The sequence below is a fragment of the Zootoca vivipara genome, chromosome 2, assembly GCF_965207765.1.
Source record: "Zootoca vivipara chromosome 2, rZooViv2.hap1.1, whole genome shotgun sequence".
In the NCBI taxonomy this organism is placed as follows: domain Eukaryota; kingdom Metazoa; phylum Chordata; class Lepidosauria; order Squamata; family Lacertidae; genus Zootoca; species Zootoca vivipara.
In genome coordinates, this window is record NC_142584.1 from 22901989 (window position 1) to 22974077 (window position 72089).

Here is a 72089-nt window from a genome sequence, read left to right on the forward strand (position 1 = left end):
CAAAATAAACAGTACCACACAAAGAAAAATAAATTGGAAACATGCATTTTGTGAACATTGTCTGAAGAACTCGATCACACAATTCATATAGGTATGAACTTCAGTTCTAATATTGTTGTGGAAAATGCAAATTTGATAGTCTCACGTTAAATATGAACTTAATTGCATTTATAACCATCCCTAGGTGCAGGCCAGCCTTCCATGCAGGCTGAGGAGAATTATAATTGAAAACATCTGGAGAGGAGGTGGGGAGAGAGGAAAAACATCTGGAGAGCACCAGGTTGGGAAAAGTTGGTGCCGGTTGTAGACTCCCTGCAGAATCCAGGTAAACCCAAGGCTGCTCCTTTTAGATAACTGATCCAGTGCTATTTTTCTAGAATAAGAGGTGCCCGAACTCAGCATGAACACCTCCCTCATTCTGTTAGAATGGCAATGGCGCCCACCTGAGAGGTGCCAGAACTGAGTTCCGGTGAGTTCTGGCTGAAAGAAAGCCCTGTGGCTAGATTTAATATAGGGGTTGTAAGAGCTGAGACATTTTTTCCTGGAATTTCTGTCCATTCATTCCCCTACATTGTAAAATTTGGTTAAGTAGCCATTCCAACATCTCAGCGGTCCCATTTTCAGAACAAATACCCAAGAATTCTAATCTCTCATAATTTCTTGTGTCTAAGGTGATCTTAATTCCTTCATCTGAATAATTCACTCATTTCCTTTACACCTATGAGGGAAAATGGAAAAGCTCCCAGATTCAGGCCTTGGCATCTCCTCTGCAGAGCCTTGGTAGACAATGCTGAGCTAGATCACCCAATGGTATTGACTCTGTACACAGGGCCGTTTTAAGCATATCCGGCACCGTGGTGCGAAGATCCCTCTGGCGCCCCCCCCCCCATTTCCCAGAGTTGTCGACCTTTTTTAGGAAGGGGATTGAGCCGGGAAAGTTTCCCTCACCCTACAACTCCGGCTCGGAGCGTTTTTGGCGCCTGTAGGCGGCGAGCGGGGAATTAACTCTGCCACCCCTCCCCCAGGATACTTTTGCCCGCTGCGCTTTGCCGGGTGGGGAAGGTGGGCGAGGCCCCGGAAGGGGCAGGCTTGGCTTGGCTGGCCGAGGACGGGGGGAGCCCTTCGCTTCCAAACATCCTCACTGCCTTCTCCTGCCGCCTCGTCCATGGCTTGTTGTCTCTTGCCGCCGCTGCTCCTCTGCTTTGGCAGGCACCCTTGGCCGGGTCCAGCCGCCTTCTCCGTCCGCCACAGCGGATATGCTTAAGATGGCACTGGTCCTTCTAAAACGTCAGCTGTCTGGCACATCAGCGCCCCCTTGGTGCCCAGGCCTTGCACCACCGAGCCCAGGCCTAGAGACGGCCCTGTCTGTACAAGGCCACTTTCTGTGTTCCTAATATTGGCAAAATATGCTCCTGTAACTGTGAGAGGGAAAGAGATGAATCCATTCAAGTAAGAAATGATTATGATGGCCAGGCCAGTTCTTTAGCAGTTTGATCTCCTGGTCTCCCCTAATTTGGACAAAACAAGCCCTTTTTTTAGACAGACACCGTTGTAACTGTGAACTGCTATATGGAGGGGGAAATAATGTGGTTTGTCATCAATCTCTTGGTGGCACACAAAAGGCTGACTTGTTGAAATTTTGTAGCTCTGTATTTACGGAGAAAACAGAGACCTGATGCTGTTCAGAATCCTATCAGTCCCAAGGTGAGTGTGTGTGTGTGTGTGTGTGTGTGTGTGTGTGTGTGTATACACACATATATACAAGGAAAAAGAGCCTTGGATTGTAACATTTCACAATAATCTAATCCATAAGGGAATTTGAAATTATAGAATGCATGCAAAGAAGAACAAACCCTGATGAATTCAATTATCGAGGAATTATTCATGAAGCTGTGTATATAAACTAGCTCAAGGCAAGCACTGTGGAGCAGCAAGATCTACTCATTCTAATTCATGGTGCCATTCAGCACAACGGCTGCTCCGATAGAAGCAGATAACAGAAAGTTACCAACGTCCCATTCTTTCTGCATTGGAATGATGCCACCTAGAGCAAGCCACATTTCTCTGGATGCTACGTAATGAGGGCCCTTTTCTTGCTATAAGCAAAGCAATGACAATTTGGACCGAGAAATCTAAACAAAGCTCTAAGGTGACACAGCTTCCTCATCTAGAAGGTGGCATTGCATATTCAGTATCACCGGCTTTTTAACTGGCATCAGAATAGAGTTAAAACATATTAACAAATGGACCCAAAGCTCCTCTGAATAGAATTCTATGCCAATAACTTCCCATCCAAGAGAAGGTGGTGGCAGCAATTGCCACCAGTTTGCCACTGCCAGTCAAGATGGGCAAATGGTTTGACACGCATACATCAGGTGGCCACCATTTTGTTGCTGTTGTTTAGTTGATTAGTTGTGTCCAACTCTTCATGACCCCATAGACCAGAGCACGCTAGGCACTCCTTTTAAATGCCTGTTGTTATTGTCCATGGAGTTTTCTTGGCAGGGATAAGAGCGGCTTGCTGGTTCCTTCTCCAGGTGGATCACATTTAGTCAAAACTCTCGGCTATCCATCCTCGGTAGCCCTGCAAGGCACAGCTCATAGCTTCTCTGAGTTATTCAAGCCCCTACTCCATGAAGGGGCCCCACTGTTTTAGGCATGTCCAATTGATGGGCTGGTCCTTTTGGACCCAGAAGAGGGCAGAATGGGATCAGAGGAGGAGGCAGAACAGGGTAGAATGGGGCAGGGGGTGCTTATGTGCACTAGGGCCAATGCATGCAGGGGCCAAGAATGGAACCCCCGAGCAAAATGGTCACTACCTGTACGGCTTCTTCTCTTTGATATGTTTCAATAACATTGGAAGCCATGGTTTGTCAAGACAGTGTCCTCCAGCTGCTGTAGACTTCAAACCCCATTATCCCTGACCATTGCTGGGATAAAGGTGGCTGGAGCTGAGGGAAATTTGAACCTACAACAGCTGGAAGGCACCATGTCAAATACTTTTGCTCATGCATTTGTTTGTTTATTTAGAACATTTGAAACCAACAAAATGGCAGGAGACAGGTTACCTGTAACATCTGGAATGTGGTGCCCAATTATACCAAGCAGCACTAGACAAGTAATTGTTGGCAATTTGCAATTTAATTGCAAAGTACAATGATTGGCTATGACAAATCAGCGGAAATCGCAAAAAGGAATAGTCATGGAAGAGCCATTGAGCAAGCCGCAGTTCCCCTTCTACTTAACCATTTCCAAGTGTTTCCTTGATAGGCAACAGGAATGTTTCCTGAGGAAAAGAATATATAAAGGGCAATGATATATCAGGCTTGCAGATATTTGCTTTGGATTTACTTTCTTTTTGAAAAAAAAATCAACTTTTGATTTTCTCCTATGTTAATAGGAAAAAAATTTAAATTATTCACTACACATGGGAACTATAAAATAAAAATGGAACATGTTCAGGTTTCTTTTAAACTTCTAGTAGGAAAAAATAAAATAAAATATGGAAGGGAGCCAGCTGTGTGTAGACTGATAAGACTTTAGGTAGATAATTAAAATAAGAACATGTTCATTTCTTAAGCATCAAGAATCAATGCAGAGAGCAGTGAGTCAAATGTTATTGGGTCAGTTTGATTTTTAGCATGTTCTAACTTAGATGAACATCTATAAAACAAAATTGTAAAAGTCTTGCATTTGGTACGGAACATAGAACTTAGTCATGGTCCTGAATTTCAACAGGTCTACTCTGAGTAAAAATCAGTTGAATGCTACCCATTGAATCTGGGAGCTTCTCCACGAAAAACATCTGCTATAGCCCTTCTCACAAGTGCCTGACTTATCAGAAGCAAGCTATAGTTATGGTTTGATTATTTTAGTAATAAGTGCCATCAGTTTAGAAATATGGTGGTGCCGTGTGGGGAAATTCTGAACTGCTTGATCCCGTGGCATTTCTCCCCAAAGGGCATGCATGCATCTGTTGGGACTTCTCTTATACTTTCTTAGTCCTTTCTACCCTATCCTAAGCCTAGTTGTGAGTCGAGGCCCCGCTCCCCGCTTTGTGATGAAATAAGACTCATGCACACAAGCATTTTAGTTTAATGGGCTAAAATAGGCCACAACTTTATTGGTTACAGAATTTGAGTGGTACAGTGGTGCCTCGCTTAACGAATGCCCTGCTTAACGAAATTTCTGCTTAACGAAAGGATTTTTCGAGCGGAGGTTACCTCGCTAGACGAATGCATTTTACGAAAAATTCGTCTAGCGAATCACGGTTTCCCATAGGAATGCATTGAAATTCAATAAATGCGTTCCTATGGGCAAAAAAAAATCAATGCATTCCTATGGGATTCGCTAGATGAATTTTTCGCTATAAGAAAAGACCCGTGGAACGAATTAATTTCGTCTAGCGAGGCACCACTGTATTGGCTTAGGCACTGGATCCAAACAGACTATACTTGACTGCTGCCCACTCTGCAGGGAGTCACACAAGGGTTAACCATCTGTAGGGGGAGCTTGTTGATGCAAATCAATTGGAAGCTTTCCCCTAGAGTCACCGGGGGTCGTGCCATGGCCCTAGCCATCACCTGGGCATCAGATAGGAACCACGACCGCCAGATTCCTTTAATGGAATACCCTTCAAGGGGAGGGGTAGGTGATGGCCACAACCTCCCTTCCAACACACAACACATTTTCCAATGCCTAACCACCTAACCTTACAAAGTTGTGACAATTTGCTACGAGGTAGGTGAAAAACCAAGGGGCTGGGGCCAATCTTCCAAGCGGAAAAAAAATCCTACCAGGCCCCTTGGACAACCAAGGCAACCAACCGAAGTCCATAGCAAAGTCAGGTGCAGAAGCAAAACCTAGAGGGAGGGAGGGAGGGTGATCCGAGGAAGCCGGAACAGCAAGGCAGCGCTCGTGTGCCCGCGGCCGTTTTTAAACAACTAAACCACGGCCACGCCCCCAGCCAGCTGGATTGGCTGCCTAGGGTGCGTGACGCGGGCACAGGACTCCAGTGATGCAGGGGCCCAGCCACGCCCCTCTTGTGAGCACGGGAAGCGATTCCCGCTCACAACTTCTCCCCTCGGGGAAGAGGAGAGGCTCTATTGAAACCATTCAATTTGCCATCCACCGTGTCTTCCCTCAAATCCTTTCAAGGGGTGGATTTTATTCCTATGTTATGTAAACATGGTGTAAAGTGAAACCACATGGGGGGAAGTTTTGTTTTCTGTTTTTAAATGTCCCATGAGTGATTAGGATGCTACATGTGCAACCGCAGAAGTGGAGGTAATCACATCATTCCAATGTTACGTGCTAATAGCCTAAGTGCAAATATGTAAGTTCTAGGTGGTCTAAATGCAAACAGAATCTAAATGGCTTTTTTTCCGTGTAAAGGTGGTGTGGCACAGCTGACTCACCCAAGAAGTGGATGTGATCTTGTAAACTTGTTTTTGAAGGTTACATTTTTCATCCTATGCCAATGCATTGTGAAATACTCAAGTCATGTGTTACGTTACCAAACTGTGCACATTTACAGTGGTACCTCGGTTTAAGTACTTAATTGGTTCCGGAAGTCTGTATTTAATCTGAAGCGTACTTAACCTGAAGCGAACTTTCCCATTGAAAGTAATGGAAAGTGGATTAATCTGTTCCAGACGGGTCCACGGAGTACTTAAACTGAAAGTACTCAAACTGAAGCGTACTTAAACCGAGGTATGACTGTATTTTATTTTATTTTATATAAAAAGGAATAAAGCTATGACTTCATGTAACTAAATGCTTATCTTACTTTCACATTGTAGTCTAACTGGAGGAATTCTATATGGAATGCATACTGAAAATTCATTTCCGACCTTAACAGTACTCTGTCAAATCAGCCACATTTGAAAGTCTTCTGCTGTTAAAGCATTGGCCCATATAGTGGTTGTACAGTGGTACCTCATGTTGCGTAACCTCCAGGTTACGGAATCTTTGGGTTATGGCTGCAGCAAACCCGGAAATGTATACTTCTGTGTTTCGCCGCTCACGCATGCACAGAAGTGCTCTGCATGCTGCGCGCATGCACGGAAGCGGCGCCAATAGTTATGGATTTTTCGGGGTGTGCACAGCACCTCGAAACGAATTAAATCCGTAACCAGAAGTGAAAACAATAAAGTTAAGAATGACTTCATCACCAAAACACCAAAGAGTAATGGGTTAGCCTGACCAACCCTAACAGTTGAAAAAGTGCTGGTTGAGTGTTCAGTATCATCCAAACCTAATACCTTTTTTTTCTCCCCTTTGGGGAGGGAAAAAAAACCCTTCCTTTGACATGAATAGTGCCTTTCATAGGAGGCAGAGAGAGCATAACTTTGCCAACCATTTACAAGACTTCCAGCTCTCTTGCACTGGTCACAGGCTTCACCACGTCCGCTCCTGCTAAGGATGCTGCGCCCACCTTGATGCCAACATTTAGCCATTTTGGATTAGCACTTAGCAATTTTAACTCCTGCAATTTGAAATGACAATTCAAAATAGATTTTTTTGTTTTGTTTTCAAAGGAATTAATTTGTGTCAATGTTTCGGGAAACGTTTTGTTTTGAAGCCAAAATACATATCAGTGTTTCCAAATAAATATGGTCTAAAACTCCTGATTTTATGAATATTTCCAGCATTTGGGGGGGGGAAGAGAAGTGGGGGTGTCATGTTAGAATAAGAAACCTAGGCAAATGTGCAGAATTTTCTTCAGGATGGAAACCACGTTTTCTGAACGGTTTGACTCTATACATTTATAATGAAATGGTGCTTTATGTAAAACATAACATAGGAAGGGAATGAAGGAAAGTGAAAGGTACCTAAGCAATATAAGAACTAAAAGGGGCAAGAGGCAGACCAGAAATCAGAGCACAAGAGAACAGTTTATTTTATTCAAAGCATTATCGGAAGAGAGCATTCCACAAGCACTTTCAAAATGCTTAAGATTCCCCCCCCCCAAATGGATACGAAAATCAATGTTATTGTAACAATTGCTTAAACTCCTGATGTGGAGAAAGAGTTAGGTTTTATTGTTTAGAAAGTTAATTTAATACATTATTTGTTCTGTAGGGATCATTAAGTGGATACCTTGAACCTAAAATACACTGAGTAGACTTTATCTGGTTAAATTCTAGAATTTTCAAGAAATGAGTGGTTTGTGGAGTGTTTTTGTTTGGTTTGGGGTTTTCTGTTTGTTTGTTTGTTTGTCTGTCTGTCTGTTTGTTTTTTGCCCCACTGAGAATGTTCCATCTTGGGTCTTTTCCTTCTCAGACCATCATTGATTCTCTTTTGCAATTAGAGCATCTTTGGATGTTTGAAGATTCATGGGGGGGTGGGGATTGGAAACACAAGTATTTCTTCCCTATGATGAGCTGTGCACATCATTACCACAACACTGTGGGCTTGCATATCTCACCATGAAGAATATGAGGAACACCTAAAAAAAACCCACCATCATCATCATTACATTTGTATGTTGCCCTTCATCTGAAGATCCCAGGCTGGTTCACAACAGAAAAATACAATCTAGAAATGTAGAAACAGGAAGTGCTACACATATGTTTCCCCATATAGCCACACGTGTTCAAAACTGTTCTTACTCTGCCTCTCACACAGACAGAATAACCATAGTGTACAGTTGACCAGGTATCTCTACATCTTATCTGTTATTAGTTCATTCAGATTGGACTCAGTTAGTCACCTGCCCCATTTAACCTAATTCCCCCTTTTTCCATAATTCTAGATGATAGTTTGAAGCATATCTCCCTATTAAATCAGCACATGGGAAGGGCCATTTTTAGATAACACACACACACACACACACCATGGAACTTTCTGTCAAGTCACAATGGCCAGTTGAACTTTTAGCATCTGCTCAACAACACATGCATATGGCTGTCTGCCTATAAAAGATATGGGGTGAACTTTAATCAGAAGGGGTGGGATATATACAGTATTTGGCAGAAAACCTCATTAACATCACATGATGCTTTTTTTAAAAAAAAATGTCCGCAAGCTGCTACTTTCCCCAAATGGTCAAATCGATGCCTTTCACTGTAATACTGCTCACATTATATCATATTGCATTCTGGTTGGAGGTCATCGCTGGTATCTGAATTTGCTTATTTCCTCCTTCCTTCTCCATGCCTCCTTCCTTTTGTATTCTGTTACATTGTAACCCATTATTTATATTATTTTTATACCCTGCCTTTCTTCCATAACGGAGTTCAAGTCTACATACGTATAGTTCTCAGGCAATCTCCCATCCAGCCATTGAGCAGACCACCCCTTGCTTAGCTTCATAATCAATAACATAATTTGTATGCTGCCTTTTTTCCATAGTAAATTACGTATTATCAAGGTGATCCAGAACATGAAAAGAGATCACACGATTCACTAAGTTAACAAAATACAACAAAATCAACAAGCTGATGAAAGCATCTCATTAGGAAATATTCAATACCGTGTTTCTCATATTTTAAGTCATCCCTACAAAATAAGCCATGGCAGGATTTTCCTGAGTTGAAGAAATATAAGACATACCCCAAAAATAAGCCGTAGTGGTGGGAGCAGGTCTGGATGGCGCCATGGAAGAGGAAGATGCCTGTCAGCGCCCGGAATCGGCTGCTGCTGCCCCTCCAAAATGTCCAGCAGCATGCACCGCGCCAAGCGCTGACCCAGCGGCGGGACACAGCAAGAGCTGCAGCGCGCGCTGCTCCGAGCCCCGACCCGGTGGCGAGACCCGGCAAGAGCCTCAGCGCGCGCCGCGTGGAGCCCCGACCCGGCGGGACCCAGCAGCGTGCCCTGTTGAAGCGCCGACAACGCGCGCAGCAGCCGCCAGTTCCGGGCGCCGAGCCGCGACAGGAAGAGGAGGGACGCAGCGGGACGCAGCTACAACGACAAAAAACACCCGGCCGAGCCTTCATTGGCCGCCGCGGCTGCCACTCGCTGGTCCCTCCTCTTCCTGTCGCGCGCGCTGCAGGTCACGCCGGTCACGCCACTGGGTTGGCGCTTGGCGCTGGCGCTGCGGGACGCAGCAAGAGCCGCAGCGCGCGCTGCTCCGAGCTGGGATCCGGCAAGAGCCTCAGCGCGCGCCGCGTGAAGCCCCAACCCGGCAGGACCCAGCAGCGTGCCCTGCTGAAGCGCCGACAACGCGCCCAGCAGCGCAGCAGCAGCCAGTTCCGGGCGCCGGACAGGGGAGGTACCATACTGTAATTTTTTAAAAAAATAATAAGACACCCCCCGAAAATAAGCCATAGGCTTATTTTCTTGAGAAAAAAAGATTATAAGACATTACTTATAATATGAGAAACACGGTAGAACCAAACAATACCCACACCATTCACAATAATGTCCAACGAGATACAAAAACATAGTCACAAAAAGAGCAAGAACAATGGATCACCAAAGCCATATCAGCTAATTAGTAGTCTCATGTGCCTTCAGACCATTCCTGAAGAATAGATGAGAGAGACTCGTCCACTGCAATCTTTGCACAGCGCATTTAAGTGTAGCAATACAGGAATGGGGATCATTACAACGAGGATGCTTCTCATTTGCATCTTGTGGTTCTCCTTCTGCACGGTTTACGAACCTTGATTCGAAAAGATATACACTGCCTTCTCCCAGGGCATCTTTGAAATTAATGAGGACATGAAAGTTCACAGCTAGTGCTGAAGACTCCATAGTAGACTTTGAGTACCTGACTTCATAGTGGTAAAACAATCCAAGACTTACAACATCTGGGTCTCATGTCAACACATGATAACTTTGTTCATTATTACTTATGCCCTAAGAGACTAAAACAAAATCCTGTGGAACAGTCAATATACCAAAGGATTAGAAAAATGTAACTCATCCTTCATACAGATTACACGGCTATCCAGCCCTCTATCCTTTCTGTAGATTTCCTCAACTGTCTTTGCTCACTCATTCCATCTAATAAATATCCTTTTTTTTATCTACTGAGAGACATAACCATTTCAACTCCGCAGAATAGCTCTTCCTTACTGGTGCCATTGGAAATACCTGTCCCAACAGACTCATTCACTCACTGAAGTAAAGGATTGTATTTTTCCCCCTTCCATCTCTCTGTATTTAAGAAGGTGATGAGATCATTTATTGTTCTTAACTTTTAATGGAGCCTGTCAATGGTGGTTTTTTTTCCCCTTGTTGGTTTTTCCGCTTGCTGCTGCTGCTGCAAGATCAGTAACAGCTCCAAGCTACATGATGCTAAATCAGACCACACTTCACAGAAGGAGAAGGAGAAAAAAAGGAAAGAAAGAAAGAAAAACTTACCACAAATGAAGAAGCAGTATGAGCTGGTTTGAGGTAATGGGGTGGTTTGCAGGGGAGTTAACTTTGGGTAGAAAATAACAAACTTTTACTCCCCGAGTCTTTCGTATATGTTGAAGAGGCAGTTTGGAAAGGAAATTAGTAAAAACAAACAAGAGTGCGCCAGGTTTTCTTTATCATACCTGGAGTAGGATATGCTAAATTCCACAAGCTTTCGTACTGGCGCCAGGTGCTGTGTTTTTTGGGGGGGAAATGGCACCCGTGGCTCTATAAAATGTTCTGTTGTGGCTTCAAAGCCATGACAACCCTATGTGGCACAGGATGTACTCAATTAATTATGTGATTTTTAAATGACATGCGTGAGGAAAAGTAAAAATAAAAAACTCGAGACGAAAAAGTACATTAAAAATAAGAGAGACGGAGAGAGAGAGAGAGAAGTAAACTCAAAGGCCTTGTTGTCTGTCTGCCAAACAGCAGTAGCAGATAAGACCTGTAGTTGCTGTGGAAACATAGGCCTGTAGGAGCCAGAATCCAATTTCAGAAACCACAAAATCAACATAAACGTGTGCAAAAATAAAAAGGTTTGTTTGGCAAGTAATAAGGAGAAGGCTACCAATGTAAAAAACAGATGAACCAGGGTGACCTTAGCCAACTTTAAGCCATAATAATGACGGCGTCCCACATCGATTTGGCACCTCCAAAATGAGCGGTAATGAGACACAGTCCATGTTGCCTACAGTTATCATATAATTGCTACCTTTTTAAACAGTGAACACCAGAGCGAAGTGGCGTAGAAGGAAACGTCATTAAAGCAACATTAGGAGATCTTGCAGATTACAAAAATCAGAGCAAGGCTTTTCAGTTTCAGAATTGCTCTTGCTAATGAGACACTTACTTTTTTATACCTGGATTAGGTTTAAACTACAGGAGAGTTGATTCAGGTTAAACGGACAGAAAATTGAAGAAGCAGCTCACAAATCAGATAAGTAGCCTAGGAAAGTTTGATGATTCCTTTGGGTTTTTTTTTTAAGGAAGGTAATGGTGGTGTCCTTTTCAGACAGAGGTATAGGGTTGATTTGTACACAACTAAGGGGGAGGGGTTTAAGTATACAGTGGTACCTCACCTTATGAACTTAATTTGTTCCGGGGGTCCATTCTTAACCTGAAACCATTCTTAACCTGAGGCACACTTTCGCCAATGGGGCCTCCTGCTGCCGCGCGATTTCTGTTCTCATCCTGGGACAAAGTTCTCAACCCGAGGTACTACTTCCGGGTTAGCAGAGTTTGTAACCTGAAGTGTCTGTAACCCAAGGTGTTTGTAACCCAAGGTACCACTGTGCGAACTCTGTGTTGTCCTTCCTTTGTGATTTAATAAAGTTGTGGCTCTTAATTTAAGCCATATTTCTTTATTCTGGAGTCGGGAGGCAAGAATTCAAAAAACAATGCAGGGGATCAAGGATTTCCAGGAGTGGAAAGTTTGTAATCCCCTCACACTTCACATATTATCCTGATTTTGTTTCATACCAATCTTCATTCAGTCTTAGATATTTGCATAAAGGTATCTGTACATGGGGTACTGAAGAGTTGGACACGACTAAATGACTAAACAACAAAACAATCTGTACATACTCTCATTTGGCAGGTAGGTGTGTGCATGTGTTAAACAAAATATGGGATGTAGTAGAACAATGTGAAATAAATGCGAACAAAAACAAAAATGGAAGTTTGAATGATGAACAAAACATCTTGTCTGCCAATGCATCCCTTATAATGCCTTGCTTCAAAAACTTTCAGCTTTCCTGAGCAAAAGCTTAATGTATTCTAAGGATTTGGGAAAGGGAAATAAAAAGAAAGAATGTGAAAATTAGCAACAGGAGGGGAGAAAAACCCAAGAAACATCCTAGAAGATTGATGTGTACTCTCTAAGCCACTGTCCGACCTTGAGGGCTAATGTTAAGTCATTTTCTATTTCACTGGGCAAGCTTAATAAAACATGACTATATGGGGCTACCATACTGTGCTGGAAGTATATTATATGTGGTTTTGTGAGCTTTTGCATTGTCTGCAATGGATAAAGCTGTTAGGGCTCAGCTATCCTGAATAAGAGGCTGCCTGGCTTTCATCTCAAACATCCAAAGGAATTGCTCTGTCAGCTAAACCCAGAAACAAGGTGGCATACCTACAGTGCAATAGCCAGATCCATCCTTTATCCATGGTATCCATTTAAAAGGCTCACAAGTTAATCATGTGCTTCTTCTATGTAGGCCTAAAGAAGCTATAATGTCAATGCCAAGGCATTCTAATCACAGGCTGGAATTGGCTTTCCCTTCTATCACTTCCTTGCTTCGGACATTTCTTTCATGTGCAGAAGAATGGGACTATGCCAACTGCACCCATATATTCCACCCATCCATCCATTTTTTAAGTTTAGAGAACGATCGTGGTTTTACCGTCAGCTGGAACTCACCGGAACTCATTCTGGCACCTCTCAGGTGGGTGCCATTCTAAGAAAACAAAGGAGGTGTTCATGGTGGGAACCCCTGACCATTAGATACAGTCGCAGACGACTCTGGGGTTGCTGCACTCATCTCGCTTTACTGGCCGAGGGAGCCGGCGTACAGCTTCCAGGTCATGTGGCCAGCATGACTAAGCCGCTTCTGGCGAAACCAGAGCAGCACACGGAAATGCCATTTACCTTCCCGCCGGAGCGGTACCTATTTATCTACTTGCACTTCATGCTTTCGAACTGCTAGGTTGGCAGGAGCAGGGACCGAGCAACGGAAGCTCACCCCGTCACGGGGATTCAAACCTCCGACCTTCTGATCGGCAAGCCCTAGGCTCTGTGGTTTAACCAACAGCACCACCCACATCCCTTCATGGTGGGTTATGGCACCTTTTTTTTTTTTTTTTTTTTAGAAAATAGCTCTGGGAGGATGTATCTCAAAACTGTAGCCAGTAGATGTCAGGATAGTGAAACATGAAGGGAAAAGACACCTGGGAGAATTTTCACTTTTCTATTTATTCTAGGGGAAATCGGATGGCAACTTCCAGCAGAATTATATTCATGCCCACTTGGAGTAAGTCCCATTGAGTTCTATGAGCCTTGTTTGAAGTAAGTACATATACCTGGGATTAAGTCCCATTAATTTCTATAGGACTTCTGAGTATGCATGTGGAGTAGACCTTAAGGCTGGGTACACAGCATGCATTTAAAGCCCCTGGGAACTATAGTTTACCCCTCACATAGCTTTTAGTGTTTGATGGATTTCTGTATTTTAATATTTTGTTGGAAGCCGCCCAGAGTGGCTGGGGGAACCTGGCCAGATGGGCAGGGTATAAATAATAAATTATTATTATTATTATTATTATTAGTAGTAGTAGTAGTAGTATTGCACATCACCTAGAGATCTACCCAGCGAATTTCCAGTTCTAACTTTTGTCTATCCCAACCAGACTTTTATACTTGGCAAGTGGATTTCAAATGCTTCATATTTATGCAAGGGAGCTCCTTATCTCTACAGCAGTGTCAAGAGAATCCAGTCTAATGAGACAAAGCAGCGACTGACAGCGATACTAGGAGATCATTATTTGTAAGAGGGAATACCTCTATTTACACAAGTGCCTTGGTGAGTAGAAATGATGGGAAAGGAAGTAAAGAGCAGAACTAGAAAGAAAATAAATGGGGATTTGGTAAAATATGTTTCAAAGGTAGACCATGCATGACAAAAGCTCTTTAAACCTATCTAGATATATTGTTTTATGTAATGTGTCTCTCTTTCTAAGTAGTTTACCAGTCTATCTGCGGTCAATGGCATCACAGCTGCATTTAAAATGATAAATATTTTTAAATGAACCTATAAATCTTTTCAGGCTTATGGCCTCTTTCTAACTTTAAAAAAGACCCCACAATTTCAGCAAGTCGATCGTTGACAGTAGAATTTTGCAGCTGTCAAAAGACCCAGCAAAATTTGCTACAAGCCCTCATCCTGCAAACACCTGGGTATGAAACATTTGGGATGAAAGTATCATAAACTTGCATGCACTTTTTAACCATATTCCCCGTGTGGTCTGCACACCCATCACAAACCCACCTGCCCATATCCCTAAGGACTGGAATGTCAACTACCAAGAGGAGCAGCCTCACTACAAGGAAATCATCTGTCTTTCTCCCAAGGAATGGGCCAGGGGCGTAGCCAGGATGAAAATCAGGGGGGGCAAGGGGCGGGGAGCAAGGGGCGGGGCCAAGGGCGGGGCCAAGGGGTGGGGCGGGGCCACATCGGAGCAGCCCGAAATCGGGCTGCTTCGACTCCCTCCTCCCCCTCCGCGATAGGAAGGGACGAGGGGGAGCCAGGATCAGCCCGAAATCGGGCTGCTCCGACTCCCTCCTCCCCCTCCGCGATAGGAAGGGACAAGGGGGAGCCAGGATCAGCCCGAAATCGGGCTGCTCCGACTCCCTCCTCCCCCTCCACGATTGGAAGGGACGAGGGGGAGCCAGGATCAGCCCAAAATCGGGCTGCTCCGACTCCCTCCTCCCCCTCCGCGATAGGAAGGGACGAGGGGGAGCCAGGATCAGCCCGAAATCGGGCTGCTCCGACTCCCTCCTCCCCCTCCGCGATCGGAAGGGACGAGGGGGAGCCAGGATCAGCCCGAAATCGGGCTGCTCCGACTCCCTCCTCCCCCTCCGCGATCGGAAGGGACGAGGGGGAGCCAGGATCAGCCCGAAATCGGGCTGCTCCGACTCCCTCCTCCCCCTCCGCGATAGGAAGGGACGAGGGGGAGCCAGGATCAGCCCGAAATCGGGCTGCTCCGACTCCCTCCTCCCCCTCCACGATCGGAAGGGACGAGGGGGAGCCAGGATCAGCCCGAAATCGGGCTGTTACGATCCCCTCCTCCCCCTCTGCAATCGCTGGGGCAGGTGGAGGGAAAGCCCCAGAGCCGCGCAAAGCGGTTGCCTGGCTTTCCCTCCGCCCGCCCCACAGCCAGCTGGCTAGAAGGGACGTCTCCCTTCTCCCTTGCTGGCTGTGGGGCGGAGGGAGGGAAAGCCAGCCAAACGCTTTGCGCGGCTCTGGTGCTTTCCCGCCGCCCGCCCCACAGCCAGCCAGGGAGAAGGGAGACGGCACCGGGCGGGCAGTGGGGCAGGCTGGCCAGTGGCCCTGCTTCTAGGGGGGCAATTGCCCCCTCCTGCCCCCCCTGCCTACGCCCATGGAATGGGCCCCTTCTAAGGGATCATTTCCTTCTTCCTTAGAGTAACCCCCTCCCTTTCCCCCAAGGCCCTCATTATCCACAGCAAAAGAAGCGCTGTCACTCTTGGGACTGGGATGCCCCTCTCATGTCCCTGAAATCTTATTCAATAAACCTCTCTGCGTCTCTCAGCTTCCCCAGCTCAGTTACCTTGGCCTGAAAGCAGCGCTTCTCAAACTTTTTTTCCCCCACACTTTCAAAATAAAAATTTGCTCATGCCACACCATTTAAAAAATAAATAAATTATGATTTTCAGGTTTCTATAGTTCAATAATTTTACAGTCATTTTAACATTTCAAAACTTGACTTCCTTCCCCCTCTTTCTGTGGCTCCTTAAATTTATTTCTTAATATATTTTGCATATCCAAATTAACTTAATTTCTTCACTTATTCATCTACTTTAAATATTTTATTGATTTGAAATACATTGAAAAACAAAAGAAACCCAACTCATAGCAATGCTTATTTTGAAAAGATACTTTGCAAATGAAAAAAAGGATATTTTGATTATACTATACAGTATGATACTACACTACACTGAAATGTTTAAATGTTTATTTGCCCTTGAATCTTCCTGCTTCTCATCTTCTCATGCCACACCAGTGTGATACACAACATCCTTTGAGAAGCACAGTCTTAAAGGAATAAACTGTACCAAGCACACCCAGTTGCGGAGCAAGGTGGGTGGGTGGGGGGGTGGTCTGACCCAAGTGTTACCATGGGGTGTGTGTGACAAAATGCCGGGTGGCACTCACCACGGGGTCTGCAGCATGCCCGAACCTCCAGTCTCTCCCCAAACAGTCCGCCCGCCACCTCTCCCTCAGCTGTAGGGTGGCTGAGTGGGAGGAGGCAAGCAGACACCTTGGAGGCGTCCTGCCCTGGCTGGCCCCACCCCCATGGGCGGCTGGCCCTGCCCCTGGGCACAGGGTACACACGCCCCCCCCCCCAGGCACCTGATCAGCTTGCTCCGCACATCCCAAGACTAGCAAGCTGATAGTCATCCACGAGACAGTTTGCACCATATGCTAGATAGCTAGCAGGGTTGTCTGCATAACAACATAACTGTTATTGTTCTTTGCCAAGTTCCTTTGCTTGGGATCTTTCAGGTGGGGGGGAAAAATGGGAGTGGTGTGTCTAGTCTCCTCATCTTACTGCCAAACCCACTTGTGTTTTTTTTAATAATAATTTTTATTGATTTTACAACAGAAAAAAACAAAACAATATGAAAATAACAATAAACACAATAAAACAACATTAAAAAGACAAATACAAAAATCCAAATGCAAAATCCTTTTCTTTTAACATTGGAGGGGGGGGGACTTCCTCGAGTTCCCGCCATCTGCGGTTCATTACTCCTTTATCTTTAGCAATTTCGAATTCATTATTTAAAACTCCTTATAATTTCAAATCTCTCATACATCAATTTACTTCACATAAATCCCAAACCCGCAGTTTCTATAAACTTCTAAATCTAATCTCAATATACAATTTTACCAAATTTTTTAAAATAAATTTTGAAATCTTTGCAATCTTCTTCTGTCGCTTCTTCTCCCCGGTCACGAATTCTCTTGGTCATCTCAGCCAGTTCCATGTACTCCATCATTTTCATTTGCCAATCGTCCACTGTTGGTAATTCATGGGTCTTCCTCTGCCAAACCCACTTGTTGCCTTGATACTTTGTCACTGCGGCTGAACACTTTATCAGCTTAATCAATCCTTCTTTGATTGATTGCCCTAAATTTATAGTTCTGCTGCAGCACTCAATAAGAAGAGGGGGTCCTTGCTTGGAAAATAAAAGGGGTGTGTCTCAGCTCCTAAACTGCACCAAATTTCAGTGAGGGGGGTTTCCAGTTCATTGATCCTCCCTGAGAATGGGGATTTTTTTTGGATCAAGGAAGTGGTCAATGGGTGGTGATTAAGTGGAGGAGGAATGTGGGTAGTTGAAGCCCCTCTGGGAATATAAGGGTCTGACTCCCTGTGGGAAATCAAGATGAATTTGCTTCCTTCCCTGTTTTTGTGCTCGTTTTATTGTAAAAATGGTAGGCTATATATCATAGAAGTGGCCCTGGGGAAATACCCCACAAGATAAAAGAAGAAAATGTGTAGGAGCTAGTGTGCTATTGCATTTTTAACATAGCTGCCAAGTTTTCCCTTTTCTCGTGAGGAAGCCTATTCAGCATAAGGGAAAATCCCTTAAAAAAGGGGATAACTTGGCAGCTATGATTTTTTAAAAAAGAAAGAAAACAGTTTCAGGTTTGTGTTCTGCTCAGCTGCAACGAAAAGTCACAGAAACTAATTTGACAGAAGTGGGTGTTTGGGCATGTGACTAGGAAAACTTGCAAAGAACACAGAATGGACAAAAACAAGATGACACATTAGTTCAACATTCCATCCCCAAGGACTTTGCTCCCTCTGGTTAGAGGTTAGACCTGTCAGTCACAAAAGAGCTCCTCCTTCCTACCATAGTGTTTTCCTTATACGTCAAGCTTGGAAGAAAGCTCTCTTTTGGGATACCTACTGTCCAGAGTCCCCACACACCACCCCCATGTTGAAATTAAATTGGAAGCCCCTATTTTCATTTGGGCGAGCCCCAAATCTGTCCAAATCAGCCCACTTTGGGCCAGGATTTGGGATTCATCTGAATCTGATACACTCCTAATACACAGTATTTACACGCAGTCCTAGTGTTGAGAACTCTTTTTGTGTCCTCATGCTACTTGTATCATTATGCTGCAAACTATCATGTATCCCAATGCTACAAACTATCTTGTATCATCAGGATACAAGCGATCATCTCTGGATTGCTCTTGGAGTGGGATACAAGCAATTTGTCAATGGCGGGGAATGCATTTGGATATCTTGGTACGCCGAGTTGCCTGTTCCAATTGTATGCAAGATATAAGAGCTATGACATTAGCTCTCTGCACACCTGAAGAGAGCACATATATCCCCACCTCCCAGAGCCTTGTGAATCCTCTTACCCCGTTGCATGTATTAAGTGTCCTTCGGCAGCAGATGACCTTGTGTATCCATGGAGATTTCCCAAACAAGTGGGAACCCATGATTCCGGGAGATGTAGAACAACAGGCATAGGTAAACTTGGCCCTCCAGATGTTTTGGAACTACAACTCCCATGATCCCTAGCTAACAGGACCAGTGGTCAGGGATGATGGGAATTGTAGTCCCAAAACATCTGGAGAGCCGAGTTTGCCTATGCCTGATGAAGAATGTGACAGATAACATCTGAAGACGGCTCCTATGCAACAGCCTTTATCGGGCATGGGACAGGCAACTTTGGGAGGGGTTGCCTGCCAATAGAGAGTGGTTAAACAGCCATGTCAGTGTTTGTGGTGCTGCACATAAAAAAATAAAAACTATAGGACTGTGAATATTACTGAGGGTATTACAGAGTCAAATGTGCACACCTTGCCCTGTTTCTTTTCCTACCACTTCCAGAGATATGAATTCATACAGCTTTTGGATCTAGAAAAACAGAATGTACCCTAAATTATAACTATGTAAACTATTTTGTTTTTTTAAAAGAAAAAAAAAGAAAAAAAGAAATTGAAATACCCCATTCCTTGATTTATACTTCTCCCTTTTCTCTTATGTATATGAAGAATGTTTTACTGTTTTCCCATTAAATCTTATCTTGACACTGAGCACAAGAAAGAAAGAAGGAAATGTTTGAAAAGCCACATTTTAAAACAGTGGTACAAGTCTGAAAGTTTGCTTTTTTAATGTTTCATGCATATAATATACTAAGGCTTCGCAAAGTCATTTGAGGTCTCCTCATAACGCATTTCGAGGGCTATAAAGCTATATATTTATATAATATATAGTGGAATCTCACCTTTCAGCACCGAGCCTTGGCTTCTTGCAATTTTAATCAGATTTTGGCCAACAAGTGCTTTGATGGCCTCCCCCTCCCCATTCAGTGTGTGTGTGTGTGTGTGTGTGTGTGTGTGTGTGTGTGTGTGTGTGTGTTTTCTTTCCATTCTATCACCCAGTGCCAGAACTCAGCTTAGAAAACAGTCAGCATAAATGAGGTCTGCTTTTTGCGGCTCTGATTAAGCAAGACGAAATCAATTAGCATCGGAGACCTCACAGGATCCTAGAGGTGAACTGTTCAAATTAGCCAGCTCCAGAGAGTCAAATTAGGAGGCAATTAAAAGGAGCAGCTGTGATTTTGCTGACATAGTCTTGCTGCTGTGGTTGCCTCCTATGCTGAAAGACAGATTGATTAGAAAGGCTGCTGGGCTGTAAAGTCATTCTTTGATGCCATCAGCTATATGTGTTCATATATGTTCTGTTCTCTCTCTCTCTCTCTCTCTCTCTCTCTCTCTCTCTCTCTCTCTCTCTCTCTCTCTCTCTCTCTCTCTCTGTGTGTGTGTGTGTGTGTGTGTGTGTGTGTTTGTATTGTTACAAAAACTGGGTGCCAGTCCCACTCTTTGCAAGATTCCAGGCACTCAGCCAGGGTCTGTGCTCCTTGGGAGAATTGAGACATAGCGGAGACTGTCATAGCTTCTAGAAATATGGTTTATTCAACTGTTTACATTGTCAGACTGCATGGAGGGATTTTAGATCTTGCAGCATGGTCATTTCAAGAGGGGCTCGTCCCCCACAGCAGTGCAGCCTTGGGATCCAAGGCATCTCAGCCAGCCTTCAGCCAGCCTTCCCAAGATGGATCCCTGTCTTTTCTCTCCCCTTCTTTCCCCCAGAACACCTTGCTGAAAAACTCTCTTTTCCTGCCACTTCAAACATATACCCCATCACCTTGGCAATGCCTGTTTTCCCCAGGCCAAAGGATTCCTTTCAGAAGGCCCATCAACCCCTTTTTTGTCATGTTAACAGATTTGTTCTTTGCTAGGCTGGCCAGGCCGGTTTGCATAAGCCAGCCCTTGCCTGGCACACTTCTGCAGTTTGTACTTTCATCCCTACCCCAATTAATTATAATTCTACCATTTATTGATTTCTAGGGTTTAGGAGGGTCCCCCGCAAATCCATATGTCTTCATCTGTAATGAAGCTGATGTCCAAATAATAGTTATCAGCTACATGGCATAGGTTTATATGAAAGGGATATATTGCACAAACCTAGGTATAGGAGTTGTTACTGTTATTCTAGCCTTAATTTCTACAACTCAGGACTATAAGTGATATCCAAACCAACCACATTTACTTATGGGAGTTTATTTTATTTTTTTATAATAATTTTTATTGATTTTATAAAAAAAAGAAATAACAGAAACATACAAAAAATACATTAAACAACAAAGAACAATAAAAAGAATAAAACATAAAAATCCAAATATACATCCAGATTCCTTTAACATTGTATATAGGGACTTCCTCGAGTTCCATCAGTCTGCGCTTCATTTCTTTTTTATCTTTAGCAATTTCTTATATATTTATATATAAATTTCATATTGTTTCAAATCTTTCATCCCTCTAACTACTTCACCTATTCTCTAAATCCACAGCCTCTATAGAATTCTAAATCTGATCTCAATATACAATTTTAGCATATTTTTTTCAAATATATTTTGAAATCTTTCCAATCTTCTTCAATCACTTCTTCTCCCCGGTCACGGACTCTCCCGGTCATCTCAGCCATCTCCATATACTCCATCATCTTCAGTTGCCAATCATCAACTGTTGGTAGTTCCTGAGACTTCCAGTTCTTGGCTAGTAATACTCTTGCCGCTGTTGTGGCATACATAAAGAAATTTACATTTTTCTTATACTTATGGGAGTTTAAGAGTAAGTCACATGCCACTTAAGGGACAGAACTGACATGCTACCTGCTCACAAAAACAAACAAAAAAGTACCCCCATGTCAACTGATCTATGGTTTTGAATACTTTTTCTAAAGCAAAGTGGTTGTTGTTGTTGTTTAGTCGTTTAGTCGTGTCCGACTCTTCGTGACCCCATGGACCATAGCACGCCAGGCACTCCTGTCTTGCACTGCCTCCCGCAGTTTGGTCAAACTCATGTTCGTAGCTTCGAGAACACTGTCCAACCATCTTGTCCTCTGACGTCCCCTTCTCCTAGTGCCCTCAATCTTTCCCAACATCAGGGTCTTTTCCAAGGATTCTTCTCTTCTCATGAGGTGGCCAAAGTATTGGAGCCTCAGCTTCACGATCTGTCCTTCCAGGGAGCACTCAGGGCTGATTTCCTTCAGAATGGATAGGTTTGATCTTCTTGCAGTCCATGGGACTCTCAAGAGTCTCCTCCAGCACCACAATTCAAAAGCATCAATTCTTCGGCGATCAGCCTTCTTGATGGTCCAGCTCTCACTTCCATACATCACTACTGGGAAAACCATAGCTTTAACTATACGGACCTTTGTTGGCAAGGTGATGTCTTTAAAGTGGTACATCAAGCAAAGTGGTACATCAGCATTTAGAGAGATAAAGAAATCCAGCAGAGTGCTACCAGACAACATTTGGTGCCAAGCTGAACTTCTGCAAACAATGCAGAAATTGAATATTGTGGTTCTGTTCCATGGCAAGACTCCAACTGAATTTAAGATGGCAACAATCCCACCCTGTTTCCCTTTATGTATCCCAGCTCAATTGTCCTGTTTTCCCAAAGACATCTATTGTGCCTTATGCCAGCTAATTTGCAGTCAAATATGCTCTGTCATGCTTGGGGCAGATGAAGGAAAATGAAAACTAGCACACTCCAGCCTTGATCATTTTCATTACTCATCTCCCAAGGCAAGAGAGGGCTGTTGGGTTGGTGACGATGGGGTCATACTGCTTAGGGAAGAGAAACACTCTCAGTAAACAGATCCCTCCCCTAAAAATTTACCTCTCACAAATAACATGTCACTGATTCCACCCAACAGCAATTGGCTGAGTTGCTTGCTTGCTAACTCAGTTGTTCCCTTGACCCAAATGCCCAACCACTTCTGCATCAGTTCTTTCTCCGGCAGCCAGCTTCACTGAGAAGCTCACAGGTTATATTTATTGTTGGAGAGATGCGCACAAGCAAACAGAAACATACACAAACTCTGGGTTACTTGCGTAAAAATCTGGACGCAGAAAGGTTTTTTTTTAAAAAAAGAAAGAAAGAAAGAAATGGGGACTAAGCACCGGCACGTTGCCAAGTCAGTGGAGCTCAGCGGCGCGTTCCATTTGAGGTGTTGACAGTGCATAATAAATCCCGGCCCTACCTAACATTTACAGGAACATTATAAAATGAGTGAAACGGCGTGAGCTGGTTCCCCAGGCAACCAGACAAACATAATAAACAGTCAGCAGTGGCAAAAGTAACTTACACCGTGCTCGGTCGCAGGCCTGAAATATATCACTTAACCATAGCCCCTTCTCTGCTTTTGGAGCTCTTGAAAAAGCTTTGTATTATTGTTTCTTAATCATATGGGAGGAAGGAAGCTCGGCCAATTTTTTTTTTTTTACTCATAATCTTATTTGACTTATTGTCTGAATAGACCCCTGGCTTTATTGTTCTGACTTAGGCAGATAGTAAGAATTTAGCTTCCATCATTGGCCTATCAGGCTTTTGCTGTTAGGGGCATCGGAGTTGAAGGAATATTGGTTAGACAGAAATTGTCATCATGTAAAGATCATGAACTTCATTCAGAAAGAGGACTGTGAGGGACTGACTCCTCTAAATAAGACACTTTCTTCACTCATGGTAAAGGTAAACAAGTGGAATGGTGACTCAGGCGACCCTGAAGGAAAGTCTCCACACCCATTGTTTGGCCAGGCCACTGAGGTCCACCTCTGAGAACCTTCTGGTGGTTCCCTCCCTGCAAGAAGTGAGGTTACACGGAACCAGGCAGAGGGCCTTCTCAGTAGTGACACCAGCCCTGTGGAAAACCCTTCCATCAAATGTCAAGGAAATAAACAACTATCTGACTTTTAGAAGACTTCTGAATCTTTTTTTTAAAAAAAATCTGATGTTATATTATGTTTTTATATGTGTTGGAAGCTACATAGATTGGTTAGGGCAACTCAGCTAGATGAGCAGCATATAAGTAATATTATTATTATTATTATGGCTAGGCATGGCCACAAAAGCTTTAAAGGCAGTTATGGCAAATGGTTGTTGTTAATGCCTCCACATTAAACAATTTTCTACAATACAATGGTACAAACACCTTGGGTTACAAACACTTTGGGTTACAGACTCCGCTAACCCGGAAGTAGTACCTCAGGCTAAGAACTTTGCCCTAGGATGAGAACAGAAATCGTGCAGCCGCAGTGGGAGGCCCTATTAGCTAAAGTGGTACCTCAGGTTAAGAATGGTTTCAGGTTAAGAACGGACCTCCGGAACCAATTAAGTTCGTAATCAGAGGTACCACGGTATTAAGGAATCTGTGTCAGGGCTAAATGAAGGAACATAAGGACAACAACATAAGAGTCCAGCTAACTCAGATGAAATGTTTACCCCATGGTTAGCCAATGTGGTGCCCTTCAGATGTTTTGGGCTCCAATTCCCAGCATCCCTGACCATTGGCCTTGCTGAGTGTGGCTGATAAAGAGTTGTAGTCTGAAACATCTGGAAGGCACCTTGTTGCCTACCCCTGATGTATCTTGTCCATGATAGAGAGTCCAGTTTTCTCCCTTTCCTATTACAAAATATCACAAGAAGCTTAGGCAATAGGATGCTATATATTTTCTCTGGGCAATTGGATTATTATTTTTTGGGGAGGAGTATTCTGATGGGACAATCATATTGTGATATCATATTGTGGGAGAGGCCAATTGTTTTCTGGTCTTGATTGGGCCATTGGAAGCATAGGGCTCCCTGGCTCCTACTTCCATGATTTTTTATTTTATTTTTGCCGCTTTCAAGACCAGACCAGACCAAGGTCATCTGTAATTGTTATTTGTAAGCCGTCTTGATTCAGGGAAGAAGCTAAGACATCTTTATTTTCCCTTTTTTATTTTCATGTATAATTTCATACACTGACACCTTATCTTTAACATTCTTCCTTGTAAACAGCCCTGGAGGTATCGCTGGTCTAGTGGCATGGTACTTATATAGTAGATATATTAATATGCAAATAATAATTAATAATTTCTTATTGCTGCTGAAAGGAATCCAAGGTGGGTGGGGCAATAAACACAAATTTTACCTTTGTGCAGCAGGCTAGTTCCTTCACACATTCATTCCGTCAACCATCTTCTAGGCAAGCAAAACGCAAATTTATCAGTGCTCAAGGAGAAATTCAAGTCAGGCAAGAACACTCAAGGAAGGTACAAATCAGGGCTGCTGGGGGGGGGGTGCAGCTCGAGAAGGTGTGTGGCCTGAGGAAAGGGCTAAGACTTTTGAGAACTGCATTTGGGCCCTGATCTTCAGGTTCCCTGTCTCTGATATACACCCTTGACCGCAAGCCCCCGTGAATTCACTGGGGCTTATTTCTTCTTCTTTTCAAAAATTGATTTTTATTAAGTTTCCAAAATTTTAACAAATTTACTTCACACCATTTGAAGTATATTTTTTCTTCTTTACTTCCCACCCTTCCCTCACTGATGTGTTTGTTCTTATCCTTGGTTGCTGCGTTATACTTGTTCCCAAACCCTCAGTGGGTCTTATTTCTGAGTGGGCATGCCTAAACCCACTTATGTGGGACTTACTGCAAAGCTCAATGTGACTTACTTCAGAGTAGACATGTGCAGGCGTGCTCTGTAAGTGTCATGGCTCTTTCCAAAGAATCCTGGGAAAGGCAGTTTGAGAATTTTATTACAGAGCCCTAGCCAGCCCCTCAGCGAGCGGCTGTTCCCAGCATTCCCTTGGGAAACTGAATGACTGTTAAACCAGTTTAAACATGTAGGACAAATGTGTTGGGTTCCGTTTTGCTGCACAGAGTAACTATCAAATACCAGGCAGTAAAATGGCACCAGGGTGTGGGGGGCACAGCTTTGGGTACTGGGGCTAAATCCTTCTAAGTTTTCTAAGAAAAGCTGACCTACATGGAACGCAGTCTTGCAAGTTTCCTCCTTTGTTTCCCCCAGTCTCATAAACATTTCCTTTTCTGGAAGACTTAACACCACAGTCACAATGAAGGGGCGGGCTGTGTCACATGCTGCTTGCTTCTTGGCGGTATATATGGGAAACGGTTCCAGCCTCCTCCGGTTTATGGGCTTTGGCTGTGTGGCCCTGCCAAGTAATAAGCTGCTGGCCTGGAAGCTTCTGGGTGGACATCTGCTATGCAAGATCGCGTCTGTTCATCCTGGTGTGAAAGCAGAGGGGTGAGGCCTGGAAAGCTCCTGCTTAAAAGGGAGGGTTAAGAGGGTAAGGAGAAGGTTCTTCCTGACTTTTAAAGTGGGAATTGCCCGAAAGATAACTAATTAGGCCAAGCGGGGTCTGAACGACACGTCGTCCTGAATGACGTCAAGGTGGGATCCAGATATTTTCATGCAATCTTCTTTTCCTCGAATAACTGTGAGGCACCAGGGCCTTACGGACTTCTGAGTCAGACTCGTTGGTCACGGGAACACTAATATACGCAGAAAATATAAAGAATAGTGATGCATGCCCAGAGCAGATTGACATGGTTAAAAATAAAAAACAGCATACTTCCTTCATGAATGTTTTGAAGATGACACCATTGTATGTTGTGTTACGATGTTAAAGGAAGAGCTTCAAAGACTAAATCATTCAATGATTGACCTGTGTGGGATAGTGATCTGTTCCCCATGCAAAAGAAATGATATATTTATTAGAGGTTTTTTTTTTGGGGGGGGGGGTGTTATAGGACCGTATTTGTGGGAGGAAGTGCTATTGCTCATGAATTGTCATGGAAAGCTTGGAAGCTTTTACATCCAAATTTCTTCCTGGATTTTGGAGTCCCTTGAGTTATCTGGGCAGGCATCTGTAAGCAGCCTGCACTACCTTGCCTTTGTCCTCCAGACAAACTATTTAGCATTCATTCTGATTTGCTTTCACGAAGCTTGTGCTAGGCTATGTCCAATCTTTATTGAACATTTGTTCTGATACACTTATGAGGTGCTTACATGACAATGAGCATTCATCCTGATTTGCTTGCAGGCTGCTGATCCATTTATTCCTATTAATCATTCATTCATCGAATAAGTTATTGTATTTTAATACTTCTGTTGGAAGCCACCCAGAGTGGCTGGGGAAACTCAGCCAGATGGGCGGGGTATATATATATATATATATATATATATATATATATATATATATAAATAAATAAATAAATAAATAAATAAATAAATTTGTTTCCATGTCACTTGCCAAAAAAGTCCCTTAAAGAAAAAAATCCAGTGTTTGTTGTACTTTGGTGGCAGAGTGCTATAATCCAGTACGTGCTTGATTCTCTTTCGCAAAGTACTAACTGTCAAAGTACAGGCACCACTACACAGTCACAATGCCTTGGCTTTGAGCTATTAAAAAAAAGCTTGGGCTATCCACAAAAACATATACTTGGCCACGTTACACCCATGTTTTGATATGTATTTTTGAAAAATAACATGTATGGCGAAACTCACTTTAGAAGCAGCCCTCACTAGACTTACTTTAACTAGATAATCAAGTTCCCCATTTAGGTCGGAGACTATTTTGTTCCTCAAAGAAAGCCAGAATGAGAAAGGTAATGCATTCCATGAGGTATATACATGTACATTTAGAAATGCCTGGGCATACTGGACTGAGTCAAACACATAATAAGAGTGAGGTTTGTGGTGTGTAATTATAGACTTATTTGGCTGTGGTAAAACTCTCAGACACTGAAGACTAATGGCTCATGAGACATCCCATTAAATGTATTGTACTTGTGTGAACACTGCAGCACATCCCCAGACCAGCTGTTCAGCTTCCATGTGGCAGGGGGTGGAGGGAGATAGCGTCTTTTGGCCAAAAAAGAAATTACTCTGTGCCAGGGTTATCCAACCTGGTGCCCTCTGTATGTTGTTGAACTCCAACTCCCATCCAGGCCAACCCAGCATGGCCATGGTAGAGCTCCCCTCATCAGTTCTCCTCTCCATACCATCCTAACCGCCGCCACCCAAAGGCAATAATATCAGGGCACAGTTATGGCTGCAGCCTCAGACTTACCTGGGCGTAAATCCCACTGAACTGTCAGTAGACTCACACAGGATTCTGCTGCTGCATTAAGAATTTTACTGCGTAGTAAAATTGTGCACAGTGCAAAGGGAAAAGGGCCTCATTGTTTCCCCACGAGTTGCCAAATTGCCTTCTAAATTTGCAGCTCTCAATTTTATTTGTTTGTTTGTTTATTTTATTTCTATACCGCTTTATATTTTTAAGAAAAATATCAAAGCGGTATACAGCATATCAAATCAATAAAACATAAATAAAACAATCCGAAGAAAGTCAAATATATAGTGGTACCTCAGGTTAAGAACTTAATTCGTTCTGGAGGTCCGTTCTTAACCTGAAACTGTTCTTAACCTGAGGTACCACTTTAGCTAATGGAGCCTCTCGCTGCCGCTGCGCTGCTGGTGCGTGATTTCTGTTCTCATCCTGAGGTAAAGTTCTTAACCCAAGGTACTATTTCTGGGTTAGCAGAGTCTGTAACCTGAAGCGTCTGTAACCTGAAGCGTCTGTAACCCGTGGCACCACTGTATACAGTCAAAGCAACATTACAGAAAACTAAAATATTATCTTAAAGATTTCAAAATAAAACAAATGCAGTGGTGGCAATGTAGTGAGGAAGGGATTTCGCCTCAATACTAATGTTAATTAATTTTGTTCCTTATAATTATTGTGCTTTGAGGGCTATTGAAAGAGAATTCTAGAGTAGGTAAACTAAGAAAAAAATCATTTATTTGCAAGTCAGAGTAAATAAGACATTGACAAAATATACCGGTTGAAAGAAAAAGTCATTCCAGCTTCCTTACTCTAGCTATCCACTGATCTTAATTTGCAGGGCTGACTCTAAAGACTGCATGGATTACTGTGCTATGAGCTAAATATTTCCATATCAATTATGATACAAATATGTGGAAAGAGACACCTAACCAGAAGTGATGTGCTTCTTCATTCTTGCCACTAATTTATTGGGAGGTTCTGGAGAACAACTCTATGGCACATCTCTGGTTATTTTCTGGCACATGGTTGCATCAGCTCCCTCTCATACAAACCTTGTGGTCACTTTTAACTTCTGTGCATTTTTTTCCCCATCTTAAGTATCTGTCGCAATCGCCTGAATTCGTCATTGTGGTGAAAAAGGCAGAATGGAACAGGTTTTTCCTTCTCAACTCTTTTTACAAGGTCAGCCCTGCTGATATGGACATTTCCCTAAGCACACTATTGGCTTCTTCTCTGAACTCCTTTGAAAACTGTTTGGCCTGGCTTGTTTTCTCAATATTCTCTCTCAGGTTTCCTTCTAGCCGTATCCGGTCTAGGTATTCGGAGTTTGCAACTTTCACTCTCTCCACCAATGGCTCCTGGTTCTGAAGCACCGAGGAGATCATTTCCTGGAGCTTTGTTTCCATGCTGAGGACTCCCTTGGTAGCACGGTTCAGCTCCTCCACCTGCTGCTGAGCCCACTCCAGTTTCTCAGGGACCTTTTTCTCCTTCGCCTCCAGCCAGAACCTGTATCCCTCCATATGCACCTGCACATTGCAAGCACCTGAAAGACAAAGCGCTGGTTAAGCTCCAACTTGACATAAGTCCAAGAAAGGAGGCTAATTGTCTTAGTCCCAAGAAAGCTAAACCCTTCAAGCAGCAAAGCTTCTAACAGTGGCCAGCTGTCAAAGATATTGTCATGTCATGAAATCTGATTATTTCCACTTTGCTTATCAGCGACACGGTTGTATACATACATATATGCCTGTGTGCATGTGAGCTGTAATACAGTCAGTTGGCAATATTAAGCCAAGATTATCCATGCCACTTTCTTGTAAGAAACAAATCCCTGGCATAACCCCGTTGGCATGCTCTTCATTGAAGCCACTCTGGTGAATTTGACCCATAATCCCATGGCTTTTTCCTGCTATTCATTCAACACAAAACTATCAGGTATTGGATAAGTCTCTCTAACGAATTCTGGTCTAATCTCGTTTCACATTGCCCTCTTGTCTCTCTCATTGTTGGTTCCACAAACGCTTGGCTCTTCTTTCTGAAGAGGGCATTGTTGAGCTTTTGGCATGAGTTTAGAAGGCTGGCATTACATAGGAAGGATTGGATTTAAAGGCATGTGAAGAGGTAATGCACAGGAAGTCAAAATCTAAAGAGTGGGGAAATAATATAAGGCCCTCCTGGATACAGCATCCCCATGTAATGTGCAACCCAGTCAATAGGTTATTCAACGGGGGGGGGGGGGGGGGAAATAAGCCTACAATTCTTAGCATCTTGATAATTTACAGAGGTAGAAAAGCAGGAAGCTGAATTAATTAATCCAGCTAAGTTTCTCCTGAAAAGGAGCCTTGAAGCTAAATTTCTGCCCATATGATCCCCAGTTCTAAACAGCAGATTCAGCATATCTGCCTGTATGTATGTATGTATGTATGACAGAACATTCAGCAACATTAGCACAATGTCAGATCTTTCACCTCTTCATTGTGTCCAAAATTCACCATTAAACTACAAGTGTTATTCTAATCCTACTATCTGTAATGTGTTTTACTGTTTACAATGGTTTTTAAGATAAATAAGCTGAATCCCATGCACAGCATGGATGCTAATTTTAGGATTGGGCTGACTGTTACCTAAAGATTAAATTGCCGCCGAGAGATCATGTCTGCTATCTTTGCTTTGACCTTACGTTGCTACCTAAGAGTAGCACAAATCAACATCATCATTTTATTATTTGTACCCCAGCCACTCGGGGCGGCTTCCAGCATAAGAAATGGCCGAACTAATTTTGGATGGCATTTGGAATGTAGGTAAAGGACCCCTGGATGGTTAAATTGAATTTGACTATGGGGTGAAGTGCTCATCTTCGCTTTCAGGCCAAGAGAGCTGGTGTTTGTCCACAAACAGCTTTCCAGGTCATGTGTCCAGCATGACTAAACTGCTTCTGGCACAATAGGACACAGTGATGGAAGACAGAGTGCAGGGAAACGCCATTTACCTTCCCTCTGCAGCAGTACTTATTTATCTACTCGTGCTGGTATGCTTTTGAAACTGCTAGGTTGACAGGAGCTGGGATAGAGCAACAGGAGCTCATCCCATCAGACGGATTCGAACCGCCAACCTCACGATTGGTGGTTTATTTAGACCACAGCGGCACCCACATCCCATTGGGAATGTGATGCTAACAAACAGACCACTCAAGGGACAACAACTTCTCCTTATTTGAACCTGATGGAGAGGCTGATGCAGAATTTATCTTAAGGTAAACACCCACAGTATCCTGGCCATTGAGCCAAATGCAACATGGTGTCAGAAATAAAATACCGTAATTAAGTCATGATTTGATATTTTGATGCCAAAACATATATAAATGCACCAGGTGCATTTTCACACTCTATATTCTTCAGCATCATTTCTCCCACCAACTTACTATGCTCTTGCTGTATCTTCTCTATGCATACAGAAAGACTGCTTGCGGGCGAGCAGCAGTAGGTGTCTTTGAGGTCCTGGATGGCTTTCCGGATAGCCATGCAATGGCGTTGCTGCTTGTTGAAAGCCTCAGCGATGTCAGTAAATAGTGTGTCAATCTCAGGCACATTGACCCGTTTCACGGCGAAGGGTTTCTGTTTGTTGAAAAGAACTAGAAATATGGAAGCCCATAGAAACTTCTGGTTAGTGTGTTATGTAAAGGGGGAGAGAAATATGGAAACCACAACAATATTTGAATATGATTCCTGAAACTAACAAGAATAAGATGGATCAGTACAAACAAATTTACAAAGATTATCTTATTCCTTGTGCACGGAAGCATACTTTTTAAAAAAGTGGAATTTCCCTCTTACATATTTACAGTTGCACACCTGTTTTTCTCGAGGGGTGGGGGATTCTTGAAATTATTACATTTTACCTGTCAAAGCTACCCACTTGTTTAGCAGTGTGGCTGTGGCACTACCCCCGCATTACTTCCATGAGGCTTAGCCTTTGTGTGGTGTGCTTCAAGAATAATGTTTATGGTCATTCCTCTTTCGTGAAATGTGTTAAATGGCCAATTGAGAAAGGTGCAATCTGATAGCGCCATGTACTACTTTTCTATATCCAAGGAAGTCTGGTTCTCTAGCCCATGTCAGAGATGTTGGGTTGAATGAACCATTAGTCTGGCAAAGTGCGACTGTTCTTCTTGTGCAATGATGACTATGTAGGTTGAGGTTTTCAAGTACATCCTAAGGAAAGTTCAGTGCCCAGCTGCCATTAATTTTAATGGAAACTGGCACTCCAAATCCCTCGGAGTCGGCTTTGAAAAATCACAGCCATCATATCCGGAAGGCAGTTTCAACAGAATAAGCACGGGAGCCATAATTAAACCTTGAATTATCCAATTGAAAATCAGACCAGTGGTTCCATGACAACACCGTTTAGACTAGAGTTTATTTTTCAAACCTGCAGAACCTAATTGCATCTTTCCAAGCAATGGAATACATGATCCATTTGCTGGTAGTATTTCCAGCAGATGTCACAAAGACTTTTAAAAAGGAAAAAAGGAGAGAGAGAGAGAGAGAGAGAGAGAGAAACTCTGGTCAATTTTTTGTCTACAAAGAATGGTCACAGTATGCATCTCTACTGCCAAATTCATTCCGAGAACATTTGAAAAGTATCTCATTTCTGAAATAACAAAATAAAATAAAACATCATTTTTTTATTTGAATGTGTTTGCAGGCAGCACTTAATTCCACATTATTTTGGAAGAACATGAATAATCCAATCCAGCTTTCTGAAATGATAGTATAAATGTAAATGATCTCATTTGGATTAAGCACTAATGTACAATGGAACCAAAATTTTTGACTATAGGTGGTTTTTACTTCAAAATTCAAAGCATCACAGAGAGAGAGAGAGAGAGAGAGAGAGAGAGAGAGAGAGAGAGAGAGAGAGAGAGAGAGAGAGAGAGAGATTAAAACCTATTTTAAGGAAATTATTAGAGCAATTAAATCTGTAAGATATATTGAAGTGGTTCGTTTCCCCCCCCCCCCACACACTCTTTCTGTATGTTTCACCTGCTTCTGCAGAGTGGGGTGCATTGAATTTTCCTGCATTTAGTTTTACTAAACGTATTTTATTTGGGGGCATTTTATTTAATCATGTGAGCTGAATTATATATTTGATTATGTGAGCTGAATTAAGACAAATGTTTGGTATGGAATATTGTTTATTGTTGCATAGGGTGGAACGGAAGATGTATATACCAGCACAAATAACCCAGAATTATGAAAGAAGCGACAGTTAGGACTGGGAAATGGCATCAAAGAAGTTTGGTACAAAGTTGACTTATCATAACTGTTGCTGGTGGTGGGTGTTTCTCATATTTTTTTTAATAAAAAAAGTCTACCCATGCAAAAAGAAAAAAGAGAAAGAAACAATAGTATATTAGTTGAAGCTCTAATTACAATTGACATACATAAAAGTATTATGAAGTATAGGAAAACAAAAGCAAGTAAAATGACTCAGAACTTTACCACTTTTGGTGTTTTGATGAGATTGTCTGGAGTGCTGTGCATTGAGAGGTTCCCTCTGTGAATGCAGCAAAATATTTTGAAATAAACGCATATTCTTTCCGAATCCACAACTGATTCTACTCCCCTCCCCTTCCACACTTGTCTCCCCTCTGTTGAATTATGTGTTGCAAGCCCTTCGACTACAGTGCAGTGCACACTGTATTATTTCAAAGCAGTTTTCAACAATAAAGTATACAGTATGCAGAATTTAAAACATAAGTTAAACCTCCAAAATGTAAAAACCTTGGGAATTAAAAATCTCAAATGTATACATACATGTACTCAGTGCTTTCCCCCCCTAGAAAAAATGTTTAGGGTTACTCTCATTTTCCTACTCATATTGAAATATTGTCCCTCAGTGAGGCCAAACTTAGATTCACAAAATGTTTAGGGGTATGCGTACCTTCACATACCCCCAGAAAAAAGCACTGGATATACTCATATATTGATAAAAGTGCCGTGAGTGCCAGCACAAAATGGCTGCCATGAGCACAGGCCTCAGGGAAGCACTAACAGTGCTCCCTCCCCCTTCCAATGATTTCAGTCACCTAAACAGGGCTGCCTTCACATGTCCAAGGTAGCAAGTTCAATACCTGTATGGGACAGATGCATATTCCTACATTGCAGGAGGTTGGACTAGATGATCCCAAGGATCCCTTCCAACTCTAAAAGACTATGGACGGCTTCCAACATAATATTAAAATACAATAGTCTATTAAACATTAAAAGCTTCCCTAAACAGGGCTGCCTTCAGATGTTTTCTAAAAGTCTGGTAGTTGTTTTTCTCTTTGACATCTGGTGGGAGGGCGTTCCACAGGGTGGGCGCCACCACCGAGAAGGCCCTCTGCCTGGTTCCCTGCAACTTGGCTTCTCGCAATGAGGGAACCGCCAGAAGGCCCTCGGTACTGGACTTCAGTGTCCGGGCAGAACGATGGTGGTGGAGACGCTCCTTCAGGTATACTGGACCGAGGCCATATAAACAAATACACACAATCCTATTACTGCAAATAGAACTATTGCTGTACTAGTTCATGTTAATATGAACATGTCATGTTAATATGAACATGTCATGTTAATATGAGGAGATGTGCAAGATTGAGTTGTTGATTTTTTCTTCTTTATCTTGGGCAGGGGCGTAGGAAGGGAGGGGTGATGGGGGCACTCCGCCCCGGGCAGTGCCATCCCGAGGGCACCCGCCCTGCCCCCAAAACGCGCGTCCCACCCCTTAGGCGTACCCTACCCCCGAAACGCACACCATGCCCCCAGAATGTGTGCCAGCCCCCCTCCCCCAGTGCCAGAGTATGAAGCTCCGCCAGTGCTCTTAGGCTTTATAAGCACTCACCTCCTCCCTAGGTTATTGGCTGAAATGGGATGTCTGCTTTGCTCATTGAATATTGTGTAAACAGAGAGTACAGATTCTATTCTATGAGTTGGGAGATAGTAAGGCATTGAGAAATCCTTGTTGTGTCCATCCATTCACTGACTCACAAAGAGAAAAGGCAATCCCTGCTCACATGCAGCTCTGGCACACTCTTAAGAGTTTGGATATCAGTCCTTCTAGACCAGTGATGGCCAAACTTGGCCCTCCAGCTGTTTTGGGACTACGATTCCCATCATTCCTGACCACTGGTCCTGTTAGCTAGGGATGATGGGAGTTGTCAGGGGGACGCCATACAAAGAGCCGCCCCCTGTCATCCTGACTATCTCCTCGCCCAGCATCAGCACGAGCAGCGAGTCAGGAGAAAGGAATGAGGAAGGGTGGAGGAAGGGTGGAGAGAGGGCTCTGTCAGGCATCGGAGCCCCAGACCTGCTATGGAAGAGGGTCAGGGGAGGAGGAGTCTGGAGAGATGTCAGACACAGGGCTCCCAGAAAGGAGACCGTTCCCTCCAACGCCCGAATTGAGGCACGCTCCCACCCGTAGGCCAGGGGGGCGGCACTTTGGGGTGCCCAGGCCATTATGCTGGGCGAGAACCCGGAAGAAGCCATTGTGGGGTTCTGACTCGGATTAGGTTAGTCATGTTTGCTGAGATCTTTGCACTGTAAATAATATGCACAATAAAACTCTGAAAGACAAGACGGAGTGGCGCATCATTACTCAAGAGCAGACGCCTATGACAGGAGTTGTAGTCCCAAAACAGCTGGAGGGCCAAGTTGGGTCATCACTGTTCTAAACAAATAGGATGAAGTCGCAAGGGCTCTGGATGTGATGTTAAGCAGACCTGTGAACATGGAGACACTGAATATATGTACTAGAGCTGCAAGCCTTTTAAGTCAAGAAGTAGATCTGCGAATAAAGCTCTTACGAAAGGAGCAAAACTGAAGGCTAGGCGAAAATGCTTGCTTCAATTTTATTCCAAAGTAAAAATCTGAATAGAAAGGCTAGACATCTATATTAACCCATTTCCCCCATCGCTAAATATTACTCAGAATACTCATAGGAAACTGAACAAAAGAGTTAGGTCATTCTTCCTAGAATATTGTATAGTTCTTTCATTACATAAAAGAAAGGTTCTTCGGATCACCTTTAAGGAAGTGTTTCACAACCTTTAGGGCCTGTCATCTTACACTACCATTGCAAACTTGGAAGTGTGTGCTTTGCTTCTGAGTTGACAGAACTTTCCCATTCCCTTTGGAAAATTATCGGCAGGTTTGCTGCACTCCATGTTTTGCTCCACTTTTTTCTGCTTTTCCATAGAGAAATAATCATAGTAATCATTATAATTTTGGAAACTTTGTAGGAAAAAGGATCCTGCCAAAAAATAAATAAATCTGATTTTGGGTGGAACAAAGCAATGACCTCTGTCTAAGCACATGTAGCATGCCATGCCATCATTCAGGGACAGAATCGTGGCAGGAGCAAACTTTTAGATTCACCTCCAGTAAAGTTAAATCTTTGGGGAGAAGGACTTCGTTTCTGCCGATATATTAAGAATTTGCCAACACATGTTTGTTGCATGTGAGGAGTTGTGTTTGCAGAGCCAAATAGACAGATGGTTATCTTGCAATAAGGAACCCAGGGACCCAGGTGGCGCTGTGGGTTAAACCACTGAGCCTAGGGCTTGCTGATCAGAAGGTCAGCGGTTCGAATCCCTGTGACGGGGTGAGCTCCTGTTGCTTGGTCCCAGCTCCTGCCAACCTAGCAGTTCGAAAGCACGTCAAAATGCAAGTAGATAAATAGGAACCGCTACAGCGGGAAGGTAAACGGCGTTTCCATGTGCTGCTCTGGTTTGCCAGAAGCGGCTTTGTCATGCTGGCCACATGACCTGGAAGTTATACGCCGGCTCCCTCGGCCAATAATGCAAGCTGAGCGCGCAACCCCAGAGTCGGTCACGACTGGACCTAATGGTCAGGGGTCCCTTTACCTTTACCTTTACCTTTATCTTGCAATATTCATCTCATCGCTAGGTGATGGAAGTTTTAACATATTCTTGAGATTTTTTTAAAAATATATATATACAGATTGCTTTGGTTTTTTAATTATCATCTAAGGGCCCTGCAGCCAAATCTATGGCTCATTTCTTGGAATCAAATATATTATTCTTCCCCATCACTATTACTCAAAATCCTCCCTCTCACCCTTTCATTCTTCTCAAGCATTCCTCAACTTGGTGTTCAGATGATGCTGGAATATAACTCCTATCATTCATGATCATTGGAAATTCTGGCATGGAAAAGGGTGCAAAGCCTCAGGAAGGATTGAGTTTAGGAAGAATGCTCTAGACCAGGCATCCTCAAACTGTGGCCCTCCAGATGTTTTGGCCTACAACTCCCATACCTAGCTCACAGGACCAGTGGTCGGGGGAGATGGGAATTGTAGTCCAAAACATCTGGAGGGCCGAAGTTTGGGGATGTCTGCTCTAGACAGTACCTGCCCAACTCCTACACTTAATTTTCTCCTTTAAAATCCTGTTCCCTTTCAGCCGCGCCACCTCGGTCTTCTATTCCTTTCCTTCCTCTGTCTAGGCTGCCTCTCTTTAAAATCCAAGGAACTCAGTAAATGCCAAAAACAACTTATTTCCCCCCCTCTCCCTCCCTTTCTTTTGCACACACACAACCACACCAGGACTACACTTTAGAACAGTTATAGGCAAACTCCGGCCCTCCAGATGTTTGGGACTACAATTCCCATCATCCCTAGCTAACAGGACCAGAGGTCATGGATGATGGGGAATTGTAGTCCCAAACATCTGGAGGGCCGGAGTTTGCCTATGCCTGCTTTAGAAGCTGATGACTTCTAAAAGCTTCATTGTGTCCATTACCACAAAGTCCCTTATTACCAGCAATGCAGATAAGTGCTGCTATCATAAACACACTTGCTCGGAATTCCCCATTATACTGGGGAAATATAGGATCGTACTGCGGTTACATTCATTGGCGAGCCCTTGTTACCATTATTCTTGTGTTCTCTTTTAAAATGTGTTCTCTTTTAAAAACGTACAGTCTACTTTGGCCTACTTGTCCAAAATATGCAGCAGCTGCTGCTACTGTTAGCACCGCCACTATCATGAATGTGGAGATCTATCACAATGAGGTAAAGATGAAAAAGATGCACTGAAATAAGCACAGCTTGAAGCTGTCCCACAAAGCGTAAACTTTTGAACCTACATTTATGCCTGGCTGTCAGAATTACGACATCATGATTCAGCTTCCCTAACTGCTTCTGATACATGTCTAGCTTGTTATATACTGGGTTTTCATTCTCTTCCATGCATTTATTTACTCACTTTGCTGGTCCCGCCAGACCTTTAAAGTTAAGCAAGTTGGGTTTTTAGATATGGAGTGTGGGTGGAGGGGCTCAGTTCCTTCATCTGCTGTCACTGAGATGGCCTTCAGGGTGTCTCTCTTTCGACCAGTGGGTTACCTTTTGTAGGCCCCAAAGACCCTGCCTTGACTAGGGATGGGGCAGAAATGTATTTCATTTCACAGTAGTAGGTGGCCCTGCTAAATTTGCGCTTTTCGAAACCGGAAAACAACCATCTTTCAAAATTCATACTTCTCTGAATTTTGTAATGCAGCAAAGTAACGTGTACAAAAGGGGATCTACAAGCATAAAATGCCAGGTCATGTTTCTGGCAGGAAGGTGCACGAAACTGAATAATAATAATAATAATAATAGTAATAATAATACAGTGGTGCCTCGCTAGACGAATTTAATTTGTTCCACGGGTCTTATAACGAAAAATTCGTCTAGCGAATCCCATAGGAATGCATTGAATTTTTTTTGATTTTTTTTTTTTGCCCATAGGAACACATTAATTGAATTTTAATGTATTCCTATGGGAAAGCGCGATTCGCTAGACGAATTTTTCATAAAACGAATTCGTCTAGCGAGGCAACCTCCGCTCGAAAAATCCTTTCGTTAAGCGGAAATTTCGTTAAGCAGGGCATTCGTTAAGCGAGGCACCACTGGTTGTTGTTGTTGTTGTTGTTGTTGTTGTTGTTGTTGTTGTTGTTGTTGTTACCCCGCCCATCTGCCTGGGTTTCCCCAATCACTCTGGGCGGCTTCCAACAGAATATTAAAATACAATAGTATATTAAACATTAAAAGCTTCCCTAAACAGGGCTGCCTTCAGATGTCTTCTAAAAGTCTGGTAGTTGTTTTTCTCTTTGACATCTGGTGGTAGGGTGTTCCACAGGGCGGGTGCCACTACCGAGAAGACCCTCTGCCTGGTTCCCTGTAACTTGGCTTCTCACAGTGAGGGAACCGTCAGAAGACCCTCGGCACTGGACCTCAGTGTCCGGGCAGAACGATGGAACCGAACAGAGAGGAGGTTCACTGAGCACCTTATGACATCTTTGAGCGTGAATGGCATTTCACAAGACTTTCTTCTCAGGGCTCTGGGGCCCGTGAGCAAGGTACAGTGTGCCTCTGAAGCAAACATGTCTCACCCAGCTGGAATTGTTGGCCCTTCCCACAAACATTAACAGGTGTGGCTTAGGGATAGCGGCTGTTAGAACCACTGCCCTACCCCCCCCCGGGCAAAAAACTTTATTTTCCTGCACTATCATGTTGCCTCTGCGGATTTAATCACAAGTAAATAAATGTGGCCCTAGTTCAACCCACTAATCTGTTTCTAACCTCTTGATTTCTGGCAATTAATTGTGCATTTTAAGCATCATGCACCTGCCTGTTTGACTTCTCTGTACAAACTGGACTGTCCTGTTTCCTTTTGCTAACAAGATTTGCTAAGAGCAGCTCAGGCTTTGCCGCACTTTTGTTTCCCCCAATGTTTCCTCCCCCCTTGTTTGTTTCCCCCCAATGTTGATCTCTTACCTCTCTTGAAGCAACTGGGAAACAGGGACAGCAACAGCAGAAGGAGACGGACATGCTTTTCAAAGCTACAAAAGAGACTCCCCCCCCTTTTCTTCCAAAAGAAAGCAAACATTAATGAGAACTTGTCAGGTCACGTGCCTTAACGAGGACGCACCCCACCTTGATTAGAATTAAAAAACCACAACAAGTGGCAGAAACCGTTTCGAAATCATTGTACATGGCACAGCAAACTAGGGGCAGGATTCACAGTCAAGCTGTGGTTCTCCTTGCATATTTATCTTTGCAGACATAATTGTCTCAGGCAAGTCAGACTTGTTCCTTCAGCAAACAAACTCTGCATTGTCCAACCCTCTGGACTTGAAAATGTTACTTCCTCTACACTGGCACTCCTGGAATGTACCATTGCCCCCGATGGGGGTGGAATAGGGAGAACAGCAGAAGGAATATTCCAATGGGCTGGCATAATGGATCTTACATGCTATCTAAGCAAAGGGCACCCTCCGTTTGATGTGGAGAGCAGTCATTAACCCATCAGCCATTTCAAATCATGATAAGCACATGTTTGAAAAGATTCTGTCTGCCTTTGGACAGCAGAACACCCTCAGAGCAGCCATTGACGAAAGTTTTAGATAAAATCCCAGAACATATAGATGCTACTGTCTATTGTCAAGCATAGCGCTTCATTAAATCTTCACCTGTACTGTTTTGCCCCTCACCCAGATATTCTGTTTGTTATTGATGTCTATGTTTCTTCATTCCTCTCTGTCTTTTTCAAACATGGATCCCAAACTGTCTTTCACACTTGCCATTTCATTAGCAGTTCTCTAGTTAGTCCTCTTGGCCGTATAAAATGGAACAATTGATTTATTGCTGCTTCAAACACAGTTGTTTTATTCATCATCTGTCTTAAAGGACACTCAGATGGAGCCCCCGGGGATGTAATATCTCCATTACTAATGCCAGGAGAGAAGAGAACTCTGAATATTGGAGAGAAGCTGGATGGAAGGGTATTGCTAAAAGTATATTTATTTAGGGGGTTATGAAATGGTTGGAAGAGACCGTAACATGCTCCAGCAAATACCGTAATACCCACGATGTGAATACAAGAGAGGGAGTTGTCCACAAAGAAAATAGCAATTTACTGACAAATGAAAGATAGCCATCTCAAATTCCTTGTTCATGAGCTCCTTCAAAATAAGATAGTAAGAAGGGCTGGAGCTCCTCCCATTCTCCAATCTCCCTTAGTTTGGCCTCTGCTGAGACTTTTCAGATATAAATACCCCATCTCTGTTTTCCATGGCTAGGCACCTTCTTAAATCCTCCTCTTGTAGATTTCTCCCAAGTTTTGGGACCTCCAGATCATTTGGTCATTTCTGATGTTGACCTGAAACATTATGACTCCTCTGTTGTTCCACAGTTTAGTCATGCTGGCCACATGACCTGGAAAGCTGTCTGTGGACAAACACCGGCTCCCTCGGCCTGAGAGCGAGATGAGTGCCACAACCCCAAAGTCACCTTTGACTGGACTTAACTGTCCAGGGGTTACCTTTACCTTTACTGTGGATGCAAAGTTTGCTGTAGTTCCTTCAGTTTTGGGGCGGGGGGATTTTCTTCTTTGCACCCTGCTAGGTACATTTACACAAAACCCTCAATAATCTTAATATGGGGGGCCACATCCCTCATCTCCACTGTTCTCATCCTGAAGCAAAGTTCTTAACCCGAGGTACTATTTCTGGGTTAGTGGAGTCTGTAACCTGAAGCGTATGTAACCTGAAACATATGTAAGCCGAGGTACCACTGTAATTCTGTCCAGTGAACAGGCTTGGCTTCCAGTGTGATGCATCCTCCTGTTAACTGGATGGCAAACATACTGGGAGATCCCACGTGACCAGTGGATAGCTGAGGAAGCACTGTGTCTCTGGGTGCTCTGTGAAGCACCCACCCAAGTGCCTCCATCTTCCCAGGGTTCCAGCTCAGTTTATTGGCCCTCGTGTGGTCCACAACTGTGCCCAGACAATGGAGCAGATCATGCATGTCCTCACTTGGCTACAGCTGTATGTCATCAGTGTACTGATGACATTTTGCCCCCCAATTCCTAATAATCACACCCGGTGGCTTCATATAGGGGCTGAGGAGTACCACAGCTTTCAGCGTGGTGCCTCTGTTTTGTGCAGCGGGTGCCTACAATCTGTACTTTCCACAAACAGTCAAATGCATTTGTGTTTCAACAACCTTTTCGAGCTGGGTGAAAAGGTTTCTGCCCTAGGTGCTCTATTCTTGCTCTTTTAAAACCTGTTTTCTGTTGCTCTTAAAACTAGTCGAGCTGTCTTTATGATATGAATTGATGCACAAATGTTATCACTGTGGCAAAAGTGTGGCGGGACCATGGTACTGTCAAGATCCTAGCAGTACATTGCCTCTCCACCCTGCCATTGTCTTAATTCTTCCTTCCCAACAGAGACAGATTCTTTACCAATTTAATAAACCGACACCAGCCTATACAATCTGAAGTTCCTCACATTAGCCAGAACTACAAAGTATCTAGCTTCTCTGTTTCAAACCTATCCCTATTATCTAATTATGGTTTATTGCAACTCATTTTGAATGACCACATATACTGCTGAGGGGGAGAGAAGTAGCGTATGTGGAAAACCACCTTGACACACAGAACAGGACTGTCAAACGTGAAGGTTGCCAGACTGCCATTACGAAATACAGCTTGTGAGCGAAGCGCCGCTGCCTAGCTGTCTTTCCTGTGCCAGGGGATACTGAAATGTTGCCCTGTTGGCGCTGGCTCTGTTTACCACAATGGCATCAACTCCATGAGCTGGGGACCATTTTGTTTGGGTAGCCCCAGCCAAGGTCATCACTGCGTAGAGTGTCAACCCACGAATAGCAATTTCTTGCTATTTCTGAGGTGAATTACTAGTCTCCGTTTGCATCAAAAGCTGTGAGGAATCCCTGCTATACTTGGGACGTGGCAGGGCCGACTTAGTCAGAGTTTCTTGGATTAAGCCCTTAAAACAAATTAAGCAGGGGGAAAAATCTGCTAAAAAAGATGAGTCACTACTATATAAAACTCATTCTGTACCATCCCACAGAAGTAAAAAAATATTACCCATGGTACAGAAAATTTGAAATCCAATTATCTGTAGAGATGTACAATCTACATTTGTATATTTACCTCCAAGACCAAATTATGATGAATGATATAGCCAATTCAGTTGACCTCCCTACAGTAGCATATGTGGAAAACCTTTAGGTGGGAAACCTCAAGTCGAAGGGCCAATTACAGCATCCAATTACAGCATCACTGTCTGGCCCTTGGGGGCTTTTCCCGGGTCAAATCCTTCACCAGCCCTGTCACACTTCTATGAAGTCACCAGTCACACTTCTTTGAAGTCTCTCAGCCTCACTCCTCTCACAGAGTGTTTGTTGTGGGAGAGAAAGGGAAAGGAGAATGTTAGCCGCTTTGAGACTCCTTTGGGTAAGTGATAAAGCGGGATATCAAATCCAAACTACTCTTCTTCTTCTTCTTCTTCTTCTTCTTCTTCTTCTTCTTCTTCTTCTTCTTCTTCTTCTTCTTCTTCTTCTTCTTCTTCTTCTTCTCCTTCTTCTTCTTCTCCTCCTCCTCCTCCTCCTCCTCCTCCTCCTCCTCCTCCTCCTCCTCCTCCTCCTCCTCCTCCTCCTCCTCCTCCACCTCTTCTTCTTCTTCTTCTTCTTCTTCTTCTTCTTCTTCTTCTTCTTCTTCTTCTTCTTCTTCTTCTTCTTCTTCTTCTTCTTCACCCAACTGAAGTGCTTTTGCCTTGAACTGTACTAATAATGTCTATTGCTTTTCTCCATTTCTCTTTTTTCTATTCTATTTGCCACCGTTTATGATGGCAGTGGTACTGATTTTGGTGTCTCTTTGCCAACAGACCAATTTATATCTCCCAGCTTTTGGGCTGCTGCTTCATTCTGAGGCTGTGTGTGTGTGGAGGGTGTGATGCCATCCTTCACTGGCAATCACTATTCTTTTCCCAGAATGGCAGGAATTTCCCATAGGAACACCCAAAACAGTTCCAAGAAGAAGAGAAGAGTTTGGATTTGATATCCCGCTTTATCACTACCCTAATGAGTCTCAAAGCGGCTAACATTCTCCTTTCCCTTCCTCTCCCACAACAAACACTCTGTTTGCTTACAGTTTCCTGCACCATGAATGTATGGTGAATGGGTACCAATGGTGTAATGAAGATGAACCCTACTGGTATCCATTCATTTCTCTTTGATTTCGAAAACCAAATGAAAATTGAACCATGCGAGTCCCATTCAGTTCAATTTTTCATCTGCTCTGCAATGGAGGCGCTGCCCTTTTCAGGATTCTCCCCTCTCCCCTAAACACATTTGTTTGTTTGTTTGTTTGTAGCTACATCTTTCAAGAAGATGCCCAAGTTGGCTGGTAGCAATTTAAAGAGGCAATATACAGTAACATCAGTGCAGATTAGTTATTAACAGAGAGTGAAAAGGCACATCTGCAAAAATACAAACCACAAATTCATCAAGAGAGCTAGTTTTATCGGTTTCCTTATGGAGTTCCCCAAGATTATGATCATAATATTCACAGCACATTATTTACTGATGCCCACCCTATATAGACAGCCATTCCATATAAAATTAAAGGATGCAGTTTACACGACTGGTAAAGCATTGCCTTAGCAATATGTACTTAAATTAAAATACATTGTGTTTTCTCTGGAGGCACTTGAAATATGAAAGGAAATTAATCTAGAAAATTCAGTGAGGGAAAGCAGGTTATCATCCCTGACACAACTATAGAAACCATATTGCCAGAAAAAATGTTTGGAAGCCAAATGATAAATTATAAGGGATCTGAATTATATGCTAGATGGATAGATTTCATAGCTTAACCATAGTCTGACCAAAGTACTGCCTTCTGATGTTTTGTATCAGTGTTTTCCAATTAACTAATTACTGAGGACCTATTTTTCAAAAGGCAAGCCACAGACCCCCTACTTTTGAAATTTTTGATGGCTCTATGGTAGTTACCTCTGCAAAGCTTTTTTTTTTTAACAAAATGTGGGGTAGCCCCTAATAAGCAGAGTTTTTTTTTTAGGTATACTAAAAAAACAAACCATAAAAATTGTGATATTACCATGTAAAAATGCAAAAAAAAAAATTTAAGAGGGAGACATGGGATGGGGCATTTGACCCCCTGAGTGCGTTCCCCAGACCCCCAGTGGTCCCCGGACCCCTAATTGGGAACCGCTGCTTTATATTGCTTAATTAAAGCTTTTGGTCAAGTGTGTGGATGTCTTCACTTTGCAAGAGACACACCTCCCTGCCTTTCCTGCAGTCACTGCAGCATAAAGGAGACACCTCTATATAAAACACAGCTGCAAGCCATACAGACAATTTACAAGTCTCAGTGTTCTTATTTAGGTAGACGCCCCACAGCACAGATATTCTTAATGGTGGACCCCGGTGGTGGAATGCCATTAATCAGATGGTAATGGACAGGAAGGTGGGTGGCTGCTGATAGTTTTGGACCATTTGAGATGGTTTTGGAAAGCTGCCAGCTTGTGTGTTAAAAAAAATACTTTGATAAGTCTCAAACAATATGGGCTTTACAATGTTGTAAAATATGGGGTGGTTGGAGCTGTTTTTGAACTGGACTGATGCCAGCGAGACCTCGGGATTTCAGTCAGCTGTAACCTAGAGTCAAATGTTTGTCTGAGCTGTTCAAGGTCATCTGTTTTCCTTGATTTGTGTGCCCTGAGGTTTGTGTGGTGCCATAAATGAGATACTACCCCTTTGCAGAAGACAAGAACTCATTGCAAAACTCCCAACTTCTTTTGCACATTCCCCAAATGCAGACTGGTTAGACGGTTGAATTTAACACCTTCTTGATCTAAAGTAGAACCAATCCAGCTGGGATTACACTCCAGATAGCCCATGATGACGGGGGATAAGAGCAGAGGCACAAAATTATAGCCCTGCATGTTGGACAACAGACAATTGCAGAATGAGATGAGAAGATATCTCAAAAGTCAAGGAAATGGTGGATTACTAAGTGATGGCAGCTCTGGACCAGTGCAAGGAAGGGACGGACCTTAGAGTCATCCCTAGCTAAATCTTTTTTTAAAAAAAATTATTAAATTTTATAAAAAGAAAAGAATAACATCCATATGATTATACATTGTAATAACATCCATGCTAGAAAAAGAACAAAAATAAGAAGAAATAAAGAGAGAGAGAAATAATAAAAAAACAAGAACTACAACTACATACGGTATATTCCATTCCCCCCCCCTCATTTTAGTAGGAGACTTCCCCGAGTCTCCCTTCTAGCGGTTCATTGCATAATATTCTTGGCAAATTCTATATCTTATTTTCCAGACCTAGTTACTATTACAACATCATTTCTCAATTTTACAACTCATTATAATATTCTAACCTTTTTTCTGTTATATCTCACTTTTTTTAAAACAAAACCCTGAAACTTCACGATCGCTTCTAATTCTACTCATAAATCAATTCTACAATATTTTTTTATAATAAATTCTAAATTTCTTCCATTCCTCTTCCACCTTCTCCTCTCCCCGGTCGTGTAGTCTTCCGGTCAGGTCAGCAAGTTCCATATAGTCCAACATCTTTATTTGCCATTCTTCCACTGTAGGTATCTTCTGTGTCTTCCAATACTTTGCTAATAATATTCTGGCTGCAGTGCTAAATCTAATGCATTGGTGAAGGAAAATAAATTTTCAATTAGGTATTACTGAGAACTGGAGTTGTAAGCAAGGAATTTATGTATGAGTAACTCCCAAATTCTGACCTATTACAACTCACAAATCAGACCTCTAGACAGTTCTGATTTGTCTTGTTTAAAATGCTGTATTTTTTAAACAAACAAAATCTGAGGGATCCTTTCCTTGGATCAAACTAGAGATCCTTATCATCCATATGAACATTTACAGACTATTACCATTTGCATCATCCTGATTGCATAAACTCAAGGGTTTTTGTCTTCCAGATTATACCATTATTTGATCCTGAATAGATACAGAAATACTGAATCATTTTCATTATCATCCTTTATAAAATATAATCACTTTCTTCTCCCCATTCAATATCAGCCATAGAACTTTTGTGTGTGTGTGTGTGTGTGTGGTTGTATAAACCTAATACCTGAAGCTTTTCCTATGCATAATTTGTCACAGCTGTTAAACCCCAGTAGAAATAGCCTGTCAAAGAAAAAATACTCATCAAAAATCAGATGATAATCTCAAACATCTGAAGCTATGTTTCCAGCTGAAACATGCTAATGGAAACAGAACATTTCAAGATTTCAACCAAGTTTGGGTATCCTTTTCTCCCCAATGTTTTAGAAAGGAAGTGCCATGATCTGAAGCTCATGATTCATGCTGATTGCAATGTTTGACCACAACACAATAAAGACAAGATGGAGGTTAACCATGGTGTGACTGAAATATCTGTGATGTGATGACTTTTATAACAAATGAGAGCATTCACGGTAAGAATAGAGTGTTAGAAAGTTTATTGCTATGGGCTTTGCAGACTTCAATCTACTGAATATAACTTTAAAGGACTATTGAGCCTACTTCCACCTAGATTATCAAACCTGGCTGGAGTCCTGAAATCCACTCACGCTGAAGCCAATTTTAAACCAGTTCACATTGAGAGGTTTTGAAGGCTGCAGCCATGATGTGTGTCAGGCCTAATCCTCATGTCAGTTTCCTGCTCCACACCACTGCAAAACCCCACACTGAATCTTACAAAGCTCCCTTGTGCAGAGCCTTGGGTCCTCCTGGCTCAATATTGTCTACAATGACTGGCAGTGGTTCTCCAGGTCTCCAGTAGGAATTATTTCAAGTCCACCTAGAGATGCCAGGGTTCAAACTTGGGACATTCAACATGCAAAACATGTGTGCTCTGACGTTAAACCATGGGCCCATCCCAAAATGATCCCTCTGGTTGCTTGCATTGCTGCTGCTTATTGGGAGGTGGGGGGGGAGCAAAGCAGTTGTGAGACCAGTCCAGTGCGAACGCATAAGCAGGAGTGCTGAGTTGGCTCTGCTGGTGCATTTGCACTGCACTGCACTGCCCTCACTGTCTCCTCCCCCCCCCCCCGCCCTGCTAGTAAACATCATTGCCACGCTAGACCAGAGATTGGGTGAGTGCTGCCAGTCAATTGTGCAGCCTGATTCTTGGGTCTTAGCTATATCTTTATATGGGAAGAAGCATCACTGCAGTTTCAAGCAGAACCTACCTGGCAGTATTCCCTTCTTGTTTGGGACAGAATGCCCCATGAGGATAATGTTTCGTGGCTGAGCAGAGCTTTAAGAAGCAACTGGCTCCTTACTGCAAGGCAAAAGCTGTACCTATCACACCACCCTGCCTATCAAACTAGCTCCATCTGGTATGGAGGCAGAGACCCTACCTGCCTGCAGACTGTCTCGCCAGAGTGGTGCATGCTCTAGTTATCTCTCGCTTGGACTACTGCAATGTGTTCTACGTGGGGCTAATTTGGAAGGTGACCCGGAAACGACAACTAATCCAGAATGCGGCAGCTAGACTGGTGACTGGGAGCGGCTGCCGAGACCACTGGTGACTGGGAGCGGCCGCCGAGACCACATAACACCGGTCTTGAAAGACCTACATTGGCTCCCAGTATGTTTCCGAGCACAGTTCAAAGTGTTGGTGCTGACCTTTAAAGCTCTAAATGGCCGCGGTCCAGTATACCTGAAGGAGTGTCTCCACCCCATCGTTCTGCCCAGACACTGAGATCCAGTACCAAGGGCCTACTGGCAGTTCCCTCGTTGTGAGAAGCCAAGTTGCACGGAACCAGGCATAGGGCCTTCTCAGTGGTGGCGCCCACCCTGTGGAGTGCCCTCCCATCAGATGTCAAAGGAAAAAACAGCTACCAGATTTTTAGAAGTGTTGGTGTTGACCTTTAAAGTCCTAAATGGCCTCGGTCCAGTATACCTGAAGGAGTGTCTCCACCCCCATCATTCAACCCAGACACTGAGTTCCAGCGCTGAGGGCCTTCTGGCGGTTCCGCCACTGTGAGAAGCGAAGTTACAGGGAAGCAGGCAGAGGGCCTTCTCAGCAGTGGTGCCCGCCCTGTGGAATGCCCTCCCACCAGAGGTTAAAGGGGAAAAAAACAACTACCAGGCTTTTAGAAGACATCTGAAGGCAGCCCTGTTTAGGGTAGCTTTTAATATCTGAAGGACTATTGTATTTTAATCTTCTGTTGGAAGCTGCCCAGAGTGGCTGGGGAAACCCAGCCAGATGGGCAGGGTATAAATAATAAATTATTGTTATTTTCAATATATATACTTGGACATCGTTTGATCTGCTGGGGTTCTGGGTTGTCTTGAAGAGAGTATGGAATAAGCTTCACCTCCTCCCAAACTCAATATGCTTCCTCTCCTGGGCTTCCTTTGTGTCAGGGCTCACCTGAAGTCAGCTCCAGCATCTGTTTTCAGTTCCTGGGTTCAGCCCCAGAGAATATAAAGTTGGAAGATATGCCCTTATCAATGAATGTAATATAGGTTAATGTAATATAAGTCACCTGCCCTGTGGAACGCCCTCCCAGCAGATGTCAAGGCAATAAGCTTTTACTTTTAGAAGACAACTGAAGGCGGCCCTGTTTAGGGAAGTTTTTAATGTTTCATGCTGTGCTTTTTTTAAATATTTGGTTGGAAGCCACCCAGAGTGGATGGGGAAACCCAGCCAGATGGGCAGGGTATAATAATAATAATAATAATAATAATAATAATAATAATAATAATAATAATAATATTTATACCCCGCCCATCTGGCCGGGTCTCCCCAGCCACTCTGGGCGGCTTACAACAGAAAAATAAAACACAATAATCTATTAAACATTAAAAGCCTCCCTGAACAGGGCTGCCTTCAGATGTCTTCTAAAAGTCTGGTAGTTGTTTTCCTCTTTGACATCTGTTGGGAGGGCGTTCCACAGGGCAGGCGCCACCACCGAGAAGGCCCTCTGCCTAGTTGACATCAGATAAAGGAATACAACAGGAACATCACGGACGTATGGCTGGGAAGTAAAAATGTAAATAATAATAATATATATATTGTATTGAAAGTGAATTGAATAATGTCAAATTTTGTGTTAAAAACTCATTAAAATTATATATATTTATATAAAAGGAAGATATGCCCTATAACAATTATCTGCATGTTTGTCACCACTGAGCAAAGACAGAAAGTCTTCCCAGCACAGCATGGATTACTGGGGTTGCACTTCAGCACAGAGCATGCAAATTCCTTGAGCACTGGCCGTTCTTTCTCTTCTTCAAATGAAGCACACTTCCTCTCCCACCTTACATGACCTTGCCTGCTAAGCTGACCGCGCTCGCCTGCTTAAATATTTGGCAGGGGCAGTAGCGCCCGGAATTTGCCTTCTCGGTGTTCCTTGTTAAGCCAGCATCTGAATGGGTGTTTGACACTGCGGATGTTTTCTGCTTGGAATGAACTAACGCACAACTACTGTATTTCATCTGCTGCTGACCATTGCAGAGAAGGCACGGGCATTTTCAGTGAAACTGTAGAAGGCAAATAGTAAATCTGCTAGCATCAAATCAAAACTTTGTTGTGGTCCAAAGACCCACAAAACAATTTCAAAACTAGATACAGTAATACCCCTCCCCACCCTCTCACTATATATAAGGGTCTGGTGACTTCTGTTTCAGTGTATCTGAAGAAGTGTGCATGCACACAAACTTAGTTGGTCTCCAAGGGGCTACTGTAAGAATTTTTTTTTTAAAAAAAAATTATTTTGTTTTGACTACACCAGACCAACACGGCTACCTACCTATAATGCAACCAAGTTTGTAACTCTGGCGAACAGCTCAGCAGAACTCAAGTCTTGATGCTGAGCCAAGGAGCTTAAAGGGAAGATGTAAGAGCAAAAACAAAAACTTGCGCTTCTCTTCAGCTCAGAGGTTGCCAAGGCCATTTCCCCCAAATCTGTGCCTAGCCTATGTCCCACTCCTCAACATCTCATGCTCACTTCATTAACTTTGTGACTACTGCTGTGAGTCTCAAACATTATGGACTCTCTTTCTTAATATAAATTATGCTGCGATTATATAGGACTTTAAGGGGCAGTAACATTAGAAGCCGCTTCAATTTTCCTATAAAAATAAAATAAAGTTTCTTTAAAAAGGAAAGAGAGAAGGAATCTTTGCTGGGAAGGAAACACATGGCATATAATCTTATTGCTGTTTCTTTCCCCCTTTGCTCCTCTTCCTCCTTCCCATTTATGTTGCAAGTGGCTTTTAAAGACAGAAGAGGGTAATATATTGCGGTTTCACACACAGAACAGATTTTATGGTCACTTATTCCTAACTGGAAGATAGAGAGATACAGTAAATAAGAAATCATTCTTCGCTCTGGATGAATTGACAATCCCATTTAATAATTTGTATTTAAACATATTTATTTACTTTTTTTTTTTTAAAAAATGTCCCAACTGTCTTTACAAAACTAAAAATTCAAAGCGAATAACATTCTGGAAAAAATGTCATAGGTTGAAAGCAATCAAAGACAGCGTGTTATTCTACACTTTTGATATTTCAGCACTCTGTACGATATTGAGATACAACAGGCAGTGACTTAGTGCTTGTTCTTTACAGTTGTGTTATTCTTTATGTTGACATTTTCTGGGGTTGGGAGGAATTAAAACTACCCTAGAGCAACAGTAATACAGAACTCAATTTAGCAGCCTAGATCAGGGGTAGGCAACCTAAGGCCCGAGGGCTGGATGTGGCCCGATTGCCTTCTCAATCCGGCCCGTGGACGGTCCAGGAATCAGCGTGGTTTTAAATAATAATAATAATAATAATAATAATAATAATAATAATAATAATAGATTATTTATACCCCACCCATCTGGCTGGGCTTCCCCTGCTACTCTGGGCGGCTTCCAACAAACATTAAAATACATCAAATATCACAGATTAAAAACTTCCCTAAACATGAGTAGAATGTGTCCTTTTATCTAAAATGCATCTCTGGGTTGTTTGTGGGGCCTGCCTGGTGTTTTTACATGAGTAGAATGTATGCTTTTATTTAAAATGCATCTATGCATCTCTGGGTTCTTTGTGGGGCATAGGAATTCGTTCACACACACACACACACACACACCAATATATTCCAGTCCACCACATGATCTGAGGGACAATGGACCGGCCCACGGCTGAAAAAGTAAACCCTGTTAAGATGTTAAAAGAAGTCCCAGCGTGGGTGTGGCTTGCTTCCTCACAGCTCCAGAGGGTGGCAGGAGCTCAGCAGAGAGTCTGCCATGGGTGCGCCTGATAGCACCCCTCTCATAATGTTGTGCCCAGGGCCACCCTTGCCCCCCCCCATGTCTCTGCCTCCGGTCCACTCCTTTATTCAGTGAGCATCCTGTTTTGCTTGCACCAAGCTTGTGCAAGCCAGACTATGGACTGTCACTATTTTGCAAGGGGAATCTGAGGGAATACCAGAACTGTAGGTTTGTGCTGTTAAGAGTAAAGGACTCTGTTGCCCTGGGCTAGTACAGCAACCCACTTTTTAAAAGGATTGGACCTTTTGAGGTTAAAAAGTGATGCATTGAAAAGTGTGGGGTGAACAAATTATTTGGTCTTCATTTTCATGAGAAACTACCTAATTTGTATTTATTGAACCAATACACGAATCAAACCACAGCCCTCTTTCAAAATTCGCAATTCTGTGAATTTCGCTACGCAGTTCTCCAGCTAATGTGCACACAAATTCATATATTCGGGAAAAGTGTGGACAAAAATGCATATACTGTATTGGTGAAAGCAACATATGAAATGCAGTAGATTAGGAAATTTTGCTTTCAAAAATATGTATATCAGCACATTTTGTTTTAATTGTGAATTGCTGCAGAAATGTGGAGAACAGAATTCAAGATTGGAAAAATGAGGAACCGAAACTGATTTTGGTTTTCCCATTCCTAGTTCCAGTATGTGCTTGAGTCCCTCCTGCAAAATACTGATCACTTGGAAGTACTGATCACTTGGGGGGGGGGGGCACAGGAGGAGTAAGCAACTAAAGGAGAGACAGAAATCCTGGTAAAAAGGGAGGGGAAAGAGCAAAACCTGATCTAAACCATATGCTTGTGGGCCTTGTGGTTTTAAACTCCCCGACAGCTATCAGGGAAAGTTTGAGTCTCTATTCAGGATTGCAACCAAGCATGCTAAAATTAAAATGGAGCAGGGAGACCCACCTGCCACATTTTTAGATTTACTGTGATACTGGGGTGATCTGTTCACTTTGCATGCGGTTAGAGATAGGTCTCTCTTCCAGACAAACTCAAAGGGGCAATGAAGATGGGGCAATGAAAAATGGCATGTTTCATCCCACCCTGCCATAATTCTTGTGGTTTAACTCTACAAAGTTGTGTCAAGGCACAGAGGGGGTTATTGTTCTTCAAAAGCTGCCCAAATGCCAGTCAGGGGAGCAATCTAGGTTAAAAGTTTCAAGATGCTAGGAACATTTTGAAAGGCCCAAATCCCAAATGGGTGAAAATTGTCATAAATGTACTGAATTCAAGGGAAATGTGACTCCTGTGCAACAGACCATTTGAGGGTACAGCAGAACTGAACAAAATATTTCAGTGTAAGTGGATAGTTTTAAGTCTTTTCATAAGGGCAGGATGTGGGTGTAGGGTACCCTCTGCGTTCTAAGGAAAGGGGTGCTTAAAGTGTGTTGGTATTAAGATTGGGCAGATAATAAGTCTATTTAGTGGAAGCCACAAAGGGGTTTATGTGCCATACACAATGGTTGGACAAGGCTGCCTTTGTCAAGAGATTTACTCTTATATCTATTGTTTTTCCGGGCAATGCCAATAACTATATCAAAGACTGATGTCAGGGAATTTGCACCTGCTTGCAGCTGTTCCACAACAGTGAGTGTTAAGGGCATAGCTCTTTGGCACTGAGGAATTTTTGTTTAGCAGAAGCCCAGGATTTTTTCAATATGAATAATAGAATTGTAGAGTTGGAAGGACTGCAAGAAGATCAAACCTATCCATCCTGAAGGAAATCAGCCCTGAGTGCTCACTGGAAGGACAGATCCTGAAGCTGAGGCTCCAATACTTTGGCCACCTCATGAGAAGAGAAGACTCCCCGGAAAAGACCCTGATGTTGGGAAAGATGGAGGGGACAAGGAGAAGGGGGCGACAGAGGACGAGATGGTTGGACAGTGTTCTCGAAGCTACCAACATGAGTTTGACCAAACTGCGGGAGGCAGTAGAAGACAGGAGTGCCTGGCGTGCTCTGGTCCATGGGGTCACAAAGAGTTGGACACAACTGAACGACTAAACAACAACAGAGTTGGAAGGGACCCTGAGAATCATCTACTCCACTCCCTCCTGCAATGCAAGAATGCAAGAATTGAACCTGTAACCTTGGTGTTATCAGCACCATACTCTAACCAGCCGAGCCCTCCAAGTATTTCTCAGCCCTTGGTTAAAAGGTATAGCTGAAATGAATCAGCACACCAAAATGCTCCTCCAGATATCTCCTGTGCAAATGTTGATGATGGGTATTCGCTAAATCGGAGGTTTCCAAACTGTGGTCCACAAGTTTCATACAGGAGGTCTGGACATCCATCTTTGGATATACACCTCTTCAGGTTTTCTCCATTACATTCTTTTGTTTGCTTCCTGCATCAACCTAAGGCCTGTTATTAATTTTAGATTGTTCACCCATTTCACAGGTGGTCAGCCCCTTGGAGTTTTAACAAATGTAGAGTCTACACCAAGCATCCCCAAACTTTGGCCCTCCAGATGTTTTGGACTACAATTCCCACCTTCCCCGATCACTGGTCCTGTTAGCTAGGGATCATGGGAGTTGTAGGCCAAAACATCTGGAGGGCCGCAGTTTGGGGATGCCTGGTCTACACAATAACACTGCCTTGTTTCATTGGCTTGAGTTGTCTCTTGCCCCATGCCCCACGTCTTATGGCAACCTCTGCTGACCCAGTGATTCTTAGTACCCTTTTTCTCTTCAGCTTTCTGACAGCTGCCGAATTGAGATCTCCAGGAGTGCTGGGAACTGAGGGTGTTAGACCTTACCATTCTATGCTGGCCTGATTGTGGGTTGGAATGAACCCTTCTTCCTTTAGGGCAATAGACCCAGTTGAAACAGTTATCCCACTACACTTTGGTCATCAGAGCCTCATTTGCGTAAACAGGGTATACCAAGTCCAGAGTGGACAGTAGGTGGGGGCTGACATTTTAGTAAGAGAGGCTACATATTACACTTAATCACCCCATTAGTCATTAAATAATAAGCAATGGTATCACCCAGCAAATACATTGTGTTGACTCCAACTGGGCAGATCTGTCAGAAGGATATTTGATGCAGTGGACACCACCAATAACAGAAAAGGAGCAGAAGGGTTTGTTTTCTGATTCCCCCTTCTTGTTGAGGGGTGTGGGTGGTGCTGTGGTCTAAACCACAGAGCCTAGGGCTTGCCGATCAGAAAATCGGCAGTTCGAATCAGGGCCGGCCCTAAGGCAAGGCAGTCCGGCTGCCCTCCTGCTCACCCTGCTCCTTGCCCCCATCCCTCCCGCCCACCACGGGTTCGAGTCCCGGCCTCAGCCTGGCGGGTCAGGTCGGGGGCATGAGGAGGACAAGAGGCTGGGCACTGCACGGCACGGCCCCCCCAGCAGAGGCCTCCGTACAGGAGGAGGTGACGCCGGCACCCCAGAGGACAACCAGGTAGCCCGGCCCACCCGCTGTGGCGCCCCTGAGCCCGGCCCACCCTCAGCACCCGGCCCGCCCATGACATGTCCCTCCTCTGCATCTGTGGTGAATTGGGGGGCGGCGGCGGAGGGACCTTTGCGCCACGGCGCTCGATGTGGTTAAGATGGGCCTGGTTCGAATCCCCGCGATGGGGTGAGCGCCTGTTGTTCGGTCCCAGCTCCTGCCAACCTAGCAGTTCGAAAGCACATCAAACTGCAAGTAGATAAATAGGTACCGCTCTGGTGGGAAGGTAAACGGCCTTGCCGTGCGCTGCTCTGGTTAGCCAGAAGTGGCTTAATTATGCTGGTCACATGACCCGGAAGCTGTACGCTGGCTCCCTTGGCCAATAAAGCGAGATGAGCACCGCAACCCCAGAGTCGTCTGCAACTGGACTTAGCTGTCAGGGGTCCTTTACCTTTACCTTTATTTTCTTGTTGAAGCCCCACTATCCAGAAGATTACATATCCCTTCAGAACAGCATGGAAGGTGGCAAAAGTCCTCCACTTCCTCTTTGATTAGCAGAGACCTTCATAGATCACAGATTCTTCTGCAAATGAGAGCATTGAATGTACAGCCCGCTGTGATGTACCCTGCTCTGTTTTCTCTTTTCTCAGATTCTGAGTACTATTGGGGGGAAGGGTACTTGCTACAGACTTCATTATTCTGAACTGAATCTGGTAGCCTCGTTAGCTTTCGGCTTATGTTTTTAAACATATTTTGTGGACTACCTCCTGCCTCCTGCTCTTAGCATGCAAGAACATTGAATTCATTAGGTTCTTAAATGAATTTTAGTCTTACAGCAGTGTACATGAGACCAGAATCCGACCCCATCACCCTTTTACCTCTAAATTGATATATTTTCTTTCCACCGTTGCCTTCAAGTTATATGATCTCCTACTTAAGATGCATGCAGGCCGGGATGCCACAAACTTCCTCGGGGTTCCTCAAGGGCTAAAACTAAAACCTAATTATACCTATTTGGTCAGACCAACTGCTCTACCTTTTGTTTCTTGTCCACTCCCCCCCCCCATTTTAATATTGCCTCCTTCCCATCTTTTTCTGCTTGCCAAAAAATCTCCTGAAGAGAAAATAGAGATTGTTTTACTTTTGCCTTAAAGGGCTCCTTGTCTTCCTTGTCTTATTAAATAACCACACCAGAATATCTAATATTCTGTGGACAGCTCCGATGAAAATGAAGCATAACACTGGTGGAAGGAGCAAGTATGGTGTTGTCCCTAATTTGGTATCCAGCCAACAAAAAGTTTGCGTTGACCAGCTTGAGGACTCCCAACACAGCTTTCTGCATTTTAAGGAGATGATATACCAAAAATAACCAATCACTCTCAGTCCCAATGTGATTGGACCCTATCCATATAAACCCAGTGAACTAAAACGGAATGTTTTCACCGAACCATCATTTCCCTAGTGTCATTCAAATACTACATTTGGAATATCTGCAGGATGACAGGAATTTTAAGTTTGGGGGCCCTTCTGCAAAAAGGGCTATTTGTCCTCCCAACATACTATTTCAAGGGTCCCCAAACTAACGTCTGGGGGCTGGATGCAGCCTAATCGCCTTCTAAATCCGGCCCACAGGTGATCCGGGAATCAGCATGTTTTTACATGAGTAGAATGTGTCCTTTTATTTGAAATGCATCTCTGGGTTATTTGTGGGGCCTGCCTCGTGTTTTTACATGAGTAGAATGTGTGCTTTTATTTAAAATGCATCTCTGGGTTATTTGTGGGGCATAGGAATTTGTTCATTTTTTTCTTCAAAATATAGTCATCGTCGTCCCCCCAAGGTCTGAGAGACAGTGGACTGGCCTCCTGCTGAAAAAGTTTGCTGTACTATTCAAAAAAAGATGGAAGACATATGTTTAAGTTGACTGATAAAGAATAATGTGCCACTAACACAAAAATTCTTTTTATAGAAATTAGGCTGCGTGCTAATTTCAAACATTCCTCAATCAAACTAAATACTAAATACAGTGTGAGTCATAATCAAAGTAGACCCACTGAACTTAATAGGCATGACTAACTTAGGCCCACTAATTTCAGTGGGTCTACACTGAGTAGAAATTAGTTGGAGACGACTGAATAAAAATGATACCTAGACCTTGTTCACATAGGCAGCCATTAATCACACAGGGCTGCTGATATCCAATAGGAGTTAATTTATTTGGTGTTACTATTTGGTTGGCAATCCACAGATGGGCAAGTAATATGATTTATGTGCTTACATGCATGAAAAGAGAGTTGAACAGGACTGGGGAGGGGAAAGGAGATTTATGGAGATATTGATATTGAATGAGATTAGGCTCTGTTTGTGGAGATTACTAAGGTATTTCAGGTTCTCTTGTAGTTTTGAGAAACAAATGTTCCTATATATGAAATATATATATTTGTTTCACACAGAAAGTGATTAATGACTTCTATTTACAATTAACAGACCGATCAATCTATACCGAAACTCGCCATTAGCTTATGGAATCCACTGACATAAAATACGGATAGTGTTCAGCAGCTTTAAATGGGGAATAGACAAAGGATAGAACCATCAATGGGCTCGTGCATACCAGTTGGTGGTAGCGGGAAGCAGAGGAATAGTGGAGCGGAGGCTTACTACCCTTCTTGGGAACTTTCAGGACGCATATGGCTGACCACTCCTGGGATCAGGGTGCAAGAATAGATGGACCTAAGTTCTGATCCACAAAGAATATTCATAAGTAGTAGGTGGCCTTATAGCTGAGTCCAAGCAGTTGTGGACCTTGGGCCTCAAATTTCAGTGGCACCCTGTGCAACGCCATAATTCGCTGCTCCCCTGCCTCTTGTCTTCCATTCTACATCCCAGTTGTAGCCCGCATGCCTTCACACCCACTGCAACCGAACTGGCTGCATTCTCCTAAATCCACCTTTGGTCCAAGAGAAAAACACAGACATCACCATCACCACCATTTTCAATATCAATATCAATATACTTTATTCGGCCGATAGTCAGAAAAAAAAACATTTCTCAATACAAAGATAAACATATAAAACTGAAGGCATCAGAGGGATACATAAATGGGGTATGACCGCGCTACTAAACCTCCTACAGATAACCCACATCAAGCACCACCATTTTATTATTTGTACCCCACCCACCTGACTGGGTTCCCTGGCCACTGTGGGCGGCTCGGTTTACAAACACAATTGGTTCCGGAAGTCTGTACTTAACCTGAAACGTGCTTAACCTGAAGCGAACTTTCCCATTGAAAGTAATGGAAAGTGGATAAATCCGTTCCAGATGGTCCATGGAGTACTTAAACTGAAGCGTACTTAACCTGAAGCAAACTTTCCCAGTGAAACTAATGGAAAGTGGATTAATCTGTTCCAGATGGGTCCGCGGAGTACTCAACCTGAAGCGTACTTAACCCGAGGTATGAGTGTAATTGGTTCCGGAAGTCCGTACTTAACCTGAAGCATACTTAACCTGAAGTGAACTTTCCCATTGAAAGTCATGGAAAGTGGATTAATCCATTACAGACGGGTCCGTGGAGTACTTAAACTGAAAATACTCAAACCGAGGCATACTTAAACCAAGGTATGACTGTATATAAAAGCATAACAAAACATTACATGTTAAAGAGCTTCCCTATACAGGGCTGCCTTCCTATCTCTTCTAAAGGTGATATACTTACTCATCTCAGAAGGCCCTCTACAGTACATGGCCTTTTGTCTTTCTGCTGTTTCACCAGATGTGCAAGGAAATATACAGAGCTTTTTTTCAGATTACCTAGAAACTTCCATTTACCCTTCTCAAATAGCTTGCTTCGGCCTTGGCTCATTTCATTTCCCTACTATGTCAGCTTATGAGCTCCAGAAACACATCTGACATGTCTACTTCATGCCCATCTGACAAAAGCTGCCCATGCTGCCATCTTGCCAAGTCCTGGCCATGAAATTCTTATTCTGGAAGGAAATAAGGTTTATAGAGGATGGATCAGGTGTGTGTGTGTGTGTGTGTGTGTGTGTCAGGGTGGGGGGGTTTACTTCCTTTCTGTTAAAACATCTCTTACCTGAGGCACCGGCATCCTGTTCAACTTTCAGATCCAGAAACAGCAAACTCAATCTAGCTGTGGCAGGCAAAGGCTGAACTGGAATGCCAGCAACAGGCTGGGGCTCCCAAACCACATTCTCCTGGAAATAGGACGAGACCCGGAGAAACCACACCAGCCAAAAACCAAGCATTTTCACCCTGTTTGTTTAAAAGTGCTTTTCAATTTGTCTGTGCATGCCAGCAACCTTTAATATATCACTTTAATATTTTTCCTACAAATCATTACTAAATGTTCAATTAAAAATAATAATGCGTGTGGTATCCTTAGATTCTCTTTTTCTGGATCTCTGTGTCCTCATTATGTCATCTGCTAGAAGGAATGTGGAGACCCACCAAACCACAATTTTGCTCGACGTTGTTGAGAACAAGCTCTTATCCATTATACGATTTGTTACTGGTGTTTTGTTTTTGTTTTAAATCCGTTTCAGAGAAAAGGAGAATTCACCCAAAGAGAATTTGCTTAATATGGTCAAAGGCAGATTATCAAGAAATGAGCATGTAGCAGTTAGAGAATGAGAAATGCAAAAATTGGGTTTGCTGTGTGACAATTACTCTCAGTAGAGTATTCCGATAACTATGTAATGATTTTATAAATTTTTACTTGTTTGTACTGCTATGCCACTAGCATGAAGAATATATTTTATTAAGAAACTCTTGCCTGTCCTTGAAGAAACTGAGTAATGTTATAATTTGACAGCCATCTTATATTCTTATGCGTTTTGATTTTTTGACAGATGGGATAAAATTAAGGGGAGCAACCATTTCAAATGTTGTAACAGAAAAGAGGGTGGACAGATCATTGTTCAGTAATAGTCCTAGGTTTGCATGCACTGTCTTGCATTACCAATTAACGTGGGGCGGGGATTAGTCACCAGACTGCAAGTTTCCATTTTGAGGTTCAAGCTACATTCCTAGAAGAGCTGCCACATCAACAGTTACTAAACCTGATGTTTATGTTTACTTCCACTTTTGGAGGCAGGAGAACAGTCGCTTGGAATCATGGTGTCTGTCTGAGTGCTGTTTCCCCTCGGTGATCTTGAGGGAGTTAACTTGCAAGACTAGGAGAAATGAGATTGTCCATACACACAAAAACCCTGCCTGAATGCATTGATGAACCTTGACCACTTGATGCATTTGGCGAGCAAGTTCAAGAAGGATACTGACAAGCTGGAACGTGTCCAGAGGAGGGCAACCACAATGGTCAAAGGCCTGGAAACGATGCCTTATGAGGAACGGCTTAGGGAGCTGGGTATGTTTAGCCTGGAGAAGAGAAGGTTAAAGGGAGATATGATAGCCATGTTCAAATATATAAAAGGATGTCATATAGAAGAGGGAGAAAGGTTGTTTTCTGATGCGGCCGTCGAGACCACATAACACCGGTCCTGAAAGACCTACATTGGCTCCCAGTACGTTTCCGAGCGCAATTCAAAGTGTTGGTGCTGACTTTTAAAGCCCTAAACGGCCTCGGTCCAGTATACCTGAAGGAGCGTCTCCACCCCCATTGTTCTGCCCGGACACTGAGGTCCAGCGCCGAGGGCCTTCTGGCGGTTCCCTCGCTACGAGAAGCCAAGTTACAGGGAACCAGGCAGAGGGCTTTCTCGGTAGTGGCACCCACCCTGTGGAATGCCCTTCCACTAGAGGTCAAAAAGAACAACAATTACCAGACCTTTAGAAGGCATCTCAAGGCAGCCCTGTTTAGGGAAGCTTTTAATGTTTGATGGATTTTTGTATTTTACTGTTTTGTTGGAAGCCGCCCAGAGTGGCTGGGGGAACCCGGCCAGATGGGCGGGGTATAAATAATAAATTATTATTATTATTATTATTATTATTATTATTATTATTATTATTATTATGCTCCAGAGAAGCGGACACGGAGCAATGGATTCAAGCTACAAGAAAGAAGATTCCACCTAAACATTAGGAAGAACTTCCTGACAGTAAGAGCTGTTCGGCAGTGGAATTTGTTGCCAAGGAGTGTGGTGGAGTCTCCTTCTTTGGAGGTCTTTAAGCAGAGGCTTGACAGCCATCTGTCAAGAATGCTTAGATGGTGTTTCCTGCTTGGCAGGGGGTTGGACTGGATGGCCCTTGTGGTCTCTTCCAACTCTATGATTCTATGGGTCTGATGGTGAGGTATGGAAAATGACATTTATATTCGACAAGGAGGGCTCCCCCCACCCTTTGCTTCTCTTCCCCTCCCCAATAATGGAGCAGTTTACATTTACTTTTTTTAAAAAAAAGGCTTTCTATTCTGTGGAAAGTGTTTTAGGACTTTTCGTACACCTGCTAGCTCCATTTCATTTGTTTAAACACACTTTCTAACGGCGGAGTTTATATGTATTTTCCAAGAAAATAAAATTGCTAAAAATATACACATGGTGTCGGGGAGACTGTCGGCAGGTAGCTAGGTTGGGGACTGGTGTGTGTTGCACTTCATGCCAACTATAGCACATTCATCATTATCATGGGGATTGCCCTTGTGTATGTGTGCAAACTGCTCTCTCCTCCACCCTTCCCAACACCCAGGCATACGCTCCCATGGAAGGGTGATGTTAATATGTGTCTGACTGGGGGGGGGGGGGGAGAGAGAGACTGTTTAGGGGGGTGTACAAGAGGCCTATTGGGCACAAGCGCTGCTTTATGGCTAATTACAGTGTTTTCTTCAGCAAGGTGTTACCGCTATTAGCCTTGAAGCAATTTTATGCTCCATTGGTAGGATATGCCTCAGCCATTCTTGGTGTAGTCATTGCTTTTGGAAAGGGGCCAACAAAGTTAATTTCCACACAGAAACACTCCCCATTATTCAGTCCCCTGGAAAAGTCCTCGGAGGTGAGCCCAGCTCGAGTCTGCTCCAGAGAGAGAACCTAAATCGCATCTGCCATTCTGGTGACCAAAATGTGCATTTATTACCGACCTGGGATTGACCTTTGTGCTGTAACAATGCATGCCCCCCCCCCCCTTATGCCGTGAGGGTTGCCCACATCTGAGAAATTCCTTGCTTCTTTTCTCATCTCGGAGCGATTTTAATATTTTTTGGGGGAAACAATTTTATGCGCTCGGCGTTTCTCCCAGCTTGTCTTATGGTTGGGGTAGAATCACAACCTTGGGATAAGCAGATACAGACTGAGATTATGGAGAAAACATATGAAGAACTCAAAGAATTCCACTCTTTCTACCGTTGGGGTGCCTTTGCAGCCAGCCTTGGGATGAGGTCAAAGTGGGGGGTACACTTTGTGACCCTACCATGGTTCCCCAGGGAGTGGGGCAGGATGAGCATTGAAGCTCAGCTTCTCCCCATTGCCAGCTTCACAGAACCCCACTCACTTGGCACTTTCAGACGTACCTCGGAAGTCCACCGGAATCCATTCCCGAAGTCCACTCGACTTCCAACACATTTGGAAACCAAGGCACGGCTAGCAATTGACTGCAGGAAGCTCCTGCAGCCAAACGGAACGCATGGAACTCGGATCGGACGTTTGGGTTCCAAAGAACATTCGCAAACCGGAACACTCACTTCCAGGTTTGCGGCATTTGGGAGCCACAATGTTTGATTTGCAATGCGTTCGACCTCCGAGGTAAGATTGTACGAGAAAAACTGGCCACTATGGGGCCAAGCAGGTTTTGTTTTGTTTTGGCCAGTTGGTTGGAGGGCAAAATTAGACATTTGCTAGATAAATAGCCTGCAGCCATGTATCTATTCCCGCCCCCTTTATTTTCAGGCCTTGGTGTGTGTGTGTGTGGGGGGAATAAGCCTTATCAAGAAGGCAGCTCTTGGGGAGGGAGGAGAGGCTTCCCTCTTCCCTCCCAGTGTAATTAGAATCGCACACAAATTGAAACCAAATCAGAAACATCTTTGCCTTTTCAACTAAAAGAGGGAAAAGAGCACAGCCTCAAGACAAGGAGCCTCCCTGACAGCCAAGATGACTGACAAATTCTTGTGGTTTTCTCCAAAAGTCAAACCAAAATCCAGCCACCAGCCAAGCTCAGCTCTGGCAATTCTGCACTGCCTGGAAATGAGTGCAATCATATCCTAATAGCTATTTGGATAATTGTTCATAAGAGCAATCTGCCAACCCATGCTGGACACGAGTCTTTATTACAAATATAGCATGCTGCCTAATCTGGAATATATTAAGTTGTTATTTCTGTAGCTGTTTCCCCCCCAACCTTTAAAGAATGGTGAAACCATTTATCAGCCATCAAGGAGAAAGGTTGTACGTATAGTATTTCTAAGCCAGGTTGTTGTGCAGCAGAGGGTGGGGCGGGGCGGGCGAAGGGGGAATTAAATAGTCTGAAGCAAATCTGTTCCCGAACATACACAGCAGTTTTGGTTCTCCATTACACCATCGAGAAAGCAGTTTGGAAAGGAACGACCCGGAAAGAAATCTCCCCCAACTTTTGTGCCAAGATGGTTATGTTGTGCTGGTTCTGCTCCTTGAGAATTCCTGTAGATGAGAGCAGATTCAAGAGCTAGAAGTTAGTCTTAGCTGACTCTTTAACAAGGTGCCCACTAGGTTCACTTCCACTATGTTTGTGACGTGTGGTGCAGGTTCTTCATTCAAAGGTCAGAATGTGCAAGCATCCAATGCTTGCAATCTCTCTCCTTACTTTGCTAGTTTTGTTTTGTTTTGTTTTGTTTTGTTTATTACATCTATGTCCCATCTTTTCCACCTAGGAGCACATAGGTGGTAAAGGTAAAGGTAAAGGACCCCCGGACAGTTAAGTCCACTCAAAGGCGATTATGGGGTTGCAGTGCTCATCTCACTTTCAGGCTGAGGGAGCCAGCATTTGTCCTCAAACAGCTTTCTGGGTCATGTGGCCAGCATGACTAAACCGCTTATTGCCACAACAGAACACCCTGATGGAAGCCAGAGTGCACGGAAACGCTGTTTACCTTCCTGTCACAGTGGTACCTATTTATCTACTTGTTCTGGCATGCTTTTGAACTGCTAGGTTGGCAGGAGCTGGGACAGACTCGAACTGCCGACCTTCTGATCGGCAAGCCCAAGAGGCTCAGTGGTTTAGACCACACCACTACCCTCATAGGTGGTATGCATAGTTCTCCCCTCCTTATTTTATCCTCACAACAACCCTGTGAGGTAGGTAAAGCTGAGAGGCAGTGACTGGCCCAAGTGAGCTTCAGGGCAAACGGGGATTCAAACCCCTGTCTCCCAACACCCATCATCCTGGTTTAGAGTTGACCCAGTAAACTGAAGTTATAAAAAATCTATCCTATAAACCATAGGAGGGACATGGAATTTATTGATTAATAGGTAGAGCAGACATCATGCCTTTATCTCATGCCTGTATCTCAATTTCAAACCTTTATTTGCATGTAGACAAAATTCCAAAAGGTTCTGTACAATAAAATCACTCAGCAAAATCCGCATCTAACAATTAAAATACTGTTTTATAACATTCACGGATCCTCATTGTGCATTGCAGACACCTGGCCACTGTCTTCATCTCATCCCCATCCTGGGTAAACATTAGGAAGGCTACCTTGCATTTGTCTGACTGCCACTCCCTGCTAACAACCCACTGATTAATGAACTTGGATCAAATTGTCTAGTACAAGGGGCAGTGCAAAATAACACGCACAACTGCTTTTATATGGCTGGATCTACACGCATTAAAATAATGTTACAGGAAAACGCATTGTAAACCTCATAATGGGAAATCACATTGCCGAAACATGGAATTCCACAGCTCCAACTGGTGTCACAGTGCTATAACACATTTAAAATGCTTTTTCTCTACTAATGTTGCTGAGTCCTATGACTCTGCCCACAGGGACATAGTCTCTCTGCAAGTGGTGTTTTCTAGACTCTCCCTTGTAGAATTGCTGATGGCAGCACATTGAGTCTTGCTTGCATGTATGCCCTGTGTTGATTTGGGTTACTCAGGTTAGTCATGCATTTATAATTTATTGAAGGGGTGTTTATGGAGGATGAAGAAGAGGTGATGCATGAAGCAATGTGATGTGGGAATGTTCAGGGTGGCAGGAGATGATATATTGTTTATTAATATATCCTTCCTAACTTGCGCTAGGAAGTTCCTTTACTTAGCAGAGTGCATTCCCCTTTACACAGCAGAAAACTTGTTGCAAACGCGTGTGAGTTTCTTAAGACAATACACAATTCAATCTGGCTTGTCCAGATTGAAATATGTTCTAATATTTTCCTGGTAAGGCCCCTTGAATCCCTCCTAAAAAAATAAAGACACCACAGTCTTATTCATGAGTAACAAAAAGAATGTTCACTCACAATCAGGCAGAGCACAGTGTGATCCCTGAAGTCAGCCTTTAGGCTTAAAGTTTCAAACATATACAAACAGGTTTACCCCATAAGGGAGATTTATCTAGTGACTGCAGGCTAGCAGTCCAGCATTTCACAGGACGAAAGGAAGATGGATAATAAAGAGAGAGGCAGCATGCCTTGGCCTTTTACCAGGTCTGGAAAGGTCACGCCCACCCCCTAGTCACATGCAAGGAAGGATGCTCCAGGCCAGGAGGAACAGGAAGTTTCAATTGGCTGGACCAAACATTCCCTTGCATGTCCACTCTAGCAAGACAAGGAATGTTGTACTTGACTGCTCTCAGTGGATTACATTCCACATGTGAGATGGTAGTTGTCAGAATGAATGAAGAATGGGATAAAATAGGGAAGAACGGGAACTGTACAGGACAGTTATGCTGCCCTACGGCCACAGTTAGTGACCTTTATACCCTCCCTGGTATTTGTGGCAGGTGTCAGAGGATCCAACCCCCATGGTAGGTTACCAGGAATGGATAAGACAAGGAAAGTTCTTGCCGATGCTTTTTATTCAATATTCACAGACAGAGGCTTAGAAATGCAGCCCCTTGGAGTAATGGTGTCGCTCCAAGTGAGTCTCCACCCCCCTCCCTCTCTCCCATTATCCATCATCACTATGGGTGCTAAGATGTGACCTCTGCTTCTGAGCTCTCTGCTCTCCTACTTTCAATGCCTGCTGGGTTCTGGGAGAGGGGGGGGGTCTGAAATGCTTTCTAAAGACACTGTGTCTGTCACTTGTCCCCCCCCCCCGGTGCTTCTTCTTCCTCCTCTCCCATTATTTCCCAGCTTTCCCCCTCATCTGCCTCTGAGCTGTGATCTCCCTCAAACCCCTGTTGTAATTCTGAACTGTCTTCCTCTTCTCTGGAAGGTGTCAGGCTGGGGTGGCGGTCTCCACCATTCCTCCTCTGCCCAGTCCCTGACAATTTGTGACATCATCATATTACTGTTGCCAAGTCATTACCAGAAAAGGCTTCTACACCTTTAACAGCAGCATGGCAGCAGGAAGAAATGCAGCAGGAAAGGAACTCTCCCATTCTAGTACTGCAGTGATAGGAAGAAATGGTCCTACATTACAGTAACTTGCAGTGGGGCTTTGAGTGTGTCTGCCTCTGTTCTGTGGAACAGTATTCTCTCCAGGATACAACAGACACCCAAAATCCGTACTTTCCAGAAATAATTGAAGGCATGCTTGTTTTGTTCAAGTCTTCCAATGGATGAAAAGGTGTATTTTTTATTCTTTTTCAATTTACTTCAGTTGCTTTTTGTCCTGTTTTTCAGACTGTTTGTAACTGTTTGTATGGTATGTGTGTAAATCACCCTCAAGACATATGCAAAAAGTGATGCATAATTGAAAGGGGTTAGTACCCGTCGCTCTCCCTCTTCAGAGACCCTGGATAGTTTGATAGTTTATCTTCCTGATTTTATCATAACAGAGATTGGGAGCTGCTTTGTGAATCCCATAAGTGATGGAAGCTGTGGGGTTTATTACATCTCTTTACTGGCCAATGCATAAATATTTGAGCATTACACTTGACAAATATTCTGTGGGTATATTTAAGAGCTGATAATATTGATACCAAATAATGCAAAAACATTTGAGTTTTGTTTCTCTGTTTCATATTTCTTAGTTTATATCTGTTGGCTGGTGATCTGATCTTCCCGTCCACTGAATGACTAGTTCTGAAGATAAATGCTGATTTATTCCTTGTCTAAATGTTAGGTGAATGTTCTTAGTGGCTGCACTGAAAAGCATTCTGTCTGAAGTGTCTGAGATATGAAACCTTGTGACTGGTCTGTGATAGCTGTTTCAGACATGCAAATAAACACTTGATCAGGGGTCAGCAAACTTTTTCAACAGGGGGCTGGTCCACTTATCCCTCAGACCTTGTGGGGGGGCTGGACTATATTTGGGGGGAGGGAAATGAACACATTCCTACGCCCCACAAATAACCCAGAGATGCATTTTAAATAAAAGCACATATTCTACTCATATAAAAACACGCTGATTCCCGGGCCATCCACGGGCCGGATTTAGAAGACGATTGGGCCAGATCCGGCCCCTGGGCCTTAGTTTGCCTACTCATGCACTTGATGATGAAGTCATGAGACGGATGTATGAATTAGCCTTAGAAACAACAACTGTATCCCCCAATTTGTGGGCCAGTGAGAATTTGCTGGAGGTTCTAGAGATGATTAAGTTATATGATGAGTTTTATGTAAAAAAGAAGACCCAATCAATGCATGCAAGTCAGGTGGGAGACAAAATGTGACCTCACTCTTCCCCACCCCATTCATTAGTTGTATCCAGAATTAAGGGCATCTAGGCCTGTGTCTTCTCCAGAAGTGGCGGAAGGCATTTTTATTCAGACAAATATTCTGAGGCAAATGATGAATTAAACTATGTACGCAATACACCTTAGTTAACTGACTGCCTTAATTCTTGCATCAACTCCCTCCCCCTTTTAAAATACCGGGGGGGGGGGGCTGAGAACGGAAAAACTGGCATTTATTTGACAGAAATTAATTGTCTTTGGCTGCTGTCTGAGCAAACAGGTACAAGGTGTGGGGCTCGCCTTGCTTTGACGTCTGTTGTATTCCCCACAGAAGTCATGCAAGGGAATCAATAACCCCTGTGTTTTCTGGCTATGCCTAGCAAAGGTGGCGCACAGAGAAAATACTCTTCTATTTATACCCAGAACTTAATGAAGTGAAATTATCACAGCCCCGACAGGCCTCGGGTGTTGCAGCTCCCAGGCATGGCTTGCCTAGGTAAAGATTTGCAGGCTGTTTTTAATTCCATTTTTAGAAACGGAATTCAATCCCTTAATCACTTCAGATTTACATATTCATGGCGTTCACTCATCTAATTCGCTCTAAAAGATGGCTGATTGAATAAATGTTATTCCACAGAGGCCCTCCCCCCCCCGATTAATTTCAAATGAGTTAAACAAACCCACCAGCCACTCTTAACACTATTGTATCTTACAGAGGCAAAATCAGCAAATGTATTTTTACCTGAAGCGGCAGGGAGAGGTGTATTCTTCCCTCTGGTCTTCCTATTCTTCTCTCCTGGGGCTCATAATCTGTTAAATGAAGTGTTGCAAATTTGAATTTTATCTTGCCGTTCTAAAGGCTAATCTTCCTTTTCAGGCTGCAAATCCATCTTGCTCTTATAGTAAAAGTAACTGTGAAGAGCAGGGACGTAGCCAGAATCAAAATTAGGGGGGGCAAGGGGCAAGGGGTGGGGCCAAGGCACGGGGGAGGGGCCACAGTGGGGCAAGGAAAGCCATGGGTGTTCAGGAGCGAGGGGGCGCCAGGATCAGCCCGAAATCGGGCTGCTCCAACCCTCCCTCCCCCTCCGCGATTGGCAGGGGCGAGGGGGCACCAAGATCAGCCCGAAATCGGGCTGTTCCGATCCCCTCCTCCCCCTCCGCGATCGCCGGGGTGGGTGGAGGGAAAGCTGGCTTTCCCTCCACCCGCCCCACAGCCAGCAAGGGAGAAGGGAGATGTCCCTTCTAGCCGGCTGGCTGTGGGGCGGGTGGAGGGAAAGCCCCTGAGCCGCGCAAAGTGTTTGGCTGCCTTTCCCTCCACCCGCCCCACAGCCAGCCGGCTAGAAGGGACTGTGGGGTGGGCAGAGGGAAAGCCAGCCAAACACTTTGCGTGGCTCTGGGGCTTTCCCTCCACCTGCCCCACAGCCAGCTGGCTAGAAGGGAGATGGCACCGGGCGGCAGCAGGCAGCGGGGCAGGCTGGCCACCACTGGCCCTGCTTCTAGGGGGGCAACTGCCCCCTCCTGCCCCCCACTGCCTACGCCCATGGTGAAGAGCAACAAAGCAAGGGCATTTCTAATCTCAACATGAACTACCCTGCTTTGTTGTGTCTCAGTGTTAAAATCCTTTAAACGGGATGAATCCTGATATTTTCTGAATGCACTGTTCCTTTTGCTTTCCACTAAAATGCAGGGTTGGGTGGAGAAGCAGGGTGGTCAAAAAGGTTTGCTTTAACTGCAGACATTTGGGGAAATGTTACCCTTTTTTCGGCTCCTTTTTTCAACAGTATTCCTTTGCTAAAATATACCTGGCATTTTGCGCCACAGAAAACCTTGTCAGTATTTTAAATAAATGGTTCAATGGAATAGTCCATTGGGAATAAAGAGGGCTTGAGCATGAGAGAATGCCGGGGGGGGGAGTGACTAACAAAATAGCAATAAATAATAAAAATAATAAAAAGGAGTCATCAGTGAAAACTGTTCCTTTCCTCTGGTCGCCAAGGAATACCACAACTAACAAGGGACAGGCTTGGAATCACTTCTCAGGAACGTTTCCTCTGTGAAATCATGAAGTCAAATACACCCTTCCCGATTTTACATATCTGAAGCGAAGAGCCTGTTTTCTCCCCCGCTGGCAACCCTGTTTTATTTTGCCTTGCAACATGTGGCTTGGCCCATGAGATATCTGGAACTGTTTGCTCCCCTAGTAGCTTTCTGTGGTGTACCTGCTACCTGTTTTTAGCACACGATGGTCCAGTTTGCATTGCTGGTGTGGTCCTGCCTTTTGGCAGGAAGCTGGACTAGATGGTTTTTGGTGGTTTCCAGCCCTCTGATTTTAAGGGTTAAGGGTGGGGGCTGCTTTGGCTTAAATATGCCCAATGAGCTTTTGCCTTTCCTCCCTTTGAATGGCAGGTCATACACTGCCGTATATGTAAGATTTGGTAATGTGTGAATGCTTTGCAATCTTGCGTGTGTACGTGTGTGTGTGTGTGTGTGTGTGTGTGTGTGTGTGTGCGTTTTACCCCAAAGAGCTTGACTGTTTTTATTTGCTATTGCTTTGCTTTGAAATAATCTCCCGCTGCTGTTGCTGTTTGCGCTTATTTATATTTGCAGAGTCTTACTGGGACATTTTATTGCTGTTTTTGGGCCTGATCCTTTCTTTACTTTATAAACCACTTTGAAGGCCTTGAGTGGGAAAGTGATCTATAGATATGAGTGAATCAACATTTTCCACGTCGACCCAGTTCAAACTTTTTGGATGTGGTTCCTGCTCCGCCAATATTAGCCTGCCATACAGCATCAATAATGTCTAACGTTCCACAGCATGTGGGCCACTAAGTTTATGTGGTTTTTTTTAAGGGCAGTGTACAGTGGTACCTCAGGTTAAGAACTTAATTCATTCTGGATGTCTGTTCTTAAACTGAAATTATTCTTAACCTGAGGCGCGCTTTTGCTAATGGGGCCTCCTGCTGCCACCGCACCACCGGCGCGTGATTTCCTTTCTCATCCTGAGGTAAAGTTCTCAACCTGAGGTACTACTTCTGGGTTAGTAAGTTTGTAACCTGAAGCATTTGTAACCCGAGGTGTTTGTAACCCGAGGTACCATTGTATTCCCACTTCCATCAAAGCCATCAGTAGTGGCACAGGTAATGTGATCTGAGTGCATAAGAGTGGCAAAATATACGTTATCAGCCAGGAAGTGTCAAAAGATTACTGCTCACACCATACGGAAGGATCCGAAGTTAGCTCTAGGATCCATTGTTGACAGGGGAAATGTAGATTTGGAGCAAGAGGACTTGATAAACCTCATTTCAGCAACGGCAGCTCACCCCGTCACAGGGATTTGAACTGCCGACCTTCTGATCAGCAAGCCCTAGGCTCAGTGGTTTAACCACAGTGCCACCTGGCTTAATATTGATTGTGTGTGTGTGTGTGTGTGTGTGTGTACTGTATATACAACCAGGGCTATTTTCCAGCAGGAACTCGCCGGAACTCGGTTCCAGTACCTCTCAGGTGGGTACTGTTGCCATTCTAAGAGAGCAAGGGAGGCGTTTGTGGTGAGTTCCGGCACCTCTTTTCAGGAAAAGCGGCACTGTAAGCAACATAAAAGCAATACCCGTGACATCAAAAAGTAAAATACATAGTCAAGAAGCAGACAAAAGAAGAACAACAAATAAAAATCAGAAATTTGAAGAAAACAGAACCAGGGTCTGATCTTTCGGGTCAGGGAAAGCCTGGGTAAAAAATTGAAGTATCTTGTACTAAATAAAACATTTGTTAACATAAAACAACTTCTGGCTTTGTTCCCTTACACAAGTAACAATGCATGCGGGAATTCCCTTCCGCGCTGTACAATTTATTATTATTTTAGGAGGGGTTTTTTTGTATTAATTCCTTTGTCTTGGTTAGGGTTACCTTTCCTCTCAATTCCTTATATGGGGTAGGGAAGGGATATTGTATCTTCTTGTTTGGCCCTCCAGCTGTATTAATCCTGCCTCTGGGCATCCATGTGTAGGTGTAACAATGGTGTAACATAAAATGCAGTGTGCATTAGGCTCTGTGAGAGTTTGCATTTTCCTCCCCCTGCAGCTGCATTTCAATTTTTGAAATGAACTAGGAGACAGACCACACATCTTGCATAGTTTAACTCGTTCTGGAGCCAATAAGGAGTAGATTCAGATCACCAGGAGCTA

At 43.6% G+C, this 72089-nt stretch overlaps 1 protein-coding gene across 2 annotated transcripts; it reads right to left on the reverse strand.

Annotated features, from left to right (window-relative positions):
• Window positions 1-28312: 28312 nt before the first annotated feature.
• LOC118079662 (uncharacterized) lies at window positions 28313-39765 on the reverse strand. Of its 2 annotated transcripts, XM_035104077.3 has the most exons (4): window positions 39411-39765; window positions 33098-33152; window positions 31018-31227; window positions 28313-29142 (listed from the first exon to the last, which is right to left on the reverse strand). In XM_035104077.3, the coding sequence occupies exons 1-4, from the start codon at window positions 39462-39464 to the stop codon at window positions 28775-28777; spliced, it is 687 nt and encodes a 228-aa protein (XP_034959968.1). In that variant the 5' UTR covers window positions 39465-39765; the 3' UTR covers window positions 28313-28774. The 2 variants fall into 2 exon arrangements, with proteins under 2 accessions (XP_034959968.1, XP_088517557.1); XM_088661431.1 differs by lacking the exon at window positions 33098-33152 and having other exon boundaries at window positions 39411-39760.
• Between the last annotated feature and the right edge of the window lie 32324 nt (window positions 39766-72089).

Excerpts from the sequence above, each read along its gene's own strand:
- LOC118079662 (XM_088661431.1), bottom strand. The coding sequence starts at position 39,522 with ATGTTTGCTTTCTTTTGGAAGAAAAGGGGGGGGAGTCTCTTTTGTAGC. Across the intron at positions 31,228-39,410 it reads TCCCAGTTGCTTCAAGAGAG|TTCTTTTCAACAAACAGAAA; the intron begins GTAAGAGATCAA and ends CCATATTTCTAG. Across the intron at positions 29,143-31,017 it reads GAAGATACAGCAAGAGCATA|GTGCTTGCAATGTGCAGGTG; the intron begins GTAAGTTGGTGG and ends TTTGTCTTTCAG.